The sequence below is a fragment of the Oryx dammah genome, unplaced genomic scaffold (assembly GCF_014754425.2).
Source record: "Oryx dammah isolate SB20612 unplaced genomic scaffold, SCBI_Odam_1.1 HiC_scaffold_14, whole genome shotgun sequence".
In the NCBI taxonomy this organism is placed as follows: Eukaryota; Metazoa; Chordata; class Mammalia; order Artiodactyla; family Bovidae; genus Oryx; species Oryx dammah.
Window position 1 is genome coordinate 3,174,981 of NW_024070198.1, and position 72,089 is coordinate 3,247,069.

The 72,089-nt window shown below is 37.5% G+C and overlaps 1 pseudogene; it reads right to left on the reverse strand.

Moving 5' to 3' along the window:
- Window positions 1–28,519: 28,519 nt before the first annotated feature.
- LOC120873982 lies at window positions 28,520–29,988 on the reverse strand (annotated as a pseudogene).
- Window positions 29,989–72,089: the final 42,101 nt, after the last annotated feature.

Consider the following 72,089-nt stretch of genomic DNA (forward strand, 5'->3'; position numbering starts at 1 on the left):
ATCACTCATCTATAGCCAGACATCCTGGAATGTGAAGTCAAGTGGGCCTTAGAAAGCATCACTATGAACAAAGCTAGTGGAGGCGATGGAATTCCAGTGGAGCTGTTTCAAATCCTGAAAGATGATGCTGTGAAAGTGCTGCACTCACTATGCCAGCAAATTTGGAAAACTCAGCAGTGGCCACAGGACTGGAAAAGGTCAGTTTTCATTCCAATCCCAAAGAAAGGCAATGCCAAAGAATGCTCAAACTACTGCACAATTGTACTCATCTCACATGCTAGTAAAGTCATGCTCAAAATTCTCCAAGCCAGGCTTCAGCAATACGTGAACTGAGAAATTCCTGATGTTCAAGCTGGTTTTAGAAAAGGCAGAGGAAGAGAGATCAAATTGCCAACATCTGCTGGATCATGGAAAAAGCAAGAGAGTTTCAGAAAAACATCTATTTCTTCTTTATTGGCTATGCCAAAGCCTTTGACTGTGTGGATCACAATAAACTGTGGAAAACTCCGAAAGAGACAGGAATAACAGACCACTTGACCTGCCTCTTAAGAAATCTGTATGCAAGTCAGGAAGAAACAGTTAGAACTGGACATGGAACAACAGACTGATTTCAAATAGGAAAAGGAGTACGTCAAGGCTGTATATTGTCACCATGCTTATTTAACTTCTATGCAGAGTACATCATGATAAACACTGGGCTGGAAGAAACACAAGCTGGAATCAAGATTGCAGGGAGAAATATCAATAACCCCAGATATGCAGATGACACCACCCTTATGGAAGAAAGTGAAGAGGAACTAAAAAGCCTCTCGATGAAAGTGAAAGAGGAGAGTGAAAAAGTTGGCTTAAAGCTCAACATTCAGAAAACGAAGATCATGGCATCCAGTCCCATCACTTCATGGGAAATAGATGGGGGAACAGTGGAAACAGTGTCAGACTTTATTTTTGGGGGCTCCAAAATTAGCACAGATGGTGACTGTAGCCATGAAATTAAAAGATGCTTACTCCTTGGAAGAAAAGTTATGAGCAACCTAGATAACATATTCAAAAGCAGAGACATTACTTTGCCGACTAAGGTCCATCTAGTCAAGGCTATGGTTTTTCCTGTGGTCATGTATGGATGGGAGAGTTGGACTGTGAGGAAGGCTGATCACCAAAGAATTGATACGTTTGAACTGTGGTGGTTGGAGAAGACTCTTGACAGTCCCTTGGACTGCAAGGAGATCCAACCAGTCCATTCTGAAGGAGATCAACCCTGGGATTTCTTTGGAAGGAATGATGCTAAAGCTGAAACTCTAGTACCTTGGCCACCTCATGCGGAGAGTTGACTCATTGGAAAAGACTCTGATGCTGGGAGGGATTGGGGGCAGAAGGAGAAGGGGACGACAGAGGATGAGATGGCTGGATGGTACCACTGACTCGATGGACATGAGTCTGAGTGAACTCCGGGAGTTGGTGATCGACGGGGAGGCCTGGCGTGCTGTGATTCATGGAGTCCCAAAGAGTCGGACATGACTGAGCAACTGAACTGAACTGAACTGAACAGATGGCAACACATTCTTAAAGCAAGAAATAGCCTCAGGGAAAATATTAAATCCAGGATGCATTTCAGTTCAGTTCAATTCAGTCACTCAGTCATGTCCGACTTTCTGCCACCTCATGGACTCCAGTACACCAGGCCTCCCTGTCCATCAACAACTCTCAGAGTTTACTCAAATACATATCCATTGAGTCGGTGATGCCATCCAAGCACCTCATCCTCTGCTGTCCGCTTTTCCCCCTGCCTTCCACCTTTCTCAGCATCAAGATCTTTTCAACTGGGTCTGTTCTTTGCATCAGGTGGCCAAAGTATTGGAGTTTCAGCCTCAGGACTGGTCCTTCCAACGAATATTCACGACTGATTTCCTTTAGGATGGACTGGTTGGATCTCCTTGAAGTCCAAGGGACTCTTAAGAGTCTTCTCCAACACCACAGTTCAAAAGCATCAATTCTTTGTTACTCAGTTTCCTTTATAATCCAACCCTCACATTCATACACGACCACTGGAAAAAATGCAGCTTTGACTAGATGGACTTTTATTGACAAAGTAATGTCTATACTTTTAACATGTTGTCTAGGTTTGTCAGAGCTTTTCTTGCAGGGAGAAAGCATCTTTTAATTTCAAGGCTGCAGTTACAAACTGTAGTGATTTTGGAGTCCCCAAAATAAAGTCAGAACTGTTGCCATTGTTTCCCCATCAATTTGCCATGAAGTGATGGGACCAGATGCCATGATCTTAGTTTTCTGAGGTTTAGTTTAAGGCAATTTTTTTTCGCTTTCCTCTTCCACTTTCATCAAGACGCTCTTTAGTTCTTTGCTTTTTGCACTAAGGGTGGTGTCTTCTGCATATCTGAGGTTATTGATATTCCTCTCAGCAGTCTTGATTCCATCTTGTGCTTCATCCAGCCCAGTTTTTCAAGATGTGCATATAAGGTAAATAAGTAGGGTCAAGATATACAGCCTTGACTTACTCCTTTCCTGATTTGGAACCAGTCTGTTTTTCCATGTTCAGTAATAACTGTTGCTTCCTGACCTGGATACAGATTTCTCAGGATGCATGTCAGGTGGTCTGGTATTTCTGTCAAGAGCTGTGTTAGGCATTACTGACAAAATGGAGGCACGGCCCCAGCCCCCTCTCCTCATTCCACAGGCACAGACCCAGGATGAAGGCCTTGTAATTCTGACTTGTTTTTTCCTCTCCTCGGCTGAGTTGACTGAAAAGGAATATTACGGTGCTTACTGTTCTTGAGAGGAGCATGAGAAGGCACAAAGCCTTCTGCAGCTGTGCTCAGAGAATAATACATAAAGTTAATCATTGACATTTGTTCAAGGACTTTTACAAAAGAGTGTTCCAGCATGAGCACATAGGCTGTAGCTTGATGCCATGGGAGGGATTGCTATCTGAAGCCTATTTGTGAGGAAAATGTTTATGGCAAAGGAGTTTACTGAATTTAGGGCTTAGAAATAATTAAAATAGTTAGAAGTTGAAGATTTAAGCAATGTTGTAATGCTAGTATATTTTACTATAGCTTATAGAGGTTAGGAATTTTAGAGATACTATAGCTAGGAGCATTTTTAAGAGATAGTGAGCTTAGGATGTTAGGGGCAAACAGGATTTAGAAAGATAAAAAATAAACTGGGGAATGTAGCATGATTTACAGTGTAATCACAAGTTAACTATAGGACACATAAGAGGAAGTAGATAATAGATGGTAAAGCTGATTCTGAGAGAATCACTGAAGCAGGAACTCTGAAGAACAACATTGATTTATGGAGATAATAAATCTGGGTGAGGGGGAACTGGAAATCAAACCTCTGACCTAATGTTTTTGTAAAAGTATAAAAGAGAATCTTTTTTTTAATTTTTATTTTTACTTTATTATACTTTACAATACTGTATTGGTTTTACCATACATTGACATGAATCCATCACGGGTGTACAAGAGTTCCCAAACATGAACCCCTCTCCCACCTCCCACCCCATATCATCTCTCTGGATCATCCCCGTGCACCAGTCCCAAGCATCCTGTATCCTGCATCGAACATAGACTTGCGATTCGTTTCTTACATGATAGTATACATGTTTCAATGCCATTCTCCCAAATCATCCCACCCTCTCCCTCTCCCTCTCCCTCTCCCTCTCCCTCTCCCTCTCCCTCAGAGTCCAAAAGTCTGCTCTACATATCTGTGTCTCTTTTGCTGTCTCTCATACAGGGTCATCATTACCATCTTTCTAAATTCCATATATATGTGTTAGTATACTGTATTGTGTTTTTCTTTCTGGCTTACTTCAATCTGTATAATAGGCTCCAGTTTCATCCATCTCATTAGAACTGATTCAAATGTATTCTTTTTAATGGCTGAGTAATACTCCATTGTGTATATGTACCACTGCTTTCTTATCCATTCACCTGCTGATGGACATCTAGGTTGCTTCCGTGTCCTGGCTATTATAAACAGTGCTGCGATGAACATTGGGGTACATGTGTCTCTTTCAATTCTGGTTTCTTCAGTGTGTATGCCCAGCAGTGGGATTGCTGGGTCATAAGGTAGTTCTATTTGCAATTTTTGAAGGAATCTCCACACTGTTCTCCATAGTGGCTCTACTAGTTTGCATTCCCACCAACAGTGTAAGAGAGTTCCCTTTCCTCCACACCCTCCCCAGCATTTATTGCTTGCAGACTTTTGGATCACAGCCATTCTGACTGGTGTGAAGTGGTACCTCATTGTGGTCTTGATTTGCATTTCTCTGATAATGAGTGATGTTGAGCATCTTTTCATGTGTTTGTTAGCCATCCATATGTCTTCTTTGGAGAAATGTCTATTTAGTTCTTTGGCCCATTTTTTGATTGGGTCGTTTATTTTTCTGGAATTGAGCTGCCCAAGTTGCTTGTATATTTTTGAGATTAGTTGTTTGTCAGAAGAGAATCTTAAACTTGAATTAAATCGGCAGTCCAAGAAAACTGAGAGGCTGTCTCATCTCCGACACTGTCCCTCTCTTTGGGTTGAATCCCTGGCTGCTGGAGATGGATTCTGGCATATTTCCATCTCTTTCAGAATTTTCCAGTATGTTGTGATCCACATAGTCAAAAGCTTTGAAATAGTCAATAAAGTAAAAGTAGATGTTTTTCTGGAACTCTCTTGCTTCTTCAATGATCCAGTGGATGTTGGCAATTTGATCTCTGGTTCTTCTGATTTTTCTAAATCCAGCCTGAACATCTGGAAGTTCATGGTTCATGTACTATTGAAGCCTGGCTTGGATGATTTTGAGCTTTACTTTAATAGTATGTGAGATGAGTGCAATTGTACAGAAGTTGGAGTATTCTTTAGCATTGCCTTTCTTACGCATTGGAATGAAAACTGACCTTTTCCAGTCCTGTGGCAACTGCTGGGTTTACAAATTTGAGTGTAGCACTTTCACAAAATCATCTCTTAGGATTTGAAATAGCTCAACTGGAATTTCATCACCTCCACTAGCTTTGTTCATCGTGATGCTTCCTAAGGCCCACTTGACTTCGCATTCCAGGATGTCTGGCTCTAGGTGAGTTATAATACCATTGTGATTTTCTGGGTCATGAAGATCCTTTTTGTATAGTTCTCTGTATTCTTGCCACCTCTTAATATCTTCTGCTTCTGTTAGGTCCATACCATTTCTATCCTTTATTGTGCCCATCTTTGCATGAAATGTTCCCTTCATATCTCTAATTTTCTTGATGAGATCATTAGTCCTTCCCATTCGAAGGTTTCCCTCTATTTCTTTGCACTGACACTGAGAAAGGCTTTCTTATCCCTCCTTGCTATTCTTTGGAACTCTGTATTCAAATGGTTATATCTCTCCTTTTCTCCTTTGCTTTTCACTTCTCTTCTTTCTGCAGCTATTTGGAAGGCTTCCTCTAATAACCATTTTGCGTTTTTGCTTTTCTTTTCTTGGGGATGGTCTTGATTCTCATCTCCTATACAATGTCATGAACCTCTGTCCATACATTATCAGGCACTCTATCTATCAGTTCTAATTCCTTGAATTTATTTCTCACTTCCACTGTATAATCATAGAGGATTTGACTTAGGTCATACCTGCATGTTCTAGTGGTTTTCCTTACTTTCTTCATTTTAAGTCTGAATTTGGCCATAAGGAAGTCATGATCTGAGCCACAGTCAGCTCCTGGTCTTGTCTTCGCTGACTGCATAGAGCTTCTTCATCTTTGGCTGCAAAGAATATAATCAATCTGATTTCAGTGTTGACTATCTGGTGATGCCCATGTGTAGAGTCTCCTCTTGTGTTGTTGGAAGAGGGTGTTTGTGTTGACCAGTGCATTCTCTTTACAAAACTCTATTAGCCTTTGCCCTGCTTCATTCCTTACTCCAAGGCCAAGTTTTCCTGTTACTCCAGGTGTTTCTTGACTTTCTACTTTCACACTCCAGTCCCCTAAAATGAAAATGACATCTTTTATGTGTGTTAGCTCTAGAAGATCTTGTACATTTTCATAAAACCGTTTAACTTCATCTTCTTCGACATTACTGGTTTGGGCATAGACTTTGATTACCGTGATATTGAATGGTTTGCCTTGGAAGTGAAGAGAGATCATTCCGTCATTTGGGAGACTGCATCCAAGCTCAAAGATTTCGGACTCTTCTTAACTATGATGGCTACTCCGTTTCTTCTAAGAGATTCTTGCCCACAGTAGTAGATGCAATGGTCATCTGAGTTAAATTCACCCATTCCAGTCCATTTTAGTTCACTGATTCCTAAAACGTTGATGTTCACTCTTGCCATCTCGTTTGACCACTTCGATTTTGCCTTGATTCATAGACCTAACATTCCAGGTTCCTATGCAGTATTGCTCTTTACATTATCGGACTTTACTTCCATCACCAGTCACATCCATAACTGGGCATGTTTTTCCTTTGGGTCCATCTCTTCATTCTTTCTAGAGTTATTTCTCCATTCTTCTGTAAAATATTGGGCACCTTCTGACCTGGGGAGTTCATCTTTCAGTGTCTTATCTTTTGCCTTTTCATACTGTTCATGTGGTTCTCAAGGCAAGAATACTGAAGTGGTTTGCCATTCCCTTCTCCAGTGGACCACATTTTTTCATAATTCTCCACCATGACGCATCTGTCTTGGGTGGCTCTACAAGGCACGGCTCATAGTTTCATTGAGTTAGACAAGTCTGTGGTCCATATGATCTGATTGGTTAGTTTCTGTGATTGTGATTTTCAGTCTGTCTGCCCTGTGATGGGGAATATAACAGGTTTATGGAAGCTTCCTGATGGGAGAGACTGACTGAAGGGAAACTGGGTCTTGTTCTAATGGGCAGGGCCATGATCAGTAAATCTTTTATCCAATTTTCTGTTGATGGTTGAGGCTGTGTTCCCTCCTTGTTATTTCAGTTCAGTTCAGTCACTCAGCCATGTCTAGCCCTTTCCGACCCCATGGAATGCAGCACACCAGGCCTCCCTGTCCATCACCAACTCATGGAGTTTATTCAAACTCATGTCCATTGTGTAGGTGATGTCATCCAACCAAGTCATCCTCTGTCGTCCCCTTCTCCTCCTGCCCTCAATCTTTTCCAGGATCAGGGTTTTTTCAAATGAGTCAGCTCTTCACATTAGGTAGCCAAAGTATTGGAGTTTAAGCTTCAACATCAGTCCTTCCAATGAACACCCAGGACTGATCTCCTTTAGGATGGACTGGTTGGATCTCCTTGAAGTCAAAGGAACTTTTAAGAGTCTTCTCCAACAAGAGAAAACATCAATTCTTTGGTGCTCACGTTTCTTTATAGTCCAACTCTCACGTCCATACATGACCACTGGAAAAAACATAGCCTTGACTACATGGACCTTTGTTGGCAAAGTAATGTCTTTGCTTATTAATATGCTGTCAAGGTTGGTCAAAACTTTTCTTCCAAGGAGTAAGCATCTTTTATTTCATGGCTGCAATCACCATCTGCAGTGATTTTGGAGCCCCCAAAAATAAAGTCAGACACTGTTCCCACTGTTTCTCCATGTATTTGCCATGAAGTGAGGGGACTGGATGCCATGATCTTTGTTTTCTGAATGTTGAGCTTTAAGCCAACTTTTTCACTCTCCTCTTTATTTTCACTTTCATCAGGAAACTTTTTAGTTCTTCAATTTCTGCCATAAGGGTGGTGTCATCTGCATGTCTGAGGTTATTGATATTTCTCCTGGCAATCTTGATTCCAGCTTGTGTTTCATCCAGCCCATCATTTCTCATGATCTACTCTGCATATAAGTTAAATAAGCATGGTGGCAATATACAGCCTTGATATACTCCTTTTCCTATTTGGAACCAGTCCATTCCATGTCCACTTCTAGCTGTTGCCTCCTGATCTGCATACAGATTTCTCAAGAAGCAGGTCAGGTGGTCTGGTATTCCCATCTCTTTCAGAATTTTCCACTGATGGTTGTGTTCCACACAGTAAAAGGCTTTGGCATAGGCAATAAAGAAGAAATAGATGCTTTGTTTTGTTTTGTTTTGTTTCTGGAATTCTCTCGCTTTTTTGATGGTCCAGCAGATGTTGGCAATTTGATATCTGGTTCCTCTGTCTTTTCTAAAAGCAGCTTGAACATCTGGAAGTTCACGTTCATGTGTGGCTGAAGCCTGGCTTGGAGAATTCTGAGCATTACTTTGCTAGCGTGTGAGATGAGTGCAATTGTCCGGTAGTTTGAGTATTCTTTGGCTTTGCCTTTCTTAGAGATTGAAATGAAAACTGACCTTTTCCAGTCCTATGGCCACTGAATAATTTTCCAAATTTGCTGGCATATTGAGTGCAGCACTTTCACAGCATCATTTTTTAGGATTTGAAATAGTTCAATTGGAACTCAATCACCTCCACTAGCTTTGTTCATAGTGATGCTTCTTAAGGCCCACTTGACTTCACATTCCAGGATGTCTAGCTCTAGGTGAGTGATCACACCATCGTGATTATTTGGGTCATGAAGATCTTTCTTGTATAGTTCTTCTGTGTATTCTTGCCACGTCTTCTTAATATCTTCTGTTAGGTCCATACCATTTCTGTCCTTTATTAAACCCATCTTTGCATGAAATGTTCCCTTCGTATCTGTAATTTTCTCGAAGAGATCTCTAGTCTTTCCCATTCTATTGTTTTCTTCTATTTCTTTGCATTGATCACTGAGGAAGGCTTTCTTATCTCTTCTTGCTATTCTCCTTGCTATTCCGTTATTTACTTTGGGCCAAACTATGGTGGAGGTAATGAAGATAATTGTGACATCCTTCAAATTGTCCCATGCATGCTCTGCTACATTCATTATTCCCTACCCTGCAGCAGGCCACAGCCAACCCATGCCTCTGCAGGAGACTCCTGGACATTCATGGGCAAGTCTGAGTCAGTCTCTTGTGGGGTCACTGCTCCTTTCTCTTAGGTCCTAGTGCACACACTTTTCTGTTTGTGCCCTCCAACAGTCTATTTCCCCAGTCTTGTGGAAGTTCTGGAACCTCTATGGTGGGGTTAATGGCGACCTCCTCCAAGAGGGCCTACTCCATACCCAAGACTACTGCACCCAGAGCCCTTGCCTCTACATCAGCCCACTGTTGACCTGTACCACCACAGGAGACACTCAGACAAAGTTCTGTCTTAGTCTCTGTTTGGTCTCTGGGTCCTGGTGTGTACAAGGTTTGATTGAGCCCTATTAAAAGCATGCTTTTAGTAAAATATAGCCTTAGGGTTTAGATCAAATTATGAGGCTTTTGAACCTTTTGCTAAGATTGCAGGATGATTTAAAATGGTGCTTCATAAACTCTCTAATTTGGATAACAAGGCCATCTATGAAGGATAAGTGAATTGTTTCAGAGCAGTCTCTCAACCCTAAGTAGACAAGTAGTCTTTTGTAAACCATCTCTCTTTGTACTCTCAATGAATGTAGCCCAAGGAGTGACTTCAGCTACTTCATATAGAACGCCACTGTCCTTAGTCAATTCATATGTAATAAAAAATTAGTAAGGTAGTTTGTTACATGGTATTAGATAAATGATTTATATATAACAAAATCAATATAGAAAATATAAGAATTTAATAGAAATGTATGTTAAATATGAGTACTCAAAATTCTCTATACTTTTTAGCATTGTAAAATATTGCATTATAAACCATTTTTAAAGAAAGCTGTAATTATAACCCAGTATTAAGTTTAATAATGGCCACATGAATGATTTTCTAATCATTGTTATTTTTGTAATTAGAGGCATGACAATTTAAAGCTGAAATTTATAATAGAGAATTTCTGTATTCATGTAGCATTCAGATTAATAATATTCTAGCAATAATTTACACTTTTAACAAAAATGCCATTTATTTAATAAACACATTCAGCTTATATATAAAAACTGAACTGTACTCTTCAAGATTAATGCATATTTGAAGCTGATAGTCTCAAATTATCAAAAGATAAATCATAACACAGACATTATGTACAAAGACTGTCAAATCCAATTGTATAAGAGCATGCTTGAAATCATTCTCCATTTTTAGAACAGCAGCAGCAGCAGCAGATACATTATATACTTATTATTGACTATTGTATTTTGGTAATGAGCCTTTCCTTTTTCTGTAATTTACTTTTCCAATGGTAATTCTTGTTTTTCAGATTATTTTAACTGGTTCTACTATGAAACCCACATAACAACAATAATACTGTTTTCACAGTTCTTCAATAGTTAATTTTATTGTAACAAATTCAGTAATGTTCCCAGCATACAAAGTCAACATGCGAAAATCAGTGGCATTTCTCTACACTAACAATGAAATACCTCAAGAGGAAATTAAGAAAACTTCATTTGTTTAGAGTTCTTTGTTTCCTTTAATTTAAGAGACAGGTATAAAAAAATATTGTCATGATTTTTGGCAGAGTGTTATGCCTATGTTCTTTTCTAGTGACTTTACAGTTTCTGGTCTTACATTTAGGTTTTTAATTCACCTTGAGTTTATTTTTGTATATGATGATAGAGAATGTTCTAATTTCATTCTTTTACAAAAATGTGTCCTGTTTTCTCAGCACCACTTACTGAACAGACTGTCTTTTCTCAACTGTATATTTTCACCTTGTTTGTCACAGGTTAATTGACCGTAAATGTGTGGGTTTATTTATGGGACTTCTATCCTGTTCCCTCTATCTATATATCTGTTTTTGTGCCAGTAACTGTACTAGAGACTTCTGTAATCTTGTATTATAGTGTGAAGTCAGAGAATGCCAAACCTTGATCTCTTTTCTTTCTCAAGACTATTTTTTTGCTATTTGGATTTTTTTATGTTTCCTATATAAACTTTAAAATTACTCCTTCTAGTTCTGTGATAAATGCCCTTGGTATTTTGTTGAAATTTTGTTGAATCTGTAGATTGCCTTAGGTAGTGGTCATTTTTAAAATATTAATCTTCCAATCCATGAGCATGGCATTTTTTTTTTTTCCATCTCTTTGTGTCATTCACAATTTATTTAATCAATGTCTTCTAGTTTTCTGAGTAAAGATATTTTACCTCTTTTGGTATGTTTACTCCTAAGTATATTATTCTTTTTGATGAGGTTGTAAATGGGAATGTTTCCTTAATTTCACTTTATGATAGTTTTTGTTTATACATAGAAGTGCCATAGATTCTTATATATTAACCTGTATCCTGCAACTTTACCAGATTCACTGATAAACTCTGGTAGTTTTTTGGTGGTGTGTTTAATTCTAGGTGTTTGAATGTCTTGAAAGGAGGAGTGAGATAGAAAATGGTTATGAAAGCAAGGAAATCAATGGAGGTAAGATTTTACTAGAATGGAGGGAGTGAATTCTTAGGAACTCTGAAGCAAGGATACTTCCATTGTCCCACTTCATTGCCCTGACAATATGGCTTGCCCTGACAATATGGGCCCTGCAAGTCGGCTTAAGGAGGCATGCTCTCAAAGTAACTTTCCACATACAAATCCTAGTAGAAATATTTCCTGGTAATAAAAATTTGCTTTAGTCATCAAAAGCACATACCTTAAATAATTCATTTTTTTGTAGCTGTTTTACATTTTGTACTAGAGAATGTTATTTGATTTCTATTCTGAAATCTATGGTGATAATCCAGTAAAGTTAAACACATATATAATAAATTATGTAATATATAATAGTTGTAATAATGAGCACAGAATTGCAGTATTCTTAACAAATTAGCAAATTTATGAAAGAAACACAGTTGTGTATTTTTCAGTGCTTTGAAAAATAAATTTCTATTACATTTGTTTTTCTGTTCAAATAGATGTAAAGAACTAAAGACAAGAAATAGCCAATTAAGGTTGAAGCATATCTTTATTAACAAAAGTATATTTTGCTCAGAAACCAAAAGTGCTAATATAAGGCTGAAACATTGTTCATGAAAAGCTGGTATATAAATGCCATCATGTGATGTGAGGTTTCTCTTTGTGCATTTTTTTCCTATGCAAATCTGTTCTTGATTGGTATGTTGACAGAACCCAGAGGTGAAGGTTAATACTAGAGTAAAATCTCACTATAATTGGCTTTCTCTTCCTAGACTTGTCTTTTGCAGAAAAGTGATGAAAAACATTCCATGGGATTATTAAAGATTTACCACGATTTCAGGGCAATCTCTGTAGGTCTGATTTATCAGATCCAGAAATGGAAGTTGAATATAACATGTCTAATTAGTGTAGGTGGGGCAGTAGTAAAGAATCTGCCTGCCGACTTAGAAGACACAAGAGACATGTGTTCAATCCTTGGGTTGAGAAGATCCTCTGGAGTAGGAAATGGCAACCACTCCAGTATCTTTCACGGAAAATTCCATGGACAGAGGACGTTGGTGGGCTATAGTCCATGGGTAAAGATTCAGACACGACTGAGCAACTCAGCACACACACACAGATTTAGATAACTGCTTACATTTAATATTAAAAAGGTATTTTATTTGAAATGGCACATTTTAAATCTGATATTCCTCTAACACATATCTGATTCTTAATGTTCAGATTTTTGTAGAAAAATTACATTAAAACAGAAATATGCACAATAAATGTGTAGCTTGATAAATTTTTCAAAAATTAAGTGTGAATCCAGAATAAAACACAGATAACTCCATATACCTAAAATGCTGCCTTCATGTTTCCCTTTCAGTCTAGCTGCATCCATGTAACAACATGACTTCTGTAAACATTGAATAAATGTCTCTTTTTGAAGTTTATACAAATTTCATGTCATAAGAATTATTTTGATCAACATTATGTTTCTGACTTTTTAATATTTTGTATCTAGTTATGACTAGTATATTGTATTCAAGGATAGTATTCTTTGGTCTGAATATAACAGTTTATACTCTTAATGAGTCTTTATATAGTATCTCACTATAGTATATTACATATGTTTGTTTTAAATATTGCAGTTATTTTTATTGTTGTTGTTGAATACATATGTGCATATTTGTTGAATATATATTTAAGGATGAAAGAAATGTCTGATTTGTAGAACATGTACATTCAGTTATAGCTGGTAGGGCTCAATCAACAATTTTCAATAATAGCCAAATCAGTTAACAGCCTCACATCAGTAAGTGAGAGTTTTGGTTATTTCATATGGTCATCATCACTTAGTACTAGTATTTTTCCTCTTTTTCCTTTTAGGCATATTTGCAAATATGTAAATATATCAATTTTTTGCCTTTCTCTATTTTTTGTTTTTTTTTTTAAGTAAAAATTACACAAAATCCACATTTAATAATCACTCAATAATTTGCTTTGAAAACTTTGTATGTGTGTGTGTATTTTTATATATCTCTGTTTATAGAAAGTAATAAATATCATAAAATTATATTTAATGCTATAAAATGATTCTACACACCATTAACAATTTCAAGCTTATTCCAACCTTCTTTTTTCATTAAATCAGACTGAGAAAGGTGTTGAAATGAATGGTTTTCAGTTTTTATTTGTTTCGTTTCTTTTCACTGATTCACAGGAATCTTTGAGAAAGTAGTTAAAGACTCATTGGACAGGGAGGCCTGGCATGCTGTGGTTCATGGGGTCGCAAAGAGTCAGACACGACTGAGCGACTGAACTGAACTACGTGCGTAAATGACCTTTGATCAAGGAATACCAGTTTTGCTCACCTCAAGTTTTGTTTGTATGTTTGTTTGTTTTGATTTATCTGTGGCATATAAACAACAGTGAGCAGATTATGAGTCTTCCTGTGTTTGAAAACAGTCTTTCCTGAGTCTTCATCAGAATCAGTTATCTAATCTTACAAGGTGCACTTGAACCTTAAAATTCATAAGCTAGATTTTACTTTCATTAAATTTTCCTTTTTTGATCCCTTGCCATATTGATGTTTCACAGAAGTAAAAGAAAATGTTTAAAATCTTTGGGAAAAAAAATGCAACTGATTTCTCTTTAAGTTCGCAACATTGATTATTTCTATTTTAATCATAAATTCTACATGTGATCTTATTAAAAAATTGTAATCATTACTTTTTCCCTATTTGTTTTTCATTAACATATGTTAAAAAACATTACAAAATTATGAAATATAAATATCTTAAGTAATCATACAATATTTTCCCTCATGGCAATTCATAAGCTTATATAGAAATTTTAGAGATTTTAGACATTTATTTTTATATTACATGTAGAATTTTATATATTCCCAGAGGTCTTAGGGCATAACATTTTACCTTATAACATTAGATGTAGATCCAATAAAGTCTTCAGACTTAAAAAAACTATTAAACTAAGAATAACAGTAAATAATAGCCTGAATTGCAGTTTTCATGGTGCAGGCACCATGAAAACACAAAAGTTATTATAATTGGCTTAAAGTAAAAATGCAGATTACCACACATATACATGGTTACAGTTATATACTTATAACATTTAAAAACTTTGCTTCAGGCTCAAGATTTACAGTTTATAAGGAAAACACACTTGCCAATAATTTTCTGTTTGCAAACCCCCATAAAAATATAGAATATAATTACTTCTGATACAATTTTTAAATTATTTGATAAAGTTTTATTCATCTAACAAGAGTTTTGGAAATCTTCACAAAGTATTTATTTATCTATTTATTTGCCAACCACATTAACAAACAATAAGTAAATGATTTTATCCCAATATCTCATCTATAAAATGATAAACTCCTTTGGAATATAAAACATTCACAATTTTTTTTAGTGAAAAACTAAAATTAAATTAGATCAAAAGTATTTTACTAATTTATATATTTTTAAACTGTGTATTAAATGTGTATTACTATATAAGAGTCTTTTACTAACAAAGTGATGAGAGCTATAATATGCTTTTGAAAATTTTACTGAAATATAGGTGATTTCCACTGTATATTCATGAGTGATTGGATTTAGGTCATATCTGAATGGTCTATTGGTTTTCTCTACTTTCTTCAATTTAAGTCTGAATTTTGCAATAAGGAGTTCATGATCTAAGCCATAGTCAGCTTCCAGTCTTCTTTTTGCTGACTGTATAGAGCTTCTCCATCTTCAGCCACAAAGAACATAATTAATCTCATTTTGACCATCTAGTGATGTCCATGTGTAGAATAGTTTCCTATGTTCTTGGAAGACGGTGTTTTCTATGACCAGTGCATTCTCTTGACAAAACTCTGTCAGCCTTTGCCCTGCTTCAATTTGTACTCCAAGGCCAAGCTTGCCTGTTACTTCAGGTATCTCTTGACTTCCTGCTTTTGCATTCTAGTCCCCAGTGATGAAAAGGAAATTGTGTGTGTGTGTGTGTTAGTTCTGGAAGATCTTGTAGGTCTTTATAGAACCATTCAACTTCAGCTTCTTTGGCATTAACGGTTAGGGAATAGACTTGGATTACTGTGATACTGAATGATTTTGCCTTGGAATTTCAATTTGCCTTGGAAACAAACAGAGATCATTCTGTTGTTTTTGAGATTGCATCCAAGTACTGCATTTTGGACTCCTCTGCTGACTATGATGGCTACTTCATTTCTTCTAAGGGATTCTTGCCCACAGTAGTAAATATAATGGTCATTTGAATTAAATTCACTCATTCTAGTCCATTTTAGTTCACTGATCCCTAAAATGTTGATGTTCACTCTTGCCATCTCCTGTTTGACTCACTTCCAATTCATGAACTTAAACTCTAGGTTCTTATGCAATATTGTTCTTTACAGCATTGGACTTTACTTTCATCACCAGTTGCATCCACAGCTGGGCATGTTTTACCTTTGGATCCAACTTTTCATTCTTTCTGGAGTAATTTCTCCACTCTTCTCCACTAAAATACTGGGCAGCTTCTGACCTGGGGAGTTCATCTTTCAATGTCATATATTTTTGCTTTTCATACTGTTCATGGGGTTCTCAAGGCAAGAATACTGAAGTGATTTGCCATTCCCTTCTCCAGTGGACCATGTTCTGTCAGAACTCTCCACCATGATCTGTCCGTCTTGGGAGATCCAACCAGCCCATCTTAAAGGAAATCAGTCCTGAATATTCATTGGACTGATGCTGAAGGACTGATTCAGAAGATGAAACTCCAATACTTTGGTCACCTGATGTGAAGAACTGACTCATTTGAAAAAAACCCTGATGCTCGGAAAGATTGAAGGTGGGAGGAGAATGGGACAACAGAGGATGAGATGGTTGGATGGCATCACTGACTCAATGGACATGAGTCTGAGTAAACTCTGGAAGTTAATGATGGACAGGGAACCCTGGCGTACATGGGGTCGCAAAGAGTTGGACATGACTGAGTGACTAAACTGAACTCCACTGATACTGATACTGGTGATATACCCACATAGCTCCCAATGATCTCCTGGGATTCCAGCCCTTGTGTCCCCCCAATAGTGGGTGGACCTAGTGATGTGGTTCTATTAAATAGAACAGAATTAAATATATGAAATATATATGAAATATAATGAAATATCACTTCTGTGATTAAGATACAAAAGAATATGATTTCCATCTTGCTGCACTCTTTCTATCTTTTTTGACTCATACATTTTAATGAAGCAACCTGCTATGTTGCAGAAGCCCACATAATAAGGAATTCAGAAAAGCCTTGACTATAGCACCCAAGAATCTGAATCTACCAATAAAATTTGAGTAAGCTTGGAAGCACATCTTTCCTCAGTCAAGCTTTGAGATGACTAGCAACTCAGCCAACATTTTGACTGAAGTTTCTGTGAAACCCTGAGAATAATTCCTAATTCTTAGAAACCATGACTTAATAATGGTGATTGTGTTTAAGTTTGGGTTGTAGTTTGTTATACAGCAACAGACAACCAATACAAATGCTTTCAAAACTTAACATTTCATGGAAATTCCCTGCTGTCCAGCCAGTTAAAATACCCTTAAACTGTCCAGCCCAGGACAGTTAGGCTCTGCGATTCCACTGCAGGGGTCATGGTTTTGATGCCTTGTCAGGGAACTAAGATCCTATACGCTGTACAGTGTGGCAAAAAAAAAAAAGAGAGAGAGAGAGAGAAAGTAAGAAAGAAAGAAATTTAATTTTTCAAATATTTAAAAGAAAATTTAGGGATGTATAATCACAGATGGCTCCAATGTTATTAACATAATCAGGACCTTTTCTGTAACTGACTAATAGATTATCTTTTGAATATTACAACTTTTAACTAAGATTCAGGTTATTCATTAATTACATCACCAAATGCACATAATGTCTTTCAGTGTTCACTGGTGTGTGTGTGTGTGTGTGTGTTTTGCCATACTTTCCTCATTTTAAGTTTGTAATTACATTTATCTTGTGTAATCAAGTGACTTTCAAGAAGAATGAATGGAAATACAAATATTAATATTTTTGGCTGTTGCTCACACACAATGATCAAAGCCAAAACCTCATGGTTTTCATGCATTTTGCAAAACTGTATGAAAATATTGGGGTATATGTGTCTTCTAAAAATAACATTAATGGATCCCTTCAGGTTCTCTCAAATATGAAGGATCTAAGAAAGACTAAGAAAACTAAGGAATCAGAGCAAGGAGTATTTCACAAAGTTTATGAGAACTATGGCACAATATAGGGAAGATTATTTATAACATACAAACTAAAGGCCCATATTTTGAATATTATTATAGATTTAGTTATTCATGTGTTAAAAAAATGTATATATGGTGCCTAGTGTGTACACTATGCTAGATAACTGAGATACTTGGTATTCTAAAACAAATCCTAATTCTACTTATTGTGCTTACTCTTTTTATCCTAATTCTTCCTTTACAGATCTTAGTCTGTTATAGGTTAGACATGTTATTATCCCAAATGTTTTATATTAATATAGAATATAGTAAACGTGAGAAGTGTTGTAAGAAGAATTCAAGGTACAATGGGCACACCTGGGAAGGGCAGCTAATGCAAACTTCCACAAGAAAGCCAATCCTTAGATGATCCCCAGAAGATGAGAAGGTAGACAATAGAGTGGAATAAGAAAGGTGGATTGTTTTAGTACAAGAAATGGCAAATGCAAAGATGATAGAGAATAAGTTAAAACCTCAGAACTCAAAGACTTAGCGTGATGTGGGCACAGAATGCATGGTGGAAGAAATTTAAAATGACACAGAACTGACAGACAAAACATTATGAAGGGTTTACCTGTTTGTTAGTCCAAATTGATTTATATTAGGTTCCTAAAAAAACAATAAAATTTGAAAATTTCTAGCTTCCAATTGAAATAAGCTTCCTCATATTTCTTTGAACTAGAAACAGGGCAATGAGCTGAAAAAAATACACACTAGTTTATATTATGATATTTGATTGATTTATTAAACAATTATTTATATAATATTTTTCTTGGAACATGATCATAATATGACTTGTTTTATCAAAATTCTATCTTTTACATTTGTCATTAATAAATATATTTGAATTTTATATAAAAATAAAAGCAGTTGCTCCTGAAAATATGGTAATATATAACTTAAATCCTGCATAAATGGAAAATACCCTTAAACTGAAATTTCCCAATAATTTAAACTAAAGTACTCCTGAGAGATTCAAGGTATGAAGTAGCTTTTAAGAATATTGAGGCTTCAATTCTTAAATATATGACTTTATTTATAATCATAAAACAGTAATTGCTCTTTTATTATGTTTGTTTTGAAATTTGTTCCTTCCATAAATGAATAAATCACCAGTTACCTCAGTGTTACCATTGACCAATCCAATTACTGTATAATATTTACACTCTCTTTGCTTCATTAATTATGTGCAAAATCTTTATTCTAACATTCCTGAGAGTTTAATTTGCCCTTAAATCACAGCATTTCAATTTATCTTCTTCATTTTGAGTTTCAGGCTTTTAAATATTGAATATAATATTGCAGAATATCTCACTGCATTAGGAAAATTACATTCCTTGTCTCTTCTTGTTCAAAGCCTTTGTGCCACAAGTTGTTAAGCATCCTTTCAGTGCAAAGATACAGAAGACATCAAAGCATTTTAAAAGATTAAATCAATGATTGGATAAATAAATTAGTATTGTTTGAGGAGTATAGCTGTCAGTTACATTGAACACTGATATTCAGAATTATATAAACAAGAGTCAACAAAATAAGACCATATACCTATAAAAGTGTTAGTCGTTCAGTCAAGTCCGAATCTTTGCGACCCCGCAGACTGCAGTCCGCCAGACTCTTCTGTCCATGAAATTCTCCAGGCAAAAATACTGGAATGGGTAGCCATTCACTTTGATAACTTTACCACATATCAGTAACTGACCTTTCACCTGGAAGACATGGATGTGGGTTTTTGTCAAACTATGAGTGGCTGACACATTCTTTAAAGTGAACACAGAAAACAGTGACTCCTATCCCAATCACAACTGCAATAATTTGGCATCAATCCACCTTGGATCACAACAAACTGTGGAATATTCTTAGAGATATGGGAATACCAGACTATCTTACCTGTTTCCTGAGAAACCTGTATTCAGGTCAAGAAGCCACAGTTAGAACCTTACATGGAACAACAGACTGCTTCAAAATTAGGAAAGGAGTACATTAAGACTGTATATTGTCATCCTGCTTATTTAACTTATATGCAGAAAACATCATGAATAAAAGCAGGGCTGGATAAATCACAATGTGAAATCAAGAGTGCCAGGATAAATATCAACAACCTCAGATATGCAGATGATACCCCTCTAATGGCAGGAAGTGAAGAGGAACTAAAAAACCTCTTGATGACGGTGAAAAATGAAATGAATGAAAATCTGGCTTAAAACTCAGCATCCAAAAAAACTAAGATCATGGCATCTGGGCCCATCATTTCATAGCAAATAGGTGGAGAGAAAACGGAAATGGTGACAAAATTTATTTCCTTGGTCTCAAAAATCACTGTGGACAGTGACTGCAACTGTGAAATTCAAAGATACTTGCTCTTTAGAAGGAAAGCTATGACAAACCTAGACAGAATATTTAAAAGCAGAGACAACACTTTGTTGACAAACATTCGTACAGTCAAAGCTATGGTTTTTCCAGTAGACAGGTACAGAGGTAAGAATAGTACCATAAAGAAGGCTGAGTGCCAAATAATTGATGCTTTCAAATTGTGGTGCTCTAGAAGATACTGGAGAGTCCCTTGGACTGTGAGATGAAACCAGTCAATCCTAAAGGAAATCTTCCCTGAATATTCATTGGAAGGACTGATGCTGAAACTGAAGCTCCAAGACTTTGGCCACTTGATGTGAAGGGCCAACTCATTGGAAAAGACCCTGATGCTGGGAAAGATTGAGGGCAGAAGGAGAAAGGGCAAGAGAGGATGAGATGGTTAAATAGCATGACCAACTCTGGACATCAATCTGAACAATTCTGGGAGATAGTGAAGGACAGGGAAGCCTGACATGCTGCAGTCTGCAGGGTTGCAGATTTGGATGGGACTTAGGGACTGCACAACAAAAACAAATATCCATGAACAAAAGTGTCTGCATGGGAGGCACTTGAGAACCAGAAGATTGTTAAACTTCAGTGCAGTCCATGGCCAAAGAGCCATTTTTAGAAGTCAAGCTGACACCCAATGGCCGTGGTCTCAACTATGTACCTGGAAACAGTTCTGTAACCTGAGAACTCAGCTACAGCCCCATCAGCTCTGGTTCTGTCACCAGCACTGTATGCCAAGGGACCTGAGAGGAGTTTGGCCATCTGTGAATCAGGTGATTGGGATACAGACCTCCAGTCCCAGCAGTGTTTGGGATGTGATCCTCAGTGAGATGTCAGAGTTCTACTTTTCAGCTCTAATTTTGGGCAGGTGGGAGGAGTCCTTTTTTTCTCTAGTGTAGTTCCCTTCTTTCTGTACCTAGAAAAATTTTTCTCTCCAACTTAATGATTTACTCCCAGACTTTTGTGTGCTTCGGCTGTAATCTATTGAAGTTCTCTAGCTTTATGGAATTTCTTTGCCACTACTGACTCAGTGAAAGCCTTGAATTACTATCTGGTTTTCTCCTTTCTTCCACTGTTCTGCCTTAACAGGACACCACTATACTAATCTCTTTAAGACACCTGTAAGGGCTTCCCTTATAGCTCAGTTGGTAAAGAATCTGCCTGCAATGCAGGAGACCTGGGTTCTATCCCTGGGTTAGGAAGAGCTCCTGGAGAAGGGAAAGGCTGCCCACTCCACTACTCTACCCTAAAGATTCCATGGACTGAATAGTCCATGGGATTGGTTGCAAAGAGCCAGACACAACTGTAACTTTCACTTTCAATTGTCTGCTTGCATCCCTTTTGCTGGGAGCCAGCACGGGAGATCCCACCCATAACAAGGTCATGCAGAAGTGATCTGATAAGCAAGGCTTCAGGACTCGAGGGACCCCCCGGACCAACTTGAGCATCTACCCTAAAACCAGAATCTGTCTGTCTTACTATTTTGTGACCTTCACCAACTCCTCTGATATTAACAAGGGGCTATCCCCGACCACCTTTCTCTAGAGAAAATCAACTTAGGGCTCTAGCTAATAAGTCTCCTGGACATGAGAGGAATATTTCAAATCAAACCCCCTCTGTTAACATTCTAGCATGCTTGGCAGGTTTATCCAGACTCTTGCAGCTACGCATATGATTGTTCACAGCCTCCCAACTGTGACAGGCATGAGAAGCCTAAAACATAGAGCCTTTTAAAGAGTTAAAAGTTATTAGAGTAGGGCTGGTGTAGGATTTCAGTATTTGGCCAATGATTGTTGCTAAGTTCCCATATCTCTTATCCACTGTGCACCTGGAAGTGCATTAGTTAACATAGTTGGAATGTAAGAAAAACAAGTGTAGCCTTGAAATTAACCACATCAGACCTTTGAGCTAACTGGTTCTTTCTTTCTTGTAACTCACTGCACCTTTGCTCCTTGAGAAATGTAACTCTGTTGAGCATTTTTTCAAGGGAAAATAAGTTTCTGGTTGAGCAGCCTTTATCAAAAGAGGGTCATAAAAAGTTTACAGGCCTCCAAGGCCAGAAGATAATGTATACAACATTGTTTATGGGAAAGGTATGCAGAAAAAAATCTTGTTTCAATAAAGACAAAACAGATGTAATGTTTGGGCTGACTCTTTATGACTTTGCATCTTTCATTTCCCTCTATGTACAAGATAAGGTATAAAAGCTTCCCTGAAAAATAAAGTGACAGACCAGGATCAGTTCCACGAAAGCCTGGTTCCCCCATGTTTTTCTTTCTTTCTTTCTTTCTCTCCTCTATTTTCTTATCTGCTACATTCTTTCTTTATCTCTCGCTCTAAATTATTTTCCTCGCCAAAGCCATTTCTCCTTCGGGTTCCCCTGGATCCTGTGGGGGCTGGACCCCAGCACCCTTTGCCCTTTGCCATGTGAAGATACAATGAAAACTCTACAACTTGGAGTAAGGCCCTCTTTTAAACATGCTGGCACCTTGATCTTGGACTTCCAACCTCCAGAACTCGGAGAAATAACTTTCTGTCATTTAAGGCATTTTCTTATAGCAGCACTAAAGGACTAAGATAATCCAATATCCTGTGGGTGCATTTTCTCAGGTCTTTTTTCCCTTTACCCGGCTTTTGTGCCCTTAGTAAATGGCACATGAGAAGGAATTAGCAAGTGGATTCAAATCATATCTGTGAGGCGCCACTGGTTTTGAAACCAACAGGTTCACTCACGTGTCACATTAAAAATCTGCTGAAACTTAAGGCATTTCTTCTCATTCTTCTGTATGGTGTATTTACCTTTCCTCATCTCATATCACCAAGCATAGAAATTATTTAAGTGCTCATCTATTTTTGAAATATAGCTTTTCCAGATTTATTCCATCATCAGATTTCTGGAGGGTCCCTAATACTATGAATTTGCAGCCTATTTGAATTTTTCCCTGGTCTCTTGAGACTTTCTACTTCCTGACCAAAAGTACAATTCAATTTGTTTTCAACATTTGAGTGTCCTTATATGTTAGGTATATTTTAGTAAGAAACATAAGGAGTACCATCTTTTTAAATCTGTGATGATTTTTCTTTTTAATGATTTATGCCTAAATACTAACTTCACTTCAACTCCTGAATTTTGAATTCTTATCCTCCCTTGTCCTCTCCTTTATTTTGAAAGCTATTTTTGTGTCATAAGTTGCATGCATAATTATGTAATTTTTAGAACAAGATAATCTGATAACTGACTAAATAATGAGATAAGTAATTGAGTAACCTATATGATTTTTTATAAAGTGATTTTTTTTGGCATATTGATCACAAAGGGCATATATACATGTACTTCTGACCTGTATCTTCTGCAAGAGGTATGTGTATTCATTAGTGTAGAAGAAATAGAATCAATGTCAAAAACTGCACTGGATTATTTAGTTTTAGTTCCAAAGAGTTATTTGTTCATTGTAAATAACCCTCTTCTCACCCCCCAAACAGTGCAGGTGTTATAGTGAGGGTTCTGCTTCAGAATGACTTGAAACAATATTAATATATTGTTTTTATATTGCTGTTGAGAACAATTAGCAATGATTTAGTGTCTTAACTGCAGAATATAATCCTATATTTCATAAATCAGTCTGACATAGATCTTATTGGACTGAATTAAGTTTGGTGTTCATTTCTAGAGGTTCTTGTGGAGAATCTGTTTCTTTGCCTTTTCCAGCTTTTAGAGGCCATATCATTTCTTGGCCCATGCTCTCATCCTCCATCATCAAAGTCATCAAATGTAGGTTAAGTTTTTCTCACATGACATCACTCTAAACTCTCATCTGCTTCTGTCCCATTTTTCACAACCATCCTGATGATCTAGGATAATCTTTTTATTTTAAGGTCAGCTTTTTTGGCAAACTTAATTCTACTTCCTTTGCCATGAATCTTTACCTGTTCATAGATTCCAGGTGTTAGGATGTAGATATCTTTGGAGGCCAATCATTCTACCCTCCACAATCTACCTTCTTTTTTTTTTAATTTCACATTTTATTAGTAGACAGACGGGAAGAAAAAGACAAAAATAAATCACTAAAGAGGAAGTTGAACACAAAATACATCAAAATAACATTTTCTCATAAATTGATCTGAAGAAAAAAAAACATTTAAAATTTCATTTAAGAAAACTATTAAAGTCAGGTGTGGCCTACTGTTTTTAGAACAGTTGAAAATTGCATCTGAATCTTTGTAAATGTAAGCCTTTTCTAAAATCAGGAATGAGAGCAGGGGGATGAAGCATCAATTTTCAGTGGAGAACTACACATTTTCCCCTTCAGTCACATCCTGCTTCCAGACCTGGACCACAGTCACATTCTGGCTCCAGCTCTTAGCATTTGTCCACAGTATTATACCTTTAAAAGCTTCAATTCCTTATTTACAAAGTAGTAATAATCTTTCAAGCTGTGCTTATTTGGTGTTAGAAAATATTGCAGTGATATATGTAAAGTGTTTAGGGTAGAACAAATAAGAAATAGTAAATAAATGTTAGTTACACTATTGATAATGAGTACAACTAAAGACACAGGGAATCTATTCTTAAATATATACATATTTTTACCTATTTCTCCTGCAATTTGGTGATTCACTATAAATAGTGTAAAGGTACATGAGGAATGCTTACATATAATTTAGAAAACTATGTCATTATCATCATTTTTATAGTTTAGCACTGAAGAAAAAATTGATAATCAAAAAATTAGACTGTTTAACAATATTTCTATTACTGCAACCTAAACAGCAATAAACAGGCCCACAGAAAACTCATCACTGTCCAGACAGACCCTTTGGACATTTCAAGGATCCAATACCAACCTGGCATCAGCCATGGAAGCAGATGCTATTTGCAGCTGTTTCCTATGACAGTCACCTAACCTGGCAGTAAAAAAAAAAAAAAAAAACTACGTTTTTAACACAAGCTGCTCAAATATTCAAGAACATATTTGGCTTGTCAAGGCACTTTAAAAAAATACTGTAAGAGATGAGATTTATAGGAAATACAAATTGTAAGCTACCAAGAAACATATTTTCCAGAATTTACCTGTGAATAAATACATTGTGTATGATTTCTAATCAATTGCTGTTACTAAATTGTGAAGGACAATATTTTTAAGCAAAAGGAATAGGGAAAGGAAATAATTGTTCTTTCATTTTAAAACATATTCTAGTATTATTGACCAAATTTACTGTATATTGTGTACTTGAAATTTTGTTTCATAAGATATATAGATTAATATAGTTCCATCTATTTATTTCCTTTTTTTTTTTTTTTTACCTCTAACAACCTTGTTAACTTACCTCCAATCCCACTGGAATTTTTAAGTAAACTCAATGATATGATTGCTTCTCAAGCAGACTGAGAAAATCCTGATAGTCTAATTTTCCAAGGGGTCCTGGAAGTGATTTTATCAGTCCTAAATAGCAGAAGCAAATCTGCAATAGTAATTTTTAAGTGTTCACACAGTCCAGATATTCTATATGCAAAAATAGCTGGAAGGAATCTTAATGTTGGGGTATTATAACACTAAAAATTAGGAGCATAACTGTACATGCACAGCAAGAATTTTAAAGTTGATTTAAACATAATTTTATACAATAGTTATAAAGAGGATATAGTAGAGTTTGTCATATGACATTTCTTGTAGATAAGAAATTATTCTCCCTTTAATTCGAAAGAGCACATTCCTACAAGATATCCCAAGCCTACAAGGTGGGTCAGGATGTAACTTTCTTGTGACGTTCTATTTGTATATTATGCTTATAGAAAACAGTCTTGGCATCTGGTGTTTTATTCAATATCCTTTTAATCATCACTGTCTAAGATGGTTATTGCTGTCAATATGATTTGCAATAATGATGCCTTGTGATTATGTTTAGCTCTAGAAATTGTATCCAGATGTCAGTTTGCTCGGACATAGAATCAGTTTGCATGGACATTTTAGTCTAAGGATATTCTGAGCTTTTGTGGACATAGTAAAGCCATCATTGCTGTCCAAATAGAAAATGGTTAGATCTCTAGACAGAAAATAAAGAGAGATGGCATGCAACTTCCTATGGAAAATATTTAAAAGTATCATTTACAGCAAACTGGTTGCTCACAAATCTTCCTGTTTAACTTTTTACCCAAAGTGTGGGATTACATTCTGCAGAGTGCAAGGATGTCCCTGAGAAAATGGACATTAATTAGGAAACTAAACATGTAGATTAACATATAAGCAAAGCTCTCTCTCTCTCTCTCTTTTTTTTTTTTTTTGGTTCTCAACCTGTTTAGTGTGTAAAAGAGAAATATGAGTAGTAGGCAGAGTTTTGGTTTGAATACATTCTCAGAATGCTGGCCATCCAGACCAGTATTCTGAATAGCTTTATTATTTTCTGTGATCCAGAGAGTTTCAGTTTTGAAAAGACCTAATCCCACAGGATTTTGGTGACTAATTTATCATGAGAATTAAATACAGAAATTTAAAGGCTCCAAGCTAACAGCAGGGGAAGAACTAGTGTAACAGTAATAGCTCGGGTTGATGGGAAAGAAGCAACCAATTATAAAATCACATTTCCTTTGTAACTAAATGTTCATAGTTTAACATAAATTATACATTCATTGTGGTATTTAAAAACAATCAAGCCTAAATATATTCATACTATCAAAGAGATACACATACTGAAAACCTGCTTAAACACAAAAATTTTAGCCAGGACCATGAACATTTAGAAGTTTTTGCTTCTCAAGCTTAATGAAAGCCTGGGAATCATTTCATTAAAAAATAAGACTAAATTTAAAATCTCACCAAATTAGGAATCCAATGTAGAAAATCGATGATACCAGAGTAGCTAAAGCTAGCAGTTCTCAAATTTTAGACTAGTCACCTGGAAGACTCATAAAAACACAGCTCCACGGCCCTACCCCTAGAGGACTGAACAGGGCCTGAGTCCCTGAAGTTCTAGCAGGTTCCCAGGAGGTGCTGGTACTGCTGGTCCAAGACCCCAAGTGAGAAACACTGGCCAGAACATCTGTAAAAACATAGCACTGTCTCTATCTCTGCTCAGCACAGACAGTGTCCGCACACTGTCAGCCATGGCTATTCTGCAGGAGACAGCATGAAGGGGGTATTCAGGAGGGACACCACTGCCTGCTACTTCATGGTCAGAGAGAAATTCTGGGTTTGTTCTCAGGTCACATGGAGCACTGCTCTGCCAGCATGTGATGAGGTTTACAACTAAAGCCATATACAATACACTTGAAGTGTTTATTTAATGCTGAAAATTTACCTTAAGGGACAGAAGAATGTAAATAGAAAGAAAAAGACACCTTAATTAAGTCATCCTTGGAAATGATGAGGGTTTTTTTTTTTTTTTCCCCTTCTTTCAAATAACTTCATTGTAATGTAACTTCAAACATTCTGGGAGGTAAACAGTCTTGGTAGCTACAAGGGAGGAGAGAATGCTGGAGTCTGGCCATTCTACTGTCTCTACTGCAGGGTCTTAGACACAAGAGCCCCAAGCAGCTGGAAAACAAAGATTCAAGTTCCGGTAGGAAGATACAGTGCATGTCCACAAAAAAGCACCCCTGAAACCATCTTTAAACAGAGTTGGGCAGAGCCACCCCTGAGTCTGATTCAAGACAGTGACCCAGTGAAGCAGTGCCCAGGCTTAGACACATAGCCAGTCTCAGTGAAAGAGGTACTTGCTACTGGGGTGAAAACCCTGGAGGGATCTAGTACCAGGACTCAAAACTCTCAGCCATGAGTTTCTTAAAATGAGTTCTTCCAGATACAATGCACACAAGCTCTAAGAGCAGCAAAAGCACCCCTAGTAGAAGAAGCTTAATGTTCTGGCAGTCTATGTTGGTCCCTGCATCCCCAGAGATCCAGGGGAGCCTGCTGAGGGCTGCTGCTCCTCCCATGGTGAGCTCCCCAGCAGTCAGTTTGGGAGTTACAAGCTCAAACTCTGTCATTTCCAGTGGTTACCAGGAATCTCAGTTTAGCCAAATTGTGCAACACCAGATTCTTCCTTGCAAGTCCCTGTGGATGCCCACCCTGTCCTTCCCTGGCCTTTCTTTCACCTACCCTGCCCAGCCCCCACCTAAAGTGCCACATGCCAGGCTGTGCCAGGCATTGTGGGTGGCTGTGGGCAGCTGGCAGAGTTCAGGTCACAGAGTGAGGCTGGTAGCACTGCAGGGAAACATTTGCCTCCACCCACAGCACAACAGTAATGAACCAATGGAAAGAAAGTCACAAATAAACATGAATTTCCAAATTTCATCATAATATTCTCCAAATTGAACACTTAAAGGCAATTGTCATCTTAAAGTACTAGGTTTAGGACTAAGTTAAAATATGCATGTATTTGTCTCCTCGTTGATTGACATAAGATTGTTACTGTTGCTTCTTCAGAGAACCATATAAAGAATTTAAATCCTAAGGGAAAAACATTAATAAACTAAATCTGTTAAAAATCAGCAACATGGAGGGAAAAAGTGTTTCCTCTCCACCCCTCTTCCTATAACCCTTGCCATTTTGGCTCACAAGATTTACAGCATCGTTCCAGCTTTAACAGCTAGAGCTTTAGGAAGGATCCCTGGATATACTTTCCATGAAGAAGTTTAAAATCCTTTTCTTGAGGACTTTGTCCAGATAGCCCAGAAGCTGGCTCTTAGAGGGGATGTCTGCCACTTATGGAGGTGGTTCTTGAAGATGATGGTCTTCAGGGTCATGTAGCACATGGGGATCAAGTTCAGTGAGCTGGAAATCACCTTGTCGTCATCCAAGAGGAGCTTGAAGCTGGGCAGGTTCTGGATGGCAGTGATCTTGCCATCCCAGCCATCCTCCTTACCTCACTTGGTGCCTGCCTCAATCTTTTTTCCTCTTCTTGCACTCGTGCTGGCCCACCTCATGCTTAGCCAACTCCTCCATCTTGTGCTGGTTCCACTGCAGCTGCCAAATCTCGGTGCACAGCATCTTTTTGTGCACGTTATGGAACAGGTTGTCAAACTCCTCACAGGAAATGAACTGTGTGAGTGGCTGCAGCTTCAATCACAACTTCTCCTCCCTGGTGACCTTGTGCTTAACCTCCTTCTCCTTGTCCTTGCCTAGGAAGGCAGGCACCAAGTTGTAGTCACCTGTGATTTTCTTGCACTGCTGCCACTCCTTGAGCGTCTGCAGGCATATGTCCGTATGTATGAGCTTCAGCTCTATCTCCACATCATGGTAGTCTTAGTTGAGAGCCAGCTGATAAACATCTCAGTGTCCTGGTCATACTTCTCTGTCTTGTAGTTGTCCCACAGGGGCAGGTAGTCCAGCTGTTGCTGCTCAGCCAATACTTCCTGGGGAGTCTGGAAAGTTTCAATGTGAGCAGCCATATCCTCCCAGTTTCCAAAGCTAAACGGCTCAGTGGCATCCAGCAGCAGCTGTCCTTGTGGCCACCAGCTGATAGTGTTACAGCGTCCAAGCTTGTTCTGCAGGCTGCATGACAGGCCAATGAATTGGAGATGAGGTGTTGAGGCAAGGTGTTATTTGGTGATTTGGCTGACCAAGAAGATGGCAGACTAATGTCTCAAAATAACTACCTTCTTCTGGATACTAGGTTCTTTTATGGATCAGAGATGGGAGGAGAAGGGGAAACAAAGTACAAAAGCCATTAGTCTTGCAAATATCTCCTAGAATAGCAAGTCTCAAGCAGTAGATGTATTAATTTCTTCCTTCTTGCCATCCACAAGTGGGCAGGATCATGAACAAAGGCACTTTAGCTTAACAGGCAGGCAGAGAGGCAGAATTCTCTGAGGCAGGCCATTATGTATAATTATAATAACCAAAGCAACAAAAAGACATGTCAAAGAAACACTTCCAACATGGAATCAGAATTGGCTTTTCCTTGTAACAGTAGCCATGATAGTGGCAGTGGTGGCTGATCTCTGTACCAGCTGAGAAGCACTCAGAGCACACAGCTCAATGCCCTTGCAGTTGATGCAGCAGAAGTGCAGTGGGCTCACCTCCACCAGGCAGTACACACAGTACTTCTTATCAAGTTCCACCATCTTCCTCCACCTGCCTCCTTGGCCCCAGCCACTGCCACCCTCTCTGCATTTTATGAAATTGGGGGTACAAAGGTATTCTCATGCAAAATAGAATCCAAATTTTATTGTTTTAAACATATAAACCCATAGATATTGTTCAGTTGCTAAGCCGTATTCCACTCCTTGCAAACCCATGGACTGCAGCACACCAAGCTTCTCTGTCCTTCACTGTCTCCTGAAGTTTGCTCAAACTCTTGTCCATTTACCTCAATCAAAACTTATCTGAATCTCTTAATTAGATAATAGTAAGCTAAATAAATTGTCCCATGTTTAATGTGGATTAATATGCTTTATAAATATAGTCTTCCTCTTCTTCCCTCTCTTGGAATTGTATACATATATTTGACACAACTGAACTTTATTATAAAAGATGCATAATTATATAGGGTCCTAAAGTCTTACTTTATCATTTACTTATTTATATTATCTTCTATTTTGGAAACAAAATATAAAATCTGAGATTAAAATAATTACTTCAGAAAGAAAACAATGTTGTATTGTAAAGAATATCTTAATTCTGCTTTGTGTGAAGATATGAACATCATATATGAATGGAGCACAAATAACAATGCAAAAGTATATCCTATTGAAAGTATAATTAGACCTATAATTCAACACACATGTATTTTCATTGCTTTCCTTTAACAAATGAATCACTCCTTTTTTCCTAAAGTTGGATTGGTTAACGTTTTCATTATAGTTAAATACATATAAGATTTTCTGTTTATATATAGAATATTTTATAATAACTATACTTTTTCAAAATAACTTTAAAAAAGAAGACTCAGATGCTCACTTTACAAGTATATTACTTTTCCCTAATATATGTGATATATTAAACTTTCAAAAACTAAAATATGTGAGATCATTAACCATCAACATTAACTAAAGTAAGCCACAACCAAATAATACTTTGAAATACAGGACAAGTTAGTCAGAAGGATAGTTTCATATTAATATGGAGTAGGAAAAATCATGACATCAGAAAATTCATTTATTATGGAAAGTTTCAATTGTTATGTGTATTTCCAAAATATGATTGCTATCATTTAGACAAGATAATAGTTTAACATAAAGATACAGACACTCACACACAAATACACTCCAAAATTAAAAACTATTGGGCATAAAAGGACACTATCAACTGAGTGAAAAGGAGACCTATAGACTGAGAGATACTTACAAATCAAATTTCTGATAGTGGATTAATCCAGAAAATACAGAGAACTCCTACAATTCAACAATAATCAGATTTTAAAATGGGAAAAAGACTTGAAAGTTTTTTCAGGAATGATATATAGATGACCAACAGGCATATGAAAAGATGTTCAATATCATTAATCCCTAGAGAAATTCATATCAAAACAATGAGATATCGCCTTGTCACAGGAAGGGGAACCCCTTCCAGGGCCTGAAAGAGGGTTCTTGTCTAACACTCAGAAATTTATTTTCTGAGGAGCCACACATCCTGACAAGCAAGAGACTTTATTGGCAAGGGGTGCCTGGGTGGAGAGCAGGAGGGTAAGGGAAACCAAGAGGACTGCTCTGCCACCTGGCTCACAGCCTCGGGTTTTATAGTAATGGGATTAGTTTCCAGGCTATCTTTGGCCAATCATTCTGACTCAGAGTCCTTTCTGGGGATACACATATTGTTCAGCCAGTATAGATATCAGCAAGAAGGATTTTGGGAGGTAGTAAGACACATGGTGTCTCCTATTGACCTTTCCCACACTCTTTTGGTTAGGGGTGGCTTATTGGTTCCATGTCTTCCTGTCATAAAATAACTCATGCAAATGAATACTGTGGTGCCTGGCCAGGTAGGTTGTTTCAATCAATGTATCCCCTAACAACTTCACACTTTCTAGAAAGATTATTACCAATAAAACAGAAAGTAACAAGTGTGAACAAGGATGTTGAGAAATAAGAACATTGTACCTTCTAGAGGGAAATGTAAAATGGTACAGCTGCTATGGAAGGCAATATGGTGACTCACCAAGAAATCAGAATAGAATTAACATATGTATTGGTCTGCTCAGGCTGCCATAGCCAAATATCAGGGACTGGGTGGCCTTAAATAACAAAAATCTATTTCTTACAAATCTGGAAGTTGAGAAATTCAAGATCAATGTACCAGTGGATTTTGTTTATGGTAGGAACCCTTCCTGGCTTGCAGATGGTTACCTACATTCAGAAAACGAGAGAAAGAGACAAAGAAAGACAGGGACTAAGGAGAGGGGAAATTTTCTGATGGGTGTAGAGTTTCAGTTTTGTAAGATGAAATGGTTCTGGAGCTCTGTCACTCAATAATGTACATAATCTTAGCACTCATTAACTGTATACTTGAAAATGGTTAAAATGATAAATGTCATGTAATGTATTTTTTACCACAATTAAAAATAAAAATGTTCAATTAGGTCCCATTTGTTTATATTTGCTTTTATTTCCTATATTTTAAGAGACAGGTCCAAAAAATTATTGTTATAAGTTATGTCAAAGTATGTTCTGTTTTCCTCTAGGAAGTTTACAGTATCTGATCTTACATATAGGCCTTTAATCCACTTTGAGCTTATTTTTGTATATGATATTAGTGAAATATCATTATTTTACAAGTAGCTGTCCAGTTTTCTGAGCACCACTTGCTGAAGAAACTTTCTACTTTGTATATTCTTGCCTCCTTTATCGTAGATTAATTGACTGTCAGTGTGTGGGTTTATTCCTAGGATTTCTATTCTTTTTCACTGATCTGTGTGTCTGTTTTTATGCCAATACTATACCAGTTTGATTACTGCAGCTTTGAAGTTGTTGGGATGTATCCTGCAGGGCTACAAGGCCTATGATTGCCCAGATTCAAAACCAAAGAAAGAGCCCAGAGTCAGTCACAGACACATCAATAGTTTATTTGCTAGTGAGCTCTTACATGTCTGAAGCATGGTCCTGGAGGGACACTACGCCATGTGTGTGTATGCCAGATGGTGGACAGGACATGTGGGCAGACTTTGCTCCTGGGAAGAAGAGAAGTTTACCAGTTACAGGGAGAATTGAGTCAGGTTACTTCATTGGTTACCTGGCAGAGGGGCATGCCCCTCACTACCCTTTTGATGAGCTATCAATGGTGATGTTCTGATCTAAGAGTTAGAACAGTCACTAGCTGGGGTGGGATAAGTAGGTAGGAAGGTCAGTCAGATAAGTAAGATGTAGGTGAAGCAAGCACTGATCAAGCAAGGGATGGACAGAGAGCAAGAGAACAGTCATTTGGGGTGGCCTGACCATATACTGGCTTGCCAAGTGGCTCAAGTGGTAAAGAATCTGCCTGCCAATGCAGAAGATGAAAAGAGATGCAGGTTCAATCCCTGGGTCAGGAAGATTCCCTGGAGGAGAACATGGCAACCTGCTCCAGTGTTCTTGCCTGGAGAATCCCATGGACAGAGGTGCCTGGCAGGCTACAGTCCATAGGGTCGCAAAGAGTCAGACATGACTGAAGCGACTTAGCACGTACGTACGCACCACCATATACCAGTATAGTCTGAAGTCAGAGGGCATGGTACCTATAGTTCTGTTCTTCTTTCTCAAGATTGTTTTGGCTCTTCAGGATCTTTTATGTTTCCATACACATTTAAAATTTTTTTGTTCTAGTTCTATAAAAGTGCCCTTGGAATTTTGTGAGAGATTTCACTGGATCCATAGATTGCCTTGGGTAATGTGGTCATTTAAAAATATTAGTTCTTCCAGTCCATGAACACAGTATACCATTCCATCTATGGTCTTCAGTTTCTTTCATCAGTGTCTTAGTTTTCTGAGTACAAGTCTTTTACCTCCTTTGGTAGGCTTATTCCTAGGTTTCTACTGTTTTGATGAAGTTGTAACTGGGATTGTTTCCTAAATTTCTTCTTCTGATAGCTTTTTGTTAGTGTATAGAAATGCAACAGATTTTTGTATCCTGCATTTTTGCATTTTGTATCCTGCAACTTTACCAAATTCACCAATCAGCTCTATCGTCTTCTGGTGGTGTCTTTAGGATTTTCTATGTATAACATCATGTCATCTGCAAACAGTGAAAGTTTAACTTCTTCCTTTCCAATTTGGATTCCATTCATCTTTCTTCTTCTCCTTTGCACAGCAAAGGAAATCATCAACAAAATAAAAAGACAACCTATGAAATGGGAGAAATTATTTGTAAATGATATGACCCATAAACAATTAACAGCCAGCATATATAAACAGTTCATACAACTCAGCATCAAAGGCAATCCAATTTATTAACATGTATACACTGCTATATTTAAATTAAATAACAAAAAAGTAAGCTACAAGGAAACATTTTTCAAGACAATATAGCCAATAATTTATAATGACTATAAATGGATTATAGCCTTTAAAAATTGTGAATCTCTCTATTGTACACCTGTAACATATACAATATTATAAACAACTATTGTTCTATAAAGTTAAAAAAATAAAAAATATATAGAACTTCATCACTGAAAATAATGAACAGAAAAACTGAATAGACATTTCTTCAAAAGGGAAGTGCACATGGCCAACAGGTCCATGAAAAGATGCTCAATACTGCTAATTATTAGAAAAATGCAAATCAAAACCACAATAAGATAGTACCTCGCACCTGTCAGAATGCCTATCAACAAAAAGAACACAAATAATGATATTGGTGAGAATGGGGAAAACACAAAACCCTCAGACACTGTTGAAGGGAATATAGATTGGTGCAGCCACCTGAAAAACAGTATGGAGGTTTCTAAAAATAAAAAATAAAAATAGAACTTCTATATGAACCAGCAATTCTACTTCTTGGTATATACCAAAAAACAAAACAACAATACTGAAAGATACATGCCCCTGATGTTTATATCAGCATTATTTATAACTGCCAAGAAAGAAAGCAACCTAACTGTCCATCAACAGATGAATGGATAAACAGATGTTGTATAAACACACACACACACACACAATGGAATACTGCTGCTGAGTCACGTCAGTCATGTCTGACTCTGTGTGACCCCACAGACGGCAGCCCAACAGGTTCCCCTGTCCCTGAGATTCTCCAGGCAATAACACTGGAGTGGGTTGCCATTTCCTTCTCCAATGCATGAAAGTGAAAATTGAAAGTGAAGTGGCTCTACTCAGCCATAAAAAAAAGAATGAAAATTTTGCCATTAGCAGGAACATGGGTGGACTTGGAGGGCATTATGATAAGTGATATAAGTCAGACACAAAAAGACAAATACTGTATACTATCACTTATATGTGAAATCTAAATAATAAAACAAACTGGAAAATGTACTAGAGAAGAAGTAGACTCATGTATATAAAGAACAAACTAGTGGTTACCAATGGGGAGGGGGAAGTGTGGGAAGTCAACATAGGGGTAAGGTATTGAGAGATAATTCCAGATGTTCAAGCTGGTTTTAGAAAAGGCAGAGGAACCAGAGATCAAATTGCCAACATCCACTGGATCATGGAAAAAGCAAGAGAGTTCCAGAAAAATATCTATTTCTGCTTTATTGACTATGCCAAAGCCTTTGACTGTGTGGATCACAAACTGTGAAAAATTCTGAAAGAGATGGGAATACCAGACCACCTGACCTGCCTCTTGAGAAACCTATATGTGGGTCAGGAAGCAACAGTTAGAACAGGACATGGAACAACAGACTGGTTCCAAACAGGAAAAGGAGTACATCAAGGCTGTATATTGTCACCCTGCTTATTTAACTTCTATGCAGAGTACATCATGAGAAACTCTGGACTGGAAGAAACACAAGCTGGAATCAAGATTGCCAGGAGAAATATCAATAACCTCAGATATGCAGATGACACCACCCTTATGGCAGAAAGTGAAGAGCAACTAAAAGCCTCTTGATGAAAGTGAAAGAGGAGAGTGAAAAAGTTGGCCTAAAGCTCAACATTCATAAAATAAGGATCATGGCATCTGGTGCCATCACTTCATGGGAAATAGATGGGGAAGCAGTGGAAACAGTGTCAGCCTTTATTTTGGGGGGCTCCAAAATCACTGCAGATGGTGTTTGCAGCCAGGAAACTAAAAGACGCTTACTCCTTAGAACGAAAGTTGTGACCAACCTAGATAGCATATTCAAAAGCAGAGACATTTTTTGCCAAAAAAGGTCCATCTAGTCAAGGCTATGGTTTTTCCAGTAGTCATGTATGGATGTGAGAGTTGGACTATGAAGAAAGTTGAACACTGAAGAACTGATGCTTTTGAACTGTGGTGTTGGAGAAGACTCTTGACAGTCCCTTGGACTGCAAGGAGATCCAACCAGTCCATCCTAAAGGAGATCAGTCCTGGGTGTTCTTTGGAAGGAATGATGCTAAAGCTGAAACTCCAGTACTTTGGCCACCTGATGTGAAGAGTTGACTCATTGGAAAAGACTCTGATGCTGGAAGGGATTGGGAGCAGGAGGAGAAGGGGATGACAGAGGATGAGATGGCTGGATAGCATCACTGATTTGATGGACGTGAGTTTGAGTGAACTCTAGGGGTTGGTGATGGACAGCGAGGCCTGGCGTGCTGCAATTCATGGGGTCACAAAGAGTCGAACACAACTGAGCCATTGAACTGAACTGATTAAGAGGTACAAACTACTTGATATGTTACTCTAATATATTGTACAAGATGTAGAATATAGCAAATATCTTATAATAAGTATAAATTGAATATAAACTTTAAAACAACAATAAAATAAAGTTAATATTTTAACTATCAACTGTTTCAAAATATAGATATAACAAAGCAAAAATTCAGTTACAGACTATTTCCCTAAATATTTCCCTCCAATGTCCCATCATTTCTCCAATATCTTTTTGAGATTCACTCTTAGCATTTTTGACCAGGATCTCCAAGTATCATGACTTAATCTATAATAATATTAATATATATAAAATGTATTTGTAAATGAACAATATTTTAAAGGTAGTATTTCTGTTTTCATGTTACAGATGAATTTTCTCTAGATCTAAGGAAATGATTTGTCATAAGATTTTTTAATAACTAAATCAGGTCATAATAAAAGAAAATCAATACTATTTACTATCATGCAAATTTAATCTAATTAATTACTGTTAATATGTGTAGCTCTTCTATTGTAGGTACTGCAGCAAAATACTTTCACTTAGGACAGAAAATAAAATGTATCATTTAGCTTACAGAAGCAAAAACTATTGTTAGTCTTTCCAATATTGCAGATCCTATTTCTTTGATTTATCAAAGAAGGAGAGAAAAAGAGGAAAAGGCAGGGAGGGCATGCTTGGATTAGCTGAAGGAAGCGTTGTTCTGACTCATCTAAAGCTGCATCAGAGAAGGTTGATTCTTTCAGACGCATTCAAGAGCAAGTTATTTCCTAGAGTTTTTGGAAACTTGATCTGATGATCGAAAGAGCGGATTCTCACTTCATGCTAGTTAGTGAACATCGTGTTTTGTCACCCGGCTCAGCTGGTAAAGAATCCGACAGCAATGCGAGAGAGCTGGGTTCGATCGATCTCTGGGTTGGGAGGATCCCCTGGAGAAGGGAAAGGCTACCCACTCCAGTATTCTGGTCTGGAGAATTCCGTGGACTATATAGTCCATGGGGTTGCTAAGAGTTGGACACGACTGAGTGACTTTCATTTGGTAACACAACACTTGTACTTGGTTTCAGACTCCTAGCACTTATTTTTCAGTATATTTTAGTTCTCACTTATGAATATAACAAGAAATGACTTTGCCAAAATATTATATTCTGAATACATCTGAATACATCAGGTGAATTGTCGTCTCTAATGAAGTAGTCAACCCTCTTACCATGTAAGAGTCGGACACTCACTTACAAGGGACTTTCACTCACTCACTTGGGTCGCCTGTTACTTGGGGCAGGGACGCAGCTGAATCTGGTTAGAGTCAAAGAAACAACCAAGACCTGGTGATCTGGTTGAGATGAAGAGTCGGTGTCCCAGAAGGGAAACAGAGGAGGAAGGACCTCATACAAAGTTGCAGCCCTCCCTCGGTCTAGGCGCTCTGCCCCACCGCCTACCGCTCAGGCCTGGAGGAGAGCGCGCTCAGCGGGCGGGAGCGCGCCGACTGTAATTCCCAACGCGCCCGGCAGCGCTGGGGGCGCGCTCGTCCCGCAGTTGGCCTCCCCTCCGGCTCGCAGATCGGAAGGTCTCTTAGCGCCCGCTCACCCAGTTGGTGGGAGAAGCTGCCAGGCACTTGCTTCCGGACGCCTAGACTACAGCCGGGATCGTGCCGGTGGCTAGCTGAGGCTGCGTGCTTGTGTCTGTCCCGGACACCGTGACCAGGCCCGCCGCTGGCACAGAGCGCAGAGGTTGCTGCGCAGGGGCTCAGCTTCCGGGCAGCTCCGGGCATTCGTCTGGGCGCAGGCGTTGGAGGGGACAACAGAGAGTGAGGCCTTTTCTGTGTCCTTTCGAATCAGAGCCATCTAATCGTGTGTGTGTGTGAGTAGAGGTGGGAGTGAGGTGAGTGAAGGGAGCAACGCTGCGCGCTAGAAAATCTCCCTTGAGCATTGCCGCCTTCGCTAGGTCGACCGTTCCTCTTCTGGGAAAGCGACTCAACCCCTAAGCGGGGACTAGACTCGGATTTCCTACCTACTTGGCTGAGGGAGCCGCTGGTGTCGGGTCTTGCGGCGCGTGACGGTCTGATCCGTAAATGGTTGGGGTATCTCCTTCCTTCCAATGAAACAGCACCAGCCCAGCAGCTGAGGCCAGGACACCCCTAGGCTCCTGCCCAGAAGGGAGTTCCCGCTTTGTGCTTTCACGGGTTTGCTCCCACCCGACCTGAGACCTGGACGCCTACGTGTTTCCCGCTCTATCCAGGGCTGCCCCTCACCCCATACCCTGACTCTGAGTCAGATGGAAAACTGGGGATTCGCCAGATAGGCTTACCTCCGCTGGCCACAAGTGAGGATCCCTGAAGTCACGGGCCTCCCAGAAAGCCACAAAACTGGGGGGTGGGAAGGGACCCTCTTGGTTCCAGGGAGACAGGCCCAGGCCTTCAGTTCTTTTTACTGTGATGAAGCCCTCCTCCAACCCAAAAGGGAGTTCTGAACTTGGGAGACTTTGAACCAAACGGAGTTCAAGGTATTAGTTCAGTTCAGTCGCTCGGTTGTCCGACTCTTTGCGACCCCATGAATCGCAGCACGCCAGGCCTCCCTGTCCATCACCAACTCCCGGAATTCACTCAGACTCACTAGGCAACAACAAAACAAATTAACTCTGTTCCCGACTTCTTAGGAAGTTTCATTTATTTGAAGAAACACTGGCTGGTTTATACTGTTGATGTTTTTCAAAAGTCCTTTTATATTCAGCTCCCTTCCCCAATCCCAACTTCTAGCTGTTGCCAGTTTCCAACACATTTACAGCAATGCCTCTCGAATAAAGTTTGGTAAGACCCTGGCAGCTCAGGGCCAGGGTCTGAGGAGGAAAACGAAACTCTTTAAACAGCAGTGTGCAGGTGACTGGTGGATTCTCTCAGTGATCAATCTTCCCACACAAACCAGCATGCACACACGACCGACCGTGTGTAGACACACACACACACACACACACACACACACACGAGTGTTTCCTGTAGACGGCCACTAGAGGGAGGACCGTTGGGCAGTCCTGCATGATGGCGCAAATATGGAGCCTGCTCTCAGTTTGTATTTGCCACTCTTAAAGGGCCTGGACTGATTGTGATAAAGGTGAATCTACCTTGGCTAGGTTGGACACGCACAAAGGGAGAAAACCTAAGTGCTATCTTCTCTTTACAATCGCAGGTTCCTCTGATCCTGGGACTTCCCATTCTATTATCCCTAGACAGGACACTAAAAGTCACAAGATGCCCAGAACAAAGCCTAGACACCTCCTCCCTTAACTGCGTTCTTCCTGAAGGAAATTTAGGAAAGGGCTGTGGAGGTGTGAATCCTGTTTTCTGAACTATTTTTCCACCCTTGTCTAATCTTACTCTATTACGTCAAAAATATAGCAGATACATGTTACATCATTGTTCAGGCAAAGTGTAAAACTCAGCTGGAAACATACTTGGTCGTTTTACAAAGGATAAAGAAACAAAATTCCTTTTCATCACAGTTCTGACTTTGAATTTAATTCCTGCTGCCCACCTGGAAATGGCCACAAAACCGTTAGAAAATACCACTTAAAGTAGGCTCCTAAGTTCCTAGTGAGTGTCTAAGCATGAAAATCACTTAAGAAAAAGAGTTCAGGGCTTTTTTTTTTTTTTTTTTTAATCCGTTGTAACTCTGAATTAGGAAATATGCGTGTGGGGATAAAGCAAAGATTTAAGTATTGTCTTGATTGGAATTTCAAGATTGAAAATTTTAATGCCCTTTATATTTTAAAAGGCGTCTATTTCAACTAACTTTGTAAAGTGAATCAGAGCGATGACTCAAGCCATCGCGAAAGCGGGAGGTGAGTTCCCTTGAAGTGTTGAGCGCCTTGATGACCTAATGCTGAATGCGGGCAATGGTCAAATGCCACTCACGCAGCTCTGGCTCTGTTCAGCTAGGCAAGTGCACCTACCGCAGTAAATACCACCAGTACATCACTCACGATGGGCTCTGGGGATTGACAAACAGCCACCAGCTCTGTTCTACTCTAGGTCACTCAGCGGCGCAAGCAGGTCGCCCTCTGCGCGCTGCAGCCTGCGGGGCGGGAGCCTTGGCGCTCACCCCTGGAGCTCAGCTGGTGCTGACGTCTGTTCAAGCCCTTAAATGTGCCCGTCCCTGAGTAGGAGGCAACGGAGTTTGTAGCAGTCGCTTTGCCGGAAGGGAGTCGCGCCTCTGCTCTCGCAGGCGCCAAGCCTGGTTGCCCCTCGCTCTTCCTGGATCTACGTTTCAGGCTGACCTCTTTGTACTGACTCCCCTCGCCAGCCTCTCCAGCTGGAGGCGCATTTGGTTTTGCACCCCAGGAGAGAACCAACAGGGCTTCTCATACCCTGTGCTTTTCCAGTAGACTCGAAGACCAGATATTACGAAGTGCGCTCTGGGATCGCTCGAGGAGCACAGAGCTTCCTCTCCCTGTTTTGGTCGGGGGTGATTTATCTGAGAGCTGGAGAAAGCGTCCTCCCCGCCCCGGCACCTACAACTTGTTAGGGTTTCTTCTTAGTCCTGTGTGTGCATTTCCAACATCAAAGTTTTTCTTCCCCTACCCGAAAAATCTATCCGTTTAATCCATTCTCCTCCCTCCGCGCTGTCTCTGCCAGGCCTCCTCTCTGTGTGGTGAGTGGATAGTGGTGCGTGCAGGGTGGCAGCGGCGGCGGAGATTGGAGGCATCAGGAAGAGCAGAAGAGAAGGAGCTGCTGCCAGGGGCTCCCAGGTCCCCGGGTAACCGTTTGCCAGGCGAAAGAGCTGGGTAAGAGTACAGAAGAAGCGTCGGAACCTTCTGGGACGCTGGTGCCTAAAACCTGGATTTTAACCACCATCCTGGTTGCGCGTCTCTGTCCTTTTTCTAATTTGGTAACTAGTAGAGAGAAGCGCTTGGCACGAGCGCTCTGCGGGACCCAAGCTTCAGGCTGCTCGGGGATCCGTTGTCCGCTGCTGTGGAAGGAGCTGAGGGGAGGAAGCCAACCGCTGCTTACTGGAGCCTGGAGGTAGGCAAGGGGGTGGGATCCAGATTCTAGCGCTCAGCCCAGATTCCAAAAGGGTGTCTGGTTTCACGGAGAGGAGGCATTCTTCTCATTTCCCATCGCACTCTCTCCTTTAAGGATTCAGGCTCAAGAACAACCAGATAAGGAGCACTCTCAGGGTGGACTGCCTTCCGCCTCATCGCCTGAATCCCAGTGCTCTTTAAATTGATTTGATTGCGTTGGGGGTGTTTAAGCTTTTCCAGGAAGTTGATAGCTTGCAGATTTTGAAAAGGTCCAACTTGATTCTATTCAGTTTCTTAAAGGATGTGTTTCCCGTGGGCAAGAATTATGGGAAATAAATATCAGTGTCATATACAACTGCAATAGCAGCTTAAAAATCACCTTCATTTCCTCCCCAAAAGTTTTCCCCATGCAAGTTTTTTTTATTGCCCAGAAGCAGTGCATGGAGACTTCTTTTGCTTTATTATATGTATCCTGGGGAGGGGGTTCTCCTATTTTTGAAGTGCAGGATGTCAAGGGCATTGTCATTATCTTGTATTTCTTTCTATTTTCTCCTATGCTGCTCATATAACAAAGCACTGTGAGTATAGAGAGAATGGAACACTTAAAATCTGCAAGAATGAGGAAAGACTCTGCTATTCTCAGCCTTGCTTGAAGTTTTTATTTAAATACTAGATCTTTTTTTAGTTAAGAGAAATAATTTGAAATAAGACTGGACTAATATTGTCAGTGCGATTCAGCATGGTAAGATTTTGCATGAAGCATATGTAATTGATCCCTATAGTTGCACATTAGCTGATGACAGAAGTTGCTTGAGATGATAGAAACACCACTTGATTTTTTGGCAAATGAGACTCTTGGACTGGGGGGAAATCTTAAAAAATATGAATTAAAATTTGTGGCAAGAATATGAATACATGGATGAAAATAGAAGGCAAGTTAACGTAAAAGTGTGGTTTATTGAAACTCAGTGCCTGATGTGTCACATCTACAGCTGGTAATCAGTGAAATAAATGAACCAGTTAGTATTCCAAGCTTGCAATACTTGGCTCCGTAGAAAAACTGCTGTTACATTTTATTTCCAATCTCATTTGTGAAAATAGGATAACGTTGGATGTGTTTAATAACTTCCTTACACATGTGTGCTGTAGATCCCAGGATATTCTGTAAAGCAGAGAGAGACAAGGTCCGAGATCTGGCCTCCTTACTTCTTGCCATCTCTTTGCTACTCGATATTCTTCATATAAGCTGCAACTAGTGGAATCTTCCTTTCCTTCTTCTTCTCTTGCTCTATACACTTGTAGCTTCCAATTTGGACCTAAATCTCCCTGCAGTAAGCTCTATCACTCATGTATTCATCCTCACAGGGCAGCTTTGAGTTGGGGTTTCCCTGAATTGAAATAAGACAATATCCCAATAATAAAGTACATGTAGTTGTTACGTAGTCATTGAATAGATTCTGAGTATATCCTGCTAAACCAAGTGGAGTGACAGGGTGTCTGGGGGAAGCTAGGGTACAACTGAAGTGGTGAGAACATGGCTAGGAATGTGGATAGTAACTTAAAGAAAATCGGAGCTGTGTGGAAAAGAAGGAATAATGCTAAAATCTGAGGGGGTGTGTGTGTTGTGTAGAGGGATGGATTATCTTCAGCAGGAATCAACTTTCTCTTAGATCTGCATGGATAAGTTTACCTGAAAGGTCAGACTCCTTGCCTGATAAAAGCTTTGTAGAGAATTGAGAATCCTGTGAAAATAAACAGCTCTCATTTGTAGTTATTGACTTTCAAACAAACTCTTCAGTGCTAGGGTCTAAAATCATTTTTTCTGAAATTTTACTGCCTAAGAATGCATAACAATTGAGATTTATGACCCCTAACACAGGAGAAATTGGTTCAAGAGGATCCAATTAACTGCATGTTTAAAGCCATGGGTGATTCCAATTCTCTTAGTTCAAAAATTATGTGGTGAAAAATATAGGCTTGGTGCTAATGAACTTCTTTTGTTAGGGAGAGTGTTGTAAACTCGTATTAGTCTAAATTCTCTTTTATTTATCTTTTCAGTCTTCCTTGCTTTCCATTATCAATGTCGTTTTTACTGTCATGTCTGTCCTATGAGGTGATGACTATTCTTAAATACCAAGCTTCTATCATTTGTGTATTTGAAGCACTGGGATGGTGGCCATTTGAGACTAAAACCAGGAGGCACTAAAACCAAAGTGATGGAAATGCTTCACAATTACTGTGCATTAATAAAGTTAAGAAAAATCAATGTGCTGATGGTTTGATTAAAGGATAACTTTAAGTAAACATTATGATTATTGCTTCCTCATTGAATGGAGGGCAATTTTGAAAAGATTTAAAATCTTTAAAAGACTTTCACATGGTAATCTTTTTATTTCATATATTTACATGATTTCCTAATAATGCAAAGTAATTCAAGTAGTTTATGTGAAATTATAAAAAGACAAAGTAAGCTTAAAAATCCCTACAGTCAGATTGTCTCTACTATTTATCTTTGTTTTCATTAATAAAACTTCACAAGTGGACCATGAAAGTGAAGGAACCGATTGATGACATCCTGAAACCAGTGATAAATTTGGTCATTTTTTGGGGGTCTCTTCCTTTGCCACTGACATTTTCGTGAAATTCTTAATTTCCCCCATTCTTTCCAAGCAAAGGAAGCTGGTTATTGTTGGGGTCATTGTTGAGGTCATCAATATGTGTGGCATTCATTGACATTCTGGTATCAGTATTCTGATTTCTTTTTCTTTTTCTTTTCTTTTTCATAGTATTTTCTTATACAGTGCTGCTTGTACATAACATTTTCACAATAGTAAACATTTACAGCTTTTTACTACTCACAAGGTTTGCACAAAATAGTACAGCATCAAGTATAAAGAAAGATTATACTGCGTTTCTTATTTTGTTTTAAGCAAGAGACACTTTATTCAACTGCATATATATTGGTAACTACTGTTTTAAAATATGTGCATGTTGAAATTTTAAAATGCATGCTTTAAGAAAATATGGCCTCTCAAGTAAGGCAAGACACAAATTGATGTGAATTATATGCTAATTTTTAGGTGGAGTTTTTATTTTGTTTTCCTTGAATCTCCAACAACCTCTTTAGATATTTAGTTGATAACACTCCCAATAAGTGGGAAATTTGAGAAGGAAATCACAAAGCTAGTTTTATCCTAGCAAGGTAATCTTAACCTAAATGAAAGGAATGGTTTTGCTTCATATTAATCCCAAATAACAATGTTAAGATTGACGTATAGAGATTGAAACATGATGCCACATGGTCCAGGATTCCTGCCACATATTAGGTTTTTGTAAAGTAAATGATATCACTGATAGAAAATAAAATCCATTTCTTTGTATTAAAATATATAGCATTTTCTTGGATGTTCTAGGTACTTCTTTTTCTATTATATAGCTCCTCTCCCCATGGGGTGAAAAAGAGAGAATCCCACATGGGGGAGCTGTTGTGATCAGTGATATTTTGCATGATTCTGCCTTTGAACCATCTTTTATTGTTGTTGCTTAGTCACTAAGTCTTGAACCATCTTTTGTTGTTTAGTTGCTAAGTTTTTGAGACCCCATGGACTACAACTCACCAGGTTCCTCTGTCCATGGGATTTCCCAGGCAAAAATTGGAGTGGGTTATCATTTCCTTCTCCAGGGGATCTTCCAACCAAGGGACTGAACCTTTGTCTCCTGCATTGGCAGGGGGGTTTTTTGCCACTGAACCACCAAAGAAGCCCGGAACCATCTTTAATTGCCATCTATAATAAAGGAAACATTGAACTTTCCTCTAATGATATATTTTCTGACAGTCTTTTTCAAACTAGTATACTATCTATTTGAAAGTCTAAAGTTCATTAATGCTACTTAAAAAAACAATGATTTCCCAAGTTCTTTCCAAAAAAGATAAAAGTTAAGACTCATCTTTTCTCCATTCTCTTCCTCCTCTGTGCTCTGATACAAATCACATCATAACTTTAGATATCTCTTAAAGTGATTCCACAAATACCAGATAAATATATTGTTTCTTATCAACTACATTATTGTCTCTGTTCTATGTTCTTAAAATCAGAATGGCTCTTTTCTCACAAACACTATTTGTGTTGATATTAATTTCCTCCATGCTACCTGAGAAAATTCATTCACACTAAGTCAGTTATTTAATGGATTCCTTAACAAGCTGCTTTGCATTTTTATAGTGGACCACTAGAGGAAGACAAATCCTAACATATATTTCAGTGAAAGTTTTAAAGTCCTCAAACAAAACCCTCTGCAAGTTAAAGTCTTACAAACCACAGTCACATGCAGATAGGCCTGAACTACAACCTGTTTGAGATCTGCTGGTCTCTGCTATTTAATAACTCATATCTGGAGTGTCAGAGTCTACCCAAGGACTTCAGGTACAAACAGAGAAGAGGAGCGTGAATATGTAATTAAGATTTGTACAAGGAGAACACAACATTATCGTTAATAAATCTAGTGAGCAGAAAATGGGATCCAGGGAACAGAGACATATCAAAAAAGTAGAGGTGTTAGATTCTCTTCTTGGTTTTCCTTTGGCAGGGTTTGCCAGTGGAATCAGATTGGAAGACAGAATTATTATGCAGAGAATAAATCCAAGAGGCAGGAGAGATCATAGTGCCTAGGTCCAGTTCATGTTTTCACTGGGAGTGGAGAGAGGATGTTTGTCTTCTTACTTCTTGCAGTTCTTTCACCAGACACTTTGAGATTTTGTTTTATGGGATGGCAACTAAAAGTTTGATTCCCAGTGAAAAGTGATCCTTTCTTACTTATTTTTTACTTATTAAAACTATAACATAATTTTCTTCTAAGAATTATATCTCCTTGGATCCTTATACAGCAAAATGACCATGGTTGGTCAACCATATAATTTAAATAAAATAACTTACAATTTATGTAAAAATACTCTTACATTGAATTGTTTCTAGATTTTTTCCTACAGCTGCATAAAATAAGGTAAAATAGAAATACTGGCTTCTGCTTTAAAGATGAGTAAAACATTAGAAATGTTGTATGTGACATTAGGTATTTTGTAACTTTCCTACAATCTTCATTTGTGAATTGCTTACTTAAATTTCCACCTCTTTTTTAGTGCTGAATTCCTTTCACGTATAAAACAAGGAAGAGAAAGAACGTAAAACTGTCATTTGAGACTTAAGGTAGCTAACTATGAATGATGTTTTTAAAAAAGGCTCTCAAAGTTATTTTCTCATTTGCTTTTTTTCTTACATACTTCAAATAATAAATTATATATATTTATGCATATGTGCATATACATTAATATGTATGTTAGAATTTTCTTGGATTTATCAAATTTTTATTCTAAATACTAGGTTTATCCCTTTTCAATCTGAAGTCCTTTCACCACTGCTATCAAGGATACATTTTTCAGAGAAATTAAATAATCAATTAGTTATTAATTAATGTAATATTTTGATTCCAAAACCTCTGTAAGAGCATTTTTTAAAAGATAGTTAAGAATCAAACTGGTAGAAGTTAAAAATACATATTGTCCAAGGTTTTATTTTATTTGCTGAAAAACATAATCCAAATGCTATTCATATTATCTATACTGTACATTGTTAAGATTTAATTGCTTAGAGTAATTAAAGTATAAAAATTATATTCATTTATGTTATGATTTAGTCATTTAATCAATCAATAAAATCTAATCACTGTCTAAAAATAATTTGACATAATTAACACATATATGTTATTCAGAACAAATTTTAGGTGGTATGTTATGTATTAAGCTAGCATCTGCATAACATTTTATGTTCTCGTAAATGGGTTCATAAATGTTAAACATTATTTAAAATTATTTAAAGTATCTTTAGTTGCAAAGATGTACATCTAAATTGAGCTGGTATCATTATTTGCATCATATTATATACAGTTTAATGTTATAAGTGTTAAGTCCTGGAAATAACGAAAAAATAATATATTAAATGCTTTGTATACACTTAGTCATGTCCAGCTCTTTGCAATCTCATGGATTGCAGCCTGCCAGGATCCTCTATCCACGGGATTCTCCAGATAAGAATACTGAAATGGGTTGCCATTTCCTACTCCAGGGGATTGAACTACTGTCTCCTGCATTTCAGGCACATTCTTCACCGCCTGAGCCACCAGGGAAACCCATTAGTTACTATACCATTGCTAAATTATATATTTGCTTTGACTGTGCAGTCAACCTGAAATATAATACTCCAAGTTTTCAGATGTTAAACTGTTTTCTCTAAGAAATATTTTATTGACTTATTAAAAATATTGTGGTAAATTTTTAGGATATATATATATATGTTCTTGCTGACCACATTATGGAAATATGGGGGAGTATAATTTGATTCTATATTTTTGTAATCAGAAGTATAAAAATTATAACCCTATGCAGATGCATACAACATAAACACACAAGAATACCCATAGTTCTCAAATTGCCCACCACTATTAACTCTCTAATATATATGGTGTGTATTTAACTCTGAGAATGATTTTCTATTGCTATTTCAGATTCATCTGAGCCATGATATACTGATAATTTGGCATGTATTAAGTAATTTCAGACCCACTTGTAAACATTCATTCCCCAAATTAGCATATTAAACTTGGTGAAAAGCATAGTAAGTTTATGTTATTAATTGTATACCTATTATAAAGTAGGAGTATATTGATTAACAAGAATGGGGTAGGAGTAAGCAGTCATTCCCTTACTCATCTTTCTAATGGGAATATAAAGATTTTAGGCTTAGGAATACAATCTTAGGAACGGAGACTAATTGCTCTGGGCAAAAATTTAATTAAAAAAGTTAGCCAGTGAAGACTTACTGTAAGGAGTGTTAAACTGATGAATAATTATGGAATTCCAATATTTGTAATATAAGTGTTAGATATGATTTCTATATTAAATATGATTATTCTGTAAACCTATATGATAGGTAATCAAAAACATTTTAGAAATTTGAAAAATATATGTGATACTTTTATCTTCATTAAATATATGCATAGACTAAAAATTACAGGTTACCAAAATAATGATTGACAATGTAGTGATTATTTTATGTGCTATTACTTTAAGTACTTTACATTTATAAGCTCACTTAATCCTCATAACTTCATAAAGTACATATTATTATTTTCCCAGGTATAAGAAAAAGTGCTTACAGTTATTCAGTATGAAGAAATGGAATCTGGATTCAAATCAAAGCCCCAGACACTATGTTCTTGATTCTTACACTTTAAAGGCTGTTGACAGCATTGAAAAAAATTCTCTCAGCCACAAATTTAAGACATTTGATTGATATTATTGACTTTACAATAATATGATTATTGTTTATGATTATTTATTGCCAGCACCAATTTTATATACTTTGAGGATTTTCTATTCTGATGTATTTTCACATTTGTTATACATTTCCCTTAAAGTGTACAGTTTGTTTTCTTAGAAGTTAATTTTGTGACTGCTTGATGTTTTTTCTTTCTTCACTGAAAGAAAAAAGTTCTTCTTTTTAGCCTTTTGCTACAGAGATTATTGAGTTTCATATATCAACATATGTGGGTACCTTTTTTGTAAGATATGGATAACTTTGTGAAAAGAGAATTTTACCTGCACAGTGTTAAAATAATAAATGCATATTGTGCTTTTATTATTTGCACATATTTACTTTTTAACTTATTTCCAAACTCTATTGAGACCCTTTCTCTTATAAAGTGCATTACAAGTTCTTCCTCCTGATCTTTTTGTCACCTTGTTAGACATATTCTCTTTATGGGTAGTCATCCAGATTGGGATATTGGATGGCAAACCATGTTCTCTAGATCATGACTTCTATTGTATTGATCTCCCTCTAGACTTTTGTAAGACAGAAAAAATAGTGGCTAATGGGATTAGGTCAGTAGTTGAACTCCAACATTCAGCTGCTGTGAAGCTGGACATTTTTGCCTAAAATTTCTTTGCTTCAGCTTCCTCACTTCTGGTACCTCATGAGTATTATAAAACTTTGATGAGATAATTCAAGTAGCATGTTTATGACAGTGCCTGACACATAGTTCCGACTCTTTAAAGGTAAATGTTTTGAACATGTATTTGAGGGGAGAGCAGTGGAAAAGACAGTATCAGATATGACCATGTGATAGTTTCATATGTACACAAAAACCTCATAGAAATAAAGTGTTGGTCATGATCCTAAAAGGGAGCATGCATATTTTTATATATTTAAATAAAAATGAATTTGAAATTTGTTTTTGCTGTTAGGATGCTCTTAGAAATATTAAACTTTCCTGAATTGGAAAAATGGATCCACCGACAAAAAACAACAACAAATAACACTTGCTTTAATCCTATGAGTGCATGCTGTCCACCAGGCTCTTCTGTCGATGGGATTCTTCAGGCAGGAATACTGGAGTGGGTTTCCATGCCCTTCTTGAGTATCTCCTGAACCAGGGATCAAAACTGCCTCTCTTATTTCTGCTGCAAAGGCTGTGCTGTGCTTAATCGCGCAGTTGTGTTTGACTCTTTGCTATCCCATGGACTGTAGCCTGCCAGGCTCCTCTGTCCATGGAGATTCTTCAGGGAGGAATAGTGGAGTAGGTTGCCATGCCCTCCTGCAGGGGATCTTCCCAAACCAAGGTTGAACCCAGATCTCCTGCATTGCAGCAGATTCTTTTACTGTGTGAACCACTAGTTCAGTCAGTTCAGTTCAGTTGCTCAGTTGTGTCTGACTCTCTGTGACCCTATGGACTGCAGCATTCCAGACCATCACCGACTCATGGAGTTTATACAAACTTATGTCCATTGAGTCAGTGATGCCATCCAACCATCTCATACTCTGTCATCCCCTTCTCCTCCCACCTTCAATCTTTCCCAGCATCAGGGTCTTTTCAAATGAGTCAGGTTTTCGCATCAGGTAGCCAAAGTATTGGAATTTCAGCTTCAGCATCAGTTCTTCCAATGAATATTCGGGACTGATTTCCTTTAGGATGGACTGGTTAGATCTCCTTGCAGTCCAAGGAACTCTCAAGTGTCTTCTTCAACACTTCAGTTCAAAAGCATCAGCTCTTCAGTGCTCAGCCTTCTTTATAGTCCAACTCTCACATCCATACATGACTACTGGAAAAACCATAGCTTTGACTAAACAGACCTTTGTTGGCAAAATAATATCTCTGCTTTTTAATATACTGTCTAGGCTAGTCATAACTTTCCTTCCAAAGAGTAAGTGTCTTTTAAATTCATGGCTGCAGTCACCATCTGAAGTGATTTTGGAGACCAAAAAAACAGTCAGCCACTGTTTCCCCATCTATTTGCCATGAAGTGATGGGACCAGATGCCATGATCTTCACTTTTTGAATGAAGGGTTTTCCACTCTCCTCTTCACTTTCATCAAGAGGCTCTTTAGTTCTTTGCTTTCTGCCTTAAGGGTGGTGTCATCTGCATATCTGAGCTTGTTGATATTTCTCCCAGCAATCTTGATTCCAGCTTGTGCTTCATCCAGCCCAGCATTTCTCATAATGTACTCTGCATAGAAGTTAAATAAGCATAGTGACAATATACAGCCTTGATATACTCCTTTCCCAATTTGGAACCAGTCTGTTGCTCCATGTCCAGTTCTAACTGTTGCTTCCTGACCTGCATACAGATTTCTCAAGAGGCAGATCTGGTGGTCTGGTATTCCCCTCTCTTTAAAAATTTAAAGAAAATTTCCACAGTTTGTTGTGATCCACACAGTTAAAGGCTTTGGCATAGTTAATAAAGCAGAAGTAGTTGTTTTTCTGGAACTCTCTTTTTTTTTCAATGATCTGACAGATGTTGGCAATTTGATCTCTGGTTCCTGTGCCTTTTCTAAATCTAGCTTGAACATCTGGAAGTTCTCGTTTCACATACTGTTGAGCCTGGCTTGGAGAATTTTGAGCATTACTTTGCTAGTGTGTGAGATGAGTGCAACTGTGTGGTAGTTTGAACATTCTTTGGCATTGCCTTTCTTTGGGATTGGAATGAAAAATGACCTTTTCCAGGAACCACCAGGGATGCCCTTTAATCCTATGAGAGTTTATCTGAAAAATTTTGTCTAAGGGAACTTTCTTAGTGAATGGCTAGTACAGTTAAAAAATGAAAAAACAAAGCAAATGAGCAGAGTGATAGTAGGTTTTCTGGTATTCAACATCTTTGACACTGAGTAGCTACAATTTAAGAAAATAAATAAATAGTGCTGTTTAAAAAAAAGCTGACTTTTTCTGGAATTGTGTTTATTCTCCATCACTATACTTGTTAAAAATTATCTGAAATGAAAGCACAGTTAGAAATAATTATATTTTTAAATAAGGACAATATATTCTAATTTTATTAGAATTGTATTTATAGAAATTACATATCTTTCTTTCTTCATTTGTTTTTCAAAGCAAAACAGTGGCCTTCAGCTCCTTTACTATTGAGTAGCGTCAATTGAATTTTAGAGTAAAATTAACATAAAAGTTTAGATGGAAAATAATCATGGAAATGTGTTTAGTTCTGGCTACTATGAAAGTGAGATTTGTCTGTCACGTTGAGTCTCCAGTCTAAGACCTGCCTGCAGCCAAAGTGTCCTACCTGTTGCCATTCTGAACTGAAGGATGTACTGTAATCAGAGCTTTCTCATTTAAATGGTCATTATCAGACAGATAATTAGGAGGATAATAATTAAAAGAGATCAACAGAGGAGTTATTAACTGATTTCAATCTAAAACAATATGGAATCAATTCTATTTCTCTAAATGTGTGTGCACTAATTATTGGAAAGTTAAAGTAAATATAAATGCAGGGATTATCCTGCCACCAGACTATCTGATTATGTCACTAAAATGTTTGATGATATACTTTTGCTGATCCTCATTGATCTACTGGACTAGTCTTTGGCTGTTTTGTAGTTTCTTAACAGCAAAAATATAAGCATATAATTGGGTTTTCATGAAGACACAATTTAGAGTCTTTCCTTCCTTGCAGTATTTGTAGTGACTATACATTGTTATAAGAAAAATATTACTAATATGAGTGTTCCATAATGTTGTGTCTCACCATGGGGGTCTCCTCTTAATCCAGAACTTATGGATGAAATCTATCTGTTCTACCTCACCTTCAATGTATAATATGAAACAGGTACAGGATAACTATTGTGAACACCCTTATTCAGAGTGAAATGGGATGGGCGATACATTGCAGAATATGTTCCATCTCATTCCTGCTTGTAACCTGGCCATGTATTTCCAAGGGCATCTCTTTCTAATAATACCTCCCTAAAGCAATGATGCTAAAGCTGAAACTCCAGTACTTTGGCCACCTCATGTGAAGAGTTGACTCATTGGAAAAGACTTTGATGCTGGGAGGGGTTGGGGGCAGGAGGAGAAGGGGACGACAGAGGATGAGATGGCTGGATGGCATCACTGACTCGATGGACATGAATCTGAGTGAACTCCAGGAGTTGGTGATGGACAGGGAGGCCTGGCGTGCTGCGATTCATGGCGTCGCAAAGAGTTGGACACAACTGAGTGACTGAACTGAACTGAACTGAATACAGTTATAACCTATCATAAAATACTAATATTCTGTATTCTTACCTATGCTTACTAACACTAGAACTTCATTAGGTATAGCTCTATTTCCCAAGTAACCTCAGTTTACAGTGTTATCAATCTTTCAATGCCATGCATCAGAGGTCAGTATCTTCCCAGATTCATAAGTGCCTTGCTGCCTACTAGCTGACTCCAATATGTGATTTTGCTACAGCACACCTTACTTCTCAGTACCCATTTCTATATCACTCAGAATGTTACTTTTTTCTAATTTCAGAATGCTAAGTCACTTCAGTTGTGTCCAACTCTGTGAGGCTGTAGACCGTAGCCCACCAGGTTCCCCTGTCTATGGATTCTCCGGGCAAGAATACTGGAATGAGTTGCTATTTCCTCCTCCAGGAAATCTTCCCGACCCAGAGACTCAAGCTACATCTCTTACGTATCCTGCATTGGCAGGGGGGTTCTTTACCGTTAGCACCACCTGGGAAGTCTCAATCGCAGAATAATACTTCCTAATAATGAAAACTTGAAAAATACAAAAAGAAAAAAAAATATGTAATCAATCCTACTATTGACAGATATAACTATTAATTTCTAGTTGCCTGTATTTTTTTTTGTCAAGTTCACTTTTTTCAATTAAAATGTTTAATTGGAGTATAGTTGATTTACAACATTGTACTAGTTTCTTCTGTAAAACAAAGTGAGTGATACACGTATCTCACAGATACATGAGCAGATATACATATATCTACTCTTTTTTTTTAAGAGTCTATTCCCATTTAAGTCATTACAGAGTATTGAATAGAGCTTCTTGTGCAATTCAGGAGGTTCTTGTTAGTTATCAACTCTCTTAAATAGTAGTTTGTTTCTGTCAATCCCACTCTCCTAATTTATCCTTCCTCTGCCCTTTTGCTCACTGGTTTGTTTCCTACATCTGTGACTCAACTTCTACTTTGTAGATAGGTTCATTTGAATGTATGTATTTGTTTTTAAAATTATTATGTCAAGGGGCTTCCCTGGTGGCTCAGTGGTAAAGAATCCTCTTACCAATGCAGATGTGGGTTCCATCCCTGGGTCGGAAAGATTCTCTGGACAAGGAAATGGCAACTCACTCCAGTATTCCTGCCTGGAAAATCCCATGTACAGAGGAGCCTGGTGGATTACAGTCCTTGCTGTCACAAAAGAGTAGGATGACTTAGTGACTAAATAACAATGAAATATACATAACATAAATTATTAAGACAAATCTATTGATATTTCCCATTACTTTTGCCTTTCATGATTTTTTAAAAAAGCTATTTCACTGTGCCATCATTTGAATATTCACAGTTATGTCTTCTGTTTTTAAGTTTTATTTTAGATTTTAGTTATAGCTGAGTTACCTATAAGATATTGATAGGAATCCAAGTTTTTAAATAATTTTCCAAATAATTAACCAATTATCAAATGGCCATTTATTGAGCAGTTTAAATTATTCTAGAAGATAGCTCTAAAATAATGTTAAGGGCTTTCTATGAAAGGAAAATTATTTCTTATTTTTCAAAAGGCACACTTTGAATTTGTATAAGACACCTTGGGTATTGTAATCAGATGTTATTAACAGCATTATATCACCCTCCTACCAAGATCACCTTGGTTTCCTACTAACTTAGAATGATTAATGTAGAATTCATTATTAAGTCAAATTTGACTAAAAGGTATAGAATTCTCTTATGATGGTTTGAGGTTGATCACAGGAACAGTGACCAAACTATTTTAACAAAATATACTCTATCAGTGAATCTTTAACATCAGTAGAAAATATTTTTCCTTCAAAACTCATTCAAATTCATATCATAATAATGTGCTGTTTAAAACTGTGTTCAAATTTTATACGGACATCACCTTCAGAAGAGAGAGTGTTTTGAATTATTTTGCTATCGGTCATTTCTGTTATAGAAGATACTAGTAGAATGAAACTGTATAGCAAAAGTATTTCTAAGTCTTGCTTTAGCACCCATGCATTTAAAACAGTAGAACAAATTTCTTCTCATCAAGTATCAAGATAGCTACTTGATATTCTTTCCAATAAGATAGATCTTTTTATGTTTCACTGTGAAACTGAAAGAGCTGCTATAAAATTAATGAGTATTCCTGAATTCATTACAGTCCTTAAAAAAGAATGGCTCCCTCTGTCTGTTGGTCTCTATTTTAGAGATGAGTTTAGGAAAATAAATATTTCTATTTTAGGTAATGTCTACTCAGAGATTGAGTCTACTGTATACTTCCTAGCTGTTAAATAATACACATTTGATATTTTAAAATTAAAATAAAATTTCAATGATAAAAAAATTTAATTTTATTTCCTATTCCTATTGGAATAGAAATATATATCATTCCTTAAACATATGCTATTTACAATATAATGAGCTGTAAATATATTTAACAATTGAAACTTTCATTAAAATTTGTCCTTTGAATGACATGTGTCTTTTCTATTCTGCCTGAACTACTTGAGTAGGACTTTCTAGAGGATCTAGCCAGTGCGTGCTCAGTCATGTCTCACTCTCTGTGACCCCATGGACTGTAGCCCTTACCAGGCTTCTCTGTTCCCAGGCAAGAATACTGGAGTGGGTTACCATTTCCTGTCCAGGGGATCTTCTCAACCCAGGGATAGAACCCACATCTCTTGCATCTTCTTCACTGACAGGCAGATTCTTTACCAACTGCATCTCCTGTGAAGCCCCTTTTAGAGGATAGGGGAGACTAATGCTAAGAGCTTAGAATAGGAACTTTTACAAACTCATTCAAGATAATTAATTTTCAGAGCATCAGCAAGTTCCAAAAAGCAAGAGAAACAAGGTTCATGATCACATTTATCACAAATATATGTATACTGTGCATTATATTTTGCTTTCTTCTGAGACTTTGGATAGAGGGGAAGAAGGGTATTGTTATTAATACAGAGCATATCTATTTGAAATTTGAATGTCTCAAAGTAAATTATTAATTCAAATATTATAAAATGTGACATATATTCCATAGTATCACAGTTATGCTTTATGCTTGTGCTACTTCCACATGTCCAACTAATCTAGCAAGAAAATTCAAAGATGCCTAGGAACTCCGGATCTCAAATTGGCATCCAATGAAAGGCTAGAGTGTCGCCAACACCTTTCAGAAGATGTAGATAATTAAGCAACAATTAATCTTTACTTGGAGTTCAAGATAGGTTGAGGGGAAGAAAGTTAGGCCATCTGAGGCAAAACTAGCTATGGATTACCAACAAAATCTATCTGAAATCCCAGGAGAACTCTATTTTGGTAGTAAGTATGTGTTGTAGAGTCCCAACTTTCCTACAGGGAAGAACTACTATGATATGATACTTTGATAGTGCATAGCATATGTAATGAAATTTGGATAATTGCTTCAAAGTATAAAATGTGAATATTTGAATTTAATTAAATCATATGGGGACCATATAGTTATTAAAAACAATGATCAAAGAGTTTACGTGAATTAGATTAGGTTACAAAGACATGTATTGGCAGAATTGGGATGAGACACCAAGATTTCTGACTTTGTTTTTAGTATTTTGCCTTTCCACAATTCTACCATTTTGCATACTAGACTCTTAAAGATATACTGATGTTTTTCTAGTTTGAAATATTTTAATTTCAGAAATTCAACAAAGATCTTTGTATATATCTTATTCACTTTAGATCAACTACACATTTTTCAGGATTTAGGTTAGTCATAGAAAGTCAGCATACTGGGAGTAATAAGAACCTTTTTTGAATACCTGTTTTTTTTTTTTTCTTCTTTTGATCTTATATAACTGATTAAATAATATAAGGTTATATGCAGCAGTACACCAAATCTCTATTTTTATGATGCATTTTAAGACATGCTATATTTAATTTCCAGGAAGTACTTTTGCATGATAGAAGGAAAATCAAACATCTGAATTAAGAATTTTGGACTGTTGTCTCAGCTCTGTGTTTTAACTTTTTTATTTTGGAATATCTGAATCTCAGTTCCAAATTTTTTTTAAAAAATACAAAGCTTGATTTAAATGATCTCAAATATGCTTTCAAGCACTGACATTCTTTGATCCTACAAATATGCATTTTGTTATTCAAGAGTATCTTCTCTTTTGGTAACATGTATGAAGGGCTTAGGTATAATTTTTGTTTTTTTAGCTAAAGTTCCAAATTGACTTTATGTGCATTAGAATAACACCCAATTGTTCTGTTCAGTTGTTGCAATGACAGAATTCTAGAGTATGTGGGTTTGTTGTCACTTCATAAATACTCAAATCTGCAGACATCTTGATGACGTGCTAGTTTGATTGTGGGGGCATAATTGAGTCATCATTGAGCACTGTCAAAATAAATGTCTAATTACACCATTCAATAGGTTGACTGCTGGATTCTAGATAGTACCTTTTAAGCTCTTAAGTAAATACAACAGAAAAGTCTTAGCCCCTCATTTAAATAGCTATAGAATTATTTGAAATAGTGTGTGGAATTTAATGAAAGCTTCAGCAACTTGAAGTGTCTTGTACTTCTCCTTCACCATCTACCAAAATGTTATTTTCCCCAGCTTTAACACAATCTGTAACTGAGATTGGAAGTAAAAGGGAGATAAAAACCAGTGATTCAAAGCCAAGCTAAATCGTTAGGATAGCATTTTTCTCCCTTCTGTCAGCTGAACATGTGAATAATCACGCGGAACCTAAGGGTATAAAACCTGTATCACAGTGAATAATGAATGATTTAGTTCCAATTAAGAAGTTTCCTTTTGAAAAGAACAAGTGTAATGGCCCTTTTATGAATAAATTAAAGTTAGTTTGAAAACGTGGTTTTGTTAAACAAATTTGAAGTGCTTTTTCTTCACTTTTGGGAGTCCCTAATATTGCCTGTTCAGTCTTCCAGTTTTTAATTTAGGGCTAGCAACTTCCCTTGATGTGAATCAGCCATGAAATAGCCAACTGATATGTTCAAGCTAGGATTTTTTTGTTTGGGATCTGATAAATACCTGAACAGTGTCTCTAGAAGTTTTAAGTATAAAATATATAATGTTTGAAGAGAATATTCTGATTTGTGTAATTTTTAAGGATGGTTTGAAGTTTTTCATCTTATTATGACAGTTTTAATATTGTTCACAGAGCTATTTTTACTTGCTTCTGTATTGCAGTAACAATGTCTGTTCAGTACTTATTTTCCAAGTCTTTTACAGAGCAGTGCTTTCTCAAAGCAATTCTACACATGAAACCTTTCTGTAGAATAGCAATATTATTTACATGTAAAGTTTTAGGTTATGTCCAGAATTTATTATTTCATACATATATTTGGGCATAAGTACTTCCCAGGTGGCTCAGTGGTAAAGAATCCGTCTGCCAGTGCAGAGGATTCAGGAGACACGGGTTCTATCCCTGGGTCAGGAAAATTGCCTGGAGAAGGAAATGGCAACCCACTGAAGAGTTCTTACCTGGAGGATTTCATGGACAGAAGAGGCTGGCAGGTTTCAGCTCATGGGGTCACAGGGACGGACACAATTGAGTGACTGAGCATGCTTGACTGAGCGTATACTGCTAAACAGGAAGAGCTTGAATTATTATTGTACTTTTACTTAAGTATTGATTTTGCATATACCATATTATGGACAGTGTATAACTTAAATATGTGATGATAATACACAGTTTCTTTATACATAGAAGAAGATGCTTTTAATTAAGACAGATAATTGCAATTGTGAGATGTACAGGGATATGTGAAAGTCTGAACAGGGTGTACAATAATGCCTAATAGTACTTACAGATTACAACGTACTTTTTAATATACTACCTTACATGATTATTATGAGAGCAGTGAGGATATTAGGGCAGGTATAATTATACCTATTTAAAGATATAAAGACTCAGTCAGGTCTGACTCTTTGTGACCCCATATAGCCCTCCAGCTCATCTGTCCATGGGGATTCTCCAGGATAGACTACTGGAGTGGGTTGTGATACCCTCCTCTGGGGATCTTCCCAACCTGGGCATCTTTTCAACCCAGCAATCTAACCCAGGTTTCCCAGATTGCAGGTGGATTCTTTACCATCTGAGTCACCAGGGAAGCATAGTATTGTATAAACCCATATGCACACAGTAACTCTAAAATTGCCATTGAATTACATACCTCTTGACTTCTGATATAGTGTTCTTTTTATATAATGCAATACATTTAAGTTGGTTAAAGTCATCTGAAGAACTGCAAAGTCTCACTCATCTTTTTTGCATATATGAGTTGCAACTGTTTGTAATCAAGTAAGATTCCATTTTTACATTCAGGAATAGCCTATTATGAAGTATTTAGGAATGAACATAAGTCCAGAAAAGTCACCCAAATATTGTAAGCGTGTAGGTGAGATATATATATTTGCATAACTTAATACACATAAACAGTTGAATATATATATACACATATATACAAATTATTCATAAACAACCATAATTTGAAATACATTCATATAAAAAGTGATCTAATTTTTAACTAGCTGATGAAAGATTAAATGACTTGGATGAAATGGAACTCTTCTCTGATTCCCAGGAGTCAGAACCTCAAAGTGCAGTCTTCCTTCACTCTAATCTTCAACGAAGTTTTGGAATGTTCTCTCCTCTTCAGTTTTTGAGAAGTATTGGCATTATTCTTGTTTAAATCTTTGGTTGAGTTCACAGGAAAGACATCTGGCCCTGGGCTTTCTTTTGTTAGAAGTCTTTTGATTACTGATTCAATGTCCTTACCAGTTAAATGTATACTTAGATTTTCTTTTTCTTCATGATTCAAACTAGATTGTATATTTCTAGGAATTTATGTATTTCTTTTAGGCTACTCAACTTCCTGGTGTATAATTGTTCATAGTAATATCTTAAAATCCTTAACATTTCTGTGATATCAATTTTTCTGTCTCCTCCTGAAACCATTGGTAATCAATAGTCAAATCCATTTCACCTGTCTTCACTAATCAAGGTCATTTAATTATTGCTACAAAAGACTTGCATGTCCTTCAAGCTGCAGGCAACCTAAACAATAAGGTGCTTGCCTGAGATGTTTTTTGAGCTTCCCTGGTGGCTCAGATGGTAAAGCATCTGCCTACATTGTGGGAGACCTGGGTTCAATCCCTGGGTCGGGAAGATCTCTTGAAGAAGGAAATGGCAACCCACTCCAGTATTCTTGCCTGGAAAATCCCATGGATGGAGGAATCTGGTAGGCTACAGTCCCATGGGGTCACAAAGGGTTGGGCAGTACTAAGCGACTTCACTCACTTCACTGAGATATTTTAAGAACTTGGAGTTAGCTGTGTCTAGTTTGAGCTGAGATAGTTTTAAGACTGAATAGGTCCACAGATCCTCCACTAGGCGTAGTCCAGGTCTCCTTAGTGACATTTTGATATCAGAGGACTCCAACACTCCAGCCTCGGACCCCACTAAGGGACTGCTTTATACACATGCAGAGGCCTGTGGCATAGTTCCACCTGTGCAGAAGGACAATTACCACATCTTTTTCTAATCACCTTGCTGCTCCTCAAGCAAAAATAATCGGGTTGGTAACACTTTGATTTCTGACTTTGTCTTCTTTCTTTTTCCATAGTATAGATATAAAGATTTGTCAGTTTAACTTATCTTTTCAAAAAAAGTTTCCATTTCATTAATCATTTCTATTTTTCTAGTCTATTTCAAAAAAAAAATATTTCTAGTGTTTTTTCCTTGTTTCTGCTAATTTAGGTCTTGGTTTGTTCTTTTTCTAGTTCTTTATGTAAAATTAGGATGTTTAATATATTTCTTTTTTTTCTTACTGTAGGCATTTATTGCTCTAATCTTCCCTAACAAGCTGCTTTTGCTGTATCCCATGAATGTTGTTATGAGGTGTCTTCATTTGCCTCAAGTGCCTCAGTCATTTGATTGCCCCTTTGATTGTTCAGGATTGTATGTTTAATTTCCACACATTTGTTAATTTTCTAGCTTCTCTCCTGTTACTGAGTTCTAGTTTCATACAACTGTGGTTATAAAAGATACTTGATATTCTTTCATTGTTCTTAAATCTGTTAAAACTTCTTGGTGACCTAATGCATTATCTGTACTGGAGAATGTTCCACGTGTACTTGAATATGCATTCTACTGCTGTTGGATGGAATGTTCGGTGCATCTGTTTGGTCCATTTAGTCTAAAATGTGGTTTGAGTTTAATATTCCCTTACTGATTTTTGGTCTGAATCGTCTATCCATTGTTGAAAGTGGGGTACTGGAGTCTCATACTATTATTGCATTACTGCTTTCTGCCTTCAAATCTTTTAATATATACTTAATATATTTATGGCCTTTGATGTTGGATATATATATATATTTATAGTATTTTATTTTGATGAATTGACTCCTTTACCATTATATATTGATTTTATTACCTTTTGTTTCCGTTTTTGACTTTAAATGTGTTTTATCTGATATAAATATAGATATGTCATTCAGTCCCTAAGTCGTGTCCAACTCTTTGCCACCCAGTGGTCTCTTTGCAACATACCAGGCTTCTCTGTCTTTCACTGTCTCCCAGAGTTAGCTCAAACTCGAGTCTATTGAGTCAGGTATAACATCCAGCCATCCCATCCTCAGTCACCCACTTCTCCTTCTGCCCTCAGTCTTTCCCAGAATCAGAGTTTTTGCCAGTGAGTTGGCTCTTCACATCAGATAGCCAAAGTATTGGAGCTACAGCTTCAGCATCAGTCCTCCCAAGGAATATCCAGGGTTGATTTCCTTTAGTATTGATTGGTTAGATCTCCTTGCAGTCTAAGGGACTCTCAAGAGTCTTTTCTAGCACCACAAATTCAAAAGCATCGGTTCTTCGGTTGCACAGCCTTCTTTATGGCCCAATTCTCACATCTGTGCATGACTACTGGAAAAATCATAGCTTTGACTAGATGGACCATTTTTGGCAAAAGGTGATATCTCTGCTTTTTAATATGCTGTCTAGGTTTGTCATAGCTTTTCTTCCAAGGAGAAAGCCTTTTTAATTTCATGGCTGCAGTCACCATCCACAGTGGTTTTGGAGCCCAAGAAAATAAAATCTGCCCCTGTTTCCATTTTTTCCCCATCCATTTGCGATAAAGTGATAGGACTATAGATATTCCATATTCCTTTTGGTTTCTGTTTACATAGAATATCTTTTTTCACCCCTTTCAGCCTCTGTAAGTCTTTAAAGCTGAAGTGATTCTTTGTATACAGTGTATAGTTGGAACTTTTTTAAAAAAAATCCATTTATCCATCCTAATTCTTTTTTAAATTACTGATAGGTAAGGAACTCCAATACTTTGGCCACCTGATAGGATGAGTTGACTCATTGGAAAAGATTGACGCTGGGAGGGATTGGGGGCAGGAGGAGAAGGGGATGACAGAGGATGAGATGGCTGGATGGCATCACTGACTCGATGGACATGAGTTTGAGTGATCTCTGGGAGTTGGTGATGGACAGGGAGGCCTGGCGTGCTGCAGTTCATGGGGTCACAAAGAGTCTGACACCACTGAGCAACTGAACTGAACTGAACTGAACTGAATGATTTACTGGGCTTCCCTCATGACTCAACAGTAAAGAATCTGCCTGCAATGCAGGAAAGTTTTGATTCCTGGATCAAGATACCCTGGAGAAGGAAATGGCAACCCATTCTAGTATTCTTGCCTAGGAAATCCCATGGGCAGAGGAGCCTTTTGGGTTACCACCCATGGGGTCTCAAGAGAGTCAGACAGGCCTTGGTGACTTAATAACCACAAAAGTATTTACTGTTGCCAATGTATTATTTTTTGTTTTGTAGTTTGTGTGTTCTTTTCTTCCTCTCTTTTTGTCTTCTTTGTAATTTGATGATTTTTCATAATGGTATGCTTTGATTTTCTTTTTTTTTGTATAGGTTCTTGCTGTATGATCACCATGACATTTATACAACATTTTATATTGATAACAATCTATTTTAAGCTGACAACTTGACTTGTTATATACAAAACTGTCCTTTTACTCACACTGCACATCATAGGTTATTGATGTCACAATTTATGTCTTTTAATGTTATATATCCATTAACAAACAGTTGTAGCTATATTTACTTTTAATACTTTAGTCTTTTAACCTTTACTGGAGTTATGTGATTTGGACACCATCATTACAATATTAGATTCTGAATTTGAGTATATACCTACCTTTATCATTGAGTTTTATACTTTCAAATGTTTTCATGTTACAAATTAGCACCCTTTCATTTCCTTTTAAAGAACTTTTAGCCTTTCTTGTTAGGCAATTCTAGCGTGATGACCTCCTTCAGTTTTTGCTTGCCTAAAAGAAATTCTTTATCTCTCCTTCATTTCTGAAGTATTACTTGCCAGATAAAGTATTCTTGGTTGGCAATTTTGTGTTTCAACATTTTGAATATATTATCCTGTACTCTCATGATTATAAGGTTTCTGTTTAGAGATGTGCTGACAGACTTATGGGGATGTAATTGTATGACATGATATTATTTTTGTTTCTGCTTTCAAAATTCCTTATCTTTGATTTTTGATAATTTTTTTAAAATAATATACCAGTGAAGTCATCTTTGAGTTAAATATGTATGTATGAGTTTCAGATACCTGAATGTCCATATCCCTACCCAGGTTTGGATAGTTTCAATCTTTTTTTTTTTTTTTTCCCTACCTCAGGGGCTAAGTCCCTTGAACTTCTATATTGTGTTTTCCTTTTTTTTTTCTTTTTTGATGTCAATATCAAATCTTTCTCTCTTTTTTAAAATATAAATTTATTTATTTTAATTGGAGGCTAATTACTTTACAATATTGTATTGGTTTTGCCATACATCAACATGAATCTGCCACGGGTGTACACATGTTCTCCATACTGAACCCCCCCCCACCTCCCTCCCCATATGATCCCTCTGGGTCATCCCAGTGCACCAGCCCTGAGCATCCTGCCTACTTGCTCTGCTGCTTCTGGGCCCCCCATAATATGAATATTATTTTGCTTGATTACATTCTATAATTCCTATAGGCTTTCTTCACTATTTTTGTTATAATTTTCTCCTTTGATTGGATTATTTGAAATTTCAAATTTGTCCTTAACTTCACAGATGCTTTCTTCTTATTGATCCAGACTGTTTTTGATGTCTTTTATTACATTTTTCATCTCATTCATTGTGCTCTAGAATTTCTACTGATTTGTTTTAATGATTTCCTTGTCACTGTTAAACTGTTTATTATATAATTTTCTTGATTTTGTTGAGATGTCTGTGATCTCTTGAATTCTTTGTTAATTTTTGGAGTTTCATTTCATTGCAGTCAGTTCCCTGGGAAAGTATTGTGTTCCTCTGGTGTCATGTTTTCTCGTTTCTTTTTTCTTTATGTTTCTTATAGTCTTGTGTTGATCTAGATGCTTGAGGAGTTAACCTCCTCCTGACTCTATGGATTCGTTTCATTGGGGAAAGACTTTCACCAGTGGTTGGGTATGAGAGTGCTGCCTGGGTAGAATCTGGTGGTTTTTGCTTTAGGAAGTATCAAAAACAGTTTCCATGCAAGCTCTATCAGCTGAGATCAGAGTCAGTAAAAACTGTATAGATCCTCAGTGTCCAATGCTGTGTGTATCTGAAGTCATGTCAAGGGCTGTTGGGGTCTTTGCGGTGAAAGCTGCTGGGGACCTCCTGATCACTTTTTCTTTCAGGGGAATGTCATAGCCAAGGGGGTTACTTTTGGCACCAGGTCTAGCTTAGACACCTTCACAGTGGTAATGACACTGATATATGACCATGGCCTATGGACCAGTCTTAGGCCCGAGTTTTGGAGAGTGCATGCTTGTAGAGTGTCAGTATTTCTGGGGACTAGGGCTCTGGCTAGCCCACAGAGGTGTTAGATCCAGTGCCTGAGACATGAGTGAATGTAGACTGCCTCTGAAGTCATATTCTGAAGCACGGGTATGCACAGAAGGCTGCAGAACTGGCCTCTGTGTTCCAAGACAGGTATGGAGCTGGACTGCGGCTTGAGAGCCCATGAGTGGTAGTACCACTTCTTGGGGGATATGTAGTAGCATTTCTCTGTATCTAGGGAGTGAGTGACAAGGGTGGCTGCTGGTTACCATGGTTGCTAAGCTACCAGAGTTCTCTGCAGAGCAGGCTGCTGGGCTTTGCATCAGTGATCACTATGGGCTACTCCATTTTGAAAGCTGTGGGTAGTCCATGGTTGTCATAGGAGCAAGTAAAGTCCTCAAGAGGAAAGGCTTCAGGATTCTCTGCAGGCAGAGAAATCTCCCTAGGCAGTTCCTTCTCGGATGTAATTCTACATGTTTTGCTTAATTGTTAGTTGTAGGTTCTTAACTGGATTTTTGAGCCCTCCTGAATGTGAAGTCAAGTGGGCCTTAGAAAGCATCACTATGAACAAAGCCAGTGGAGGTGATGGAATTCCAGTTGAGCTGTTTCAAATCTTGAAAGATGATGCTGTGAAAGTGCTGCACTCCATATGCCAGCAAATTTGGAAAACTCAGCAGTGGCCACAGGACTGGAAAAGGTCAGTTTTCATTCCAATCCCAAAGAAAGGCAATGCCAAAGAAGGCTCAAACTACTGCACAATTGCACTCATCTCACACGCTAGTAAACTAACGTTCAAAATTCTCCAAGCCAGGCTTCAGCAATACATGAACTGTGAACTTCCTGATGTTCAAGCTGGTTTTAGAAAAGGCAGAGGAACCAGAGATCAAATTGCCAACATCCACTGGGTCATGGAAAAAGCAAGAGAGATCTAGAAAAACATCTATTTCTGCTTTATTGACTATGCCAAAGCCTTTGACTCTGTGGATCACAATAAACTGTGGAAAATTCCGAAAGAGATGGGAATACCAGACCACCTGACCTGCCTCTTGAGAAACCTATATGCAGATCAAGAAACAACAGTTAGAACTGGACATGGAACAACAGACTGATTCCAAATAGGAAAAGGAGTACATCAAGGTATCTTGTCACCCTGTTTATTTCACTTATATGCAGAGTACATCATGAGAAACACTGGGCTGGAAGAAGCACAAGCTGGAATCAAGATTGCCAGGAGAAATATCAATAACCTCAGATATGCAGATGACACCACCCTTATGGCAGAAAGTGAAGAGGAACTAAAAAGCCTCTTGATGAAAGTGAAAGAGGAGAGTGAAAAAGTTGGCTTCAAGCTCAACATTCAGAAAATGAAGATCATGGCATCTGGTCCCATCCCTTCATGGGAAATAGATGGGGAAACAGTGGAAACAGTGTCAGCCTTTATTTTGGGGGACTCCAGAATCACTGCAGATGGTGATTGCACCCATGAAATTAAAAGACACTCCTTGGGAGGAAAGTTATGACCAACCTAGATAGCATATTCAAAAGCAGACAAAGGTCCATCTAGTCAAGGCTATGGTTTTTCCAGTGGTCATGTATCAATGTGAAAGTTGGACTGTGAAGAAAGCTGAGCACCAAACAATTGATGCTTTTTAACTGTGGTGTTGGAGAAGACTCTTGAGAGATCTGCAAGGAGATCCAACCAGTCCATTCTGAAGGAGATCAGCCCTGGGATTTCTTTGGAAGGAATGATGCTAAAGCTGAAGCTCCAGTACTTTGGCCACCTCATGCGAAGAGTTGACTCATTGGAAAAGACTCTCATGCTGGGAGGGATTGGGGGCAGGAGGCGAAGGGGACGACAGAGGATGAGATGGCTGGATGGCATCACCGACTCAGTGGACATGAGTCTGAGTGAACTCTGGGAGTTGGTGATGAACAGGGAGGCCTGGCGTGCTGCAATTCATGGGGTCACAAAGAGTCGGACGTGACTGAGCGACTGAACCAAACTGAACTGAACTGAGATTATTTTCAGTCATGAAGTGAAGTGAAAGTCACTCAGTTGTGTCTTTCCCTTCTTCAGGGGATCTTCCCAACCGGGGGATCGAACCCAGGTCTCCTGCATTGCAGGTGGATTCTTTACCAGCTGAGCCACAGGGGAGCCCAAGAATACTGGAGTGGGTAGCCTATCCGTTCTCCAGCAGATCTTCCTGACTCGGGAATCAAACCGGGCCCCCCCTGCATTGCAGGTGGATTATATACCAACTGAGCTATAGATAGCTATTTTGTGTGTTTGTAATGACAGCTGATATCTTATACCCTACCATCTTGTTGTCCTTAAGTCCTCTTTTTTACTCGGTTTTTAACAATGTTATGGAGACTATCTATTATTTATCTAATCATCTTTCCAGGCATTGCTATTCCAATCCACTTGATTAACATCACTGACTTCTCATTGATTTTCATATATTGTAAAAAAAATTCTAGTCTTGTATATATATCTACATAATCTAGTCTAAACCTACTTCACCCAGCTCATATCTATTATTCCCATCTGTGCCTCTCTTTCAACCACTGGCTTCTCATCAGAATAACACTGGTAAAGGTGATTTTGGTCATCCCATTTCCACAGACTCTTCCAATTCTCTTATTAAATTTATTTCCCTAAAAGATACAATTCAAAAGCCATCTCTTATGGGAAATCTTTCCTAATCACTCTAGATAAAATTCAATATATTTGTATGTGTTGTCACACCATTCTATTCACAACTTACTCACAGTATTTCTGCATTTTATTGACATTTTCTTTGACCACTTCACCCCCTTAATATATTTGAGAGCTCTCTGGAGTGGGTGGAGAGGAACTATGTATAATACCACTATGAAGTCCTTGCACATGGTACAATGTAAAGGATTGTAAATGCTCCTAAATAGTTCACTGAAGCAATAAGAGGTCATGGAGAAGGCAAAAGATGGTAACTCTTCACTTTTATTACTCACAGACCTCAGGTGAAGTGGGAATTGCCATAAATATGAATGAACATATTCCTAATCTCCATTTTATTACAACTGTCAGGCTGAATCTGTAGTTAGAGGCCAAAAGTAATGGAGAAGGGCAGTTTGGCTTGATCTAAAGCATAATAGCCTGGAATTCATGGGCTCTGGTTCTGCAATACTACTTAATAGCCAAGTGACTCAGCGATTTTCTTTATTCTCTGTTACAAATGAAAGAAATAGATGGTGAACATTGCCATGGTGGCACTCAAATTTTCCAATATATTTAGAAAGAAAAAAGTCAATAGTTTAAAACAGTTTGTGTGACTTTACATAGAAAAGTGCTTCCGTGAAATCTTAGATATTGCAAAAGTCAGTTTTTCAAGTTTCTAAATTTAATGGTGTCTTTTTTCTGGGCATGAATTGTTGAAATAATATAAACTTCTATGGCTTATGGGCTTCCCTCATGGCTCAGTGGTAAAGAATCTGCCTACAGTGCAAGAGAGGTTTCAATCCCTGGGTCAGGAAGATCCCCTGGAGGAGGAAATGTCAACCCACTCCAGTATTCTTGCCTGAAAAATCACATGGACAGAGAAGCCTAGTGGGCTACAGACCATAGGGCCACACAGAGTTGGAGGCGACTGAGCATGCAAGCCCTATGCTTATATTAGCATGCATGCATACTATGTCACTTCAGTCATATTAGCATAAAGAATATCAATTTAATAACAAACTACTATTAATGCCAAATGTAATAAAACTTTGAAATATAAAGTGATTTTTCTTTCATTATATCCTATAATGATCTTATGGTATAGATGAAGTAGAAATTTTTCCTGTCTTACATGGCCTGAAAAATGAGGGAAATATGTTATTGAACTTTTAAGCATTAACAAGCTACAGTGGTGTAGAACTAAAAATTGACTATTTGCTGTACATCACAATTTTTCTAAAATGTTGTGAGGGTGAGGCTTAGAGTTTAATACTTATCTTTCCCAGAATATTTCTCAAGATATAGATTTATCCTTTGGTTCAGACAGAGTAGGATCAAATTAGACAAGCTAGGATGTCTTGTTAGTTTTAGGATCTCAAATTTCGTGAAGTCAATAAAATGTTACATTGTTTTTCTTTAATGATTTTTAAATTTACTAGTTTTGGTATCTCTGCATGATAGCATAATCAACAAAACTAGATAGTTCTCCTCACACATGTTCTAATCATAATCAACATAATTTTAGAGTAAGTTTTGAGCAAGACTCAAATTTAACTGATCCTAAAACTTTAGAAGGGGATGACAGAGGATGAGATGGCTGGAGGGCATCACAGACTTGATGGACATGAGTTTGAGTAAACTCTGGGAGTTGGTAATGGACAGGGAGGCCTGGTATGCTGTGATTCATGGGGTCGCAAAGAGTCAGACATGACTGAGCGACTGAACTGAACTGAACTGAACTGAAAACTTTACACTCTGTCTGTACTTATGACTCCATCTTAGATAAATGTTGATTATAAAACTAGGATTAACAATAAACCATTTTAATGTATTGTTTAGCAGTAAAAACTATCAGAATTTCTTACTTAGCACTAAAATCTAAATCCTGATGGAGGTTGTTATTGTTCAGTCACTAAGTTGAGTCTGTCTCTTTGTGACCCCATGGACTGTAGCACTCCAGGTTTCTCTGTCCTTCACTGTCTCCCAGAGTTTGCTCAAATTCATTTCCACTGAGTCAGTGTTGCTATCTAACCATCTCATCCTCTGTGAACCCCTTCTCCTCCTGCCCTCAATCTTTCCTGGCATCAGGGTCTTTTCAATGAGTTGGCTTATTGCATCAGCTGGCCAAAATGTTGAAGTTTCAGCTTCAGCATCAGTCCTTCCAGTGAATATTCGGGGTTGATTTTCTTTAGAATTGACTGGTTTTATCTCCTTGCTGTCCAAGGGACTCTCAAGAGTCTTGTCCAGCACCACAATTTGAAAGCATCAGTTCTTTAGTGCTTAGCCTTCTTCATGATCCAACTCACACATCCACACATAACTACTAGAAAAATCATAACTTTGACTATGTTGATTTTCTGCTGTACAGCAAAGTGACTATTATACATATATATTCTTTCTCATATTCTTATCCATTATGCTTTATCACAAGATACTGAATATAGTTCCCTGTGCTATGCAGTAGGACCTTGTTGTTTATCCATGTTATGTGTATATATATATATATATATATATATATACTAATTTGCATCTGCTAATCCAAAACTCCCTATACTTCCCTCCCTGTACCCCCTTCCAATGGCAGCCACAAGTCAGATACAGTAACACTTTATAAGAAGTAAGATGACTTTAAGATAATTAAAAGAAAAAAGTTAAGAATATTCAATCTATAATGGTATGTTTCACCTTTTCAATATTATATGATCTTGATTGATGGAAGACAGAATGGAATTCTGATGAATCTGAAGGATACCCTAGCATACAAAATTATATTTGTATAATTTTCGTGTTCAACATATCTTAGTGAGTTATAATGACTAAAAATCAATAATCTGTGGATGATATATACCATAATTCCATTGCCAGAACTATTTCATTAAGTGAAAGAGCCAATTCTCAATAGATCTGGAAGCCAGTGTTACAATATGAAGAAGGCTTCTAGATCCAATATTGGTATGTGTATATATAAAATGTTATTATAATCTCCCTACTTCAGTAGTTCAGTCCTCTAGAAGACCTTTCTCATCACATTATCAGTTCAGTGAGGTAGAGTGAACCACAACAGAAATATTAACAGTTCTCAATAGTCATGATCCATGGTATAAATGATGTTTTGTAGTATAAATTATTCAGACTTATTTACTCTTCACATAGCATTCGATTGAATAGAAAATGTTTTTATTAGTCATTTTGCCACATTGAAAACACCCCATGCTTCAATTAATCCCTACTTCTTCTGGTCACACCTGTATAATGTTAATGTTTCCAAATTATTATTTATGACAGTTAGCAGCCTTTCTATTGCAATTAGCTAATTCCATCCTCCAACATTGTCTGAGATAACTTTTTTGAAATCAAATAGATTTTTGAATTGGTTCTTACTTACTAGCAAGCAACTCTAAACAGAATATATTGGCACGCTATCCATTTGAATAAACATATTATCAAATCTGAATTGATTCTTAATCACTTCAACAATTAGAATATTTACATACCGAAACCTATACATACTCTTTTTAAAAAAAAAGAGTTTAATATTATTTATAAGCTGGAAGAATATTTACAGAATGGCTCATTATTATGTGTATTTATGTTGTACGTGTTAAGGCAATGACTAGAATAGCATGGACTTGACAGGAATAAAGAGGCAGTTTACAATTCCAAAATTCTAACATGTTTTTTAGGCTAGAACATAGGTACTCTAAAGTTATATATGTCATCCTCATATCTGACATCTAATGCATGTGTATTTCTTCCAGTGAGTACTAAATATATGCACAAAAATTGCCATAAACTGTGCTGTATGGTGATAGTCTCCAAAGGACAATCCAACCAGCCAGATATTTTAGACTGCTCAATTTCCATTAAATAAGGTAGATCTAGACACCATATAAAGTTCCCTAGAAAGCTATTTGCCTAATGTTAGATAATAGTTTTCAATGCTCTGGTGAAAAATCTTTATAGAACTCTTCAATTTTAAGTAATCTTTTGATATTTTCTTTCTCAATCGTTGATCAAATTCTTCTATTTTATTGAAAAAAGCTAAAACAGTGATTTATCTTAATATGTGTTAGGAATTCAGTGACTTTTATTTCCAGATTTAAACAATAAATTCTTTTTATAGCTTAGAGTTGGAACCAAAAGAAAAATTGTTTCTCACCGTAAACAATACTATTTCTCTCATCAGATAAGGAGGGAAATTATACTCATTCTTATCTTTTCTCCTCTATTATGTGACTCATTTTCATTTTAAAAGTTCAACTTTTTGATTTTTACCTTGATATGTATATTATAAATGTTCAGTGCATATAA